The 72089-nt window shown below is 45.0% G+C and overlaps 2 long non-coding RNA genes across 2 annotated transcripts; one reads left to right on the top strand and one right to left on the bottom strand.

Moving 5' to 3' along the window:
• Positions 1-40809: 40809 nt before the first annotated feature.
• LOC126066464 (uncharacterized) lies at positions 40810-53510 on the bottom strand. The gene is made up of 3 exons (XR_007515097.1): positions 53376-53510; positions 51070-51206; positions 40810-50686 (listed from the first exon to the last, which is right to left on the bottom strand). It is a non-coding gene; the product is annotated as an uncharacterized LOC126066464 (long non-coding RNA).
• On the top strand, positions 44736-61448 carry LOC126066465 (uncharacterized). Its single transcript, XR_007515098.1, has 3 exons — positions 44736-45030; positions 46579-46719; positions 60812-61448. It is a non-coding gene; the product is annotated as an uncharacterized LOC126066465 (long non-coding RNA).
• Positions 61449-72089: the final 10641 nt, after the last annotated feature.

Raw genomic sequence — 72089 nt, 5'->3', positions numbered from 1 at the left:
GATAGAAAACACAGGAATCAAATGGACTACATCTGTGGGAAAAGATGATGGAAAAGCTCAGTATCATCTTTCAGAAAAAGACCAGGGGCCGACTGCAGAATAGACCATCAATTGTTCATATGCAAGTTCAAGTTGAAGCTGATGAAAATTAAAACAAGTCCACGAGAGCCAAAATACAAACTTCAGCGTATCCCAACTGAATCTGGAGACCATTTCAAAAATAGATTTGACACATTGAATGCTAATGACCAAAGACCAGGCGAATTGTGGGAAGACATCAAGGACATCATACATGAAGAAAGCAAAACGTCATTAAAAAGACAAGAAAGAAAGAAAAAAAAAAGACCAAAATGGATGTCAGAAGAGACTCTGAAACTTGATCTTGAACATAGAGTACCTAAAGTGAATGGAAGAAATGATGAAGTAAAAGAGGTGAACAGAAGATTTCAAAAGGCAGCTCAAGAAGACAAAGTAAAATATTATAAGAAAATGTTTAAAGACCTGGAGTTAGAACACCAAAAGGAAAGAACATGCTAGGCATTTCTCAAGCTGAAAGAACTAAAGAAAAATTCCAGTCTCGAGTTGCAATTTTGAAGGATTCTACAGGGAAAATATTGAACGACACAGGAAGAGTCAAAAGAAAATGGAAAGAATACACAGAGTTACTGTAACAAAAAGAATTGGTCAACGCTTAGCCATTTCAGGAGGTAGCATATAATCAAGAACCGATGGTATTGAAGGAAGAAGTCCAAGCTGCACGGAAGGCATTGGCGAAAAACAAGGCTCCAGGAATTGATGAATACCAATTGAGATGATTCAACAAAGAGATGCAATGCTAGAAGCGCTCACTCATCTATACCAAGAAATTTGGAAGACAGCTACCTGGCCAACTGACTGGAATTCACATTTGTGCATATGTCTTAGTTATCTAGTGCCACTGTACCACAAAGGGATGGCTTCAACAGAGGGAAGTTTATTCTCTTACAGTCTAGGAGGGTAGATGTTCAAATTCAGGGCATCAGGTTTCTCTCTGTCAGCTTTGGAGGAAGGACCTTGTCATCAATCTTCCCCTGCTCGCGGAGCTTCTCAGTGCAGGGACCCTGGGTCTCCTGGCTCTTGTTTCTTGGTGGTATGAGGTCCCCGTGTCTCTCTACTGACTTCTCCTTTTCATATCTCAAAAGAGATTGGCTTAAGACACCATCTAATCTTGTAGATTGCGTCCTGCCTCATTAACATAACTGCCACTAATCCCATCTTATTAACATCATAGTGATGGAATTTACAACACATAGGAAAATCACATCAGATGACAAAATGGTTGACAATCACACAATACTGGAAATCATGGCCTAGCCAAGTTGTCAGACATTTTGGGGGGACACAATTCAATCCACAACAGCCCATTCCAAAGACAGGTGATCCAACAGAGTGCGGAAATTGTCAAACAATATCATTAATACCACACCCAAGTAAAATTTTGCTGAAGATAATTCAAAAATGGTTGCAGCAGTGCATCAACCTTTCACCCTACCTATTCAGTCTGTATGCTGAGCAAATAATCTGAGAAGGTGGGCCATTTAAAGAAGAATGTGACATGAGGGTTGGAAGAAGACTCATTAACAACCTACAATACGCAGATGACACAAACTTGCTTGCTGAAAGTGACGAGGACTCGAAACACTTACTGATGAAGATCAAAGACCACAGCCTTCAGTATGGATTACACCTCAACATAAAGAAAACAAAGACCCTCACATCTGGACCAGTAAGCAACGTCATGAAGAATAGAGAAAAGATTGAAGTTGTCAGGGATTTCAATTTACTTGGATCCACAATTAATACCCATGGAAGCAGCAGTCTAGAAATCAAACAATGTGTTGCATTGGGCATATCTGCTGCAAAATATCACTTTAAAGTGTTGAAAAGCAAAAATGTCAGTTTGAGGACGAAGGTACACGGACCAAGCTATGATATTTTCAGTCACCTGGTATACATGGGAAAGCGGGACAATGAATAAGGAAGACCAAAGAAGAATTGATGCCTTTGAATTACGTTGTTGGCAAAGAGTATTGAATACACCATGAAGTGCCAGAAGAACGAACAAGTCTGTCTTGGAAGAAATACAGCCAGAGTGCTCCTTGGAAGCAAGGATGGCGAGACTTCGTCTCACATACTTTGGACACATTATCAGGAGAAAGACATCATGCTTTGTAAAGTAGAGGATCGGGAAAAAAGAGGAAAGCCCTCAACGAGATGGACTGACACAGTGGCTCCAACAATGGGCTCAAACATAGCAACGGTTGTGAGGATGGTGCAGGACCGGGCAGTGTTTCATTCTGTCGTACACGGGGCCGCTGAGTCAGAACCGACTTGACGGCACCTAACAACAACAACCATTTACCATTGAGTTGACTCAGACTAATGGTGACCCTGACTCATGGCGACCCCGTGTGTGTCAGAGTTGAACTGTGCTCTGTTGGATTCTCGATGGCAGATTTTTCAGAAGTAAATTGCCAGGCCTTTCTTCCTAAGAGCCTCTGAGAGGGCTTGAGCCTCCGAGTGTTTGGTTAGCAACTGAGCATGTTAACTGGACATCCATAATTATGTGTTCTTGTGGTTGTGTGCCCTGGATCGGATTCTGACTCATAGCGACCCTGTAGAACACAGTAGAACTGCCCCATAGAATTCCTAAGTCTGAAGTCTTTATGGTCTTTCCTCCCGCAGGGCTGCTCGGTGGCTTCGAACTGTCCACCTTTCTGTTAGCAGCTGATGCTTAACTATTTATGCCACCAGGGCTCCTTATAATTTGTGTAGAGGAAGAGAATTCCTCAGACTTTATGTTCAGGTGTGTAAAATGGTCTCTTATTGATTTCACTGTTAATGAAGTCAATTTATCTCACAAGCCCCATTTCCTTTCAATGGGGAAACGTGAATCTTGCCTATTAGAGTAGCTCAGTCACTTCCAATTTAAGCTCCGCAGCTTTGGGGTAACCATGCAGTCATTGCAGGGTTCTCCTTATCTCCTCTTTCCCTTCCTTTCTCCCAGAGGGCATCCTGGCTGAGGGAGGCTTAAGGAGCCTTGTGTTACATCTGTGGCTGGGTAGAAGGCAAGGGGAGCGGTTTTGTCTGCTCTGGAGTTGCCACGCAGTTCCAGGTGTTGCCGTCTGTCCTTGATGTTGGCATAGTCTCCCATGACTTCTGTTCATGGTGCCCAATCACTTGGCATCCCCTGTGGCCCACCTCTTTGCCACTTTTGTGCATCCTGAGCTGGGGCAGGTAGACCCGGGAAGTTCCCGAGTGCTCTAGGCATCACACTGGAGGGTGGACCTCTAACAATACTGGCTTCTCGTGGTGTGCACAACCCTGGGTGGAATATGGAAGGCAGATACCAGACATAATGTTCCCGAAGCTACCTGGGTTCTCTATCAGGGTTAAAACATGTTGCTGTTGAGTCAACTCCAACTCATAGCCACCCTATAGGACAGAGTAGAACTGCTCCAAAGGGTTTCCAAGGAGTGGCTGGTAGATGAACTGCCGACCTTTTGGGTAGCAGCCAAGCTCTTAACCACAGCGCCACCAGGGCTCCCTATCAGGGTTAGTTTTGTTAAAAGATGCTGCACGCTTCTCAGGGATTCAATAGCATCTGACCCCTAGCCACGTCTCCACCGGTTCTCCTCTCCTCTACCACTGTTGTTATTGTTACTTGCTGTCAAGATGATCCCAACTCATGGCGACCCCATGTGTTACAGAGTGGAACTGTACTCCATAGGATTTTTTTTGGCTGTAATCTTAACAGAAGCAGATTGCCAGGTCTTTCTTCTGTGGTACCTCTGGGTGGGTTTGAACTGCCAACCTTTGGGTTAGCAATCAAGCACAAACTGTTTGTGCCACCCAGGAACTCCTTTCTCTACTACTGGCCACATGAAAATCATTTTGGCTGGAAAGACAGCTCTTACATTACCTTGAATTCCTCTCCATGATTTGTGTATGGCCTCATGTCTATGCTGTGAGGGTGTGGGAGCCATGCGGGAGTAGAAGGAGAAGAACTAGTTCATTTTTCAAGGGGTTTATGTAAAAAGAGAGATAAATTAATGTGTAGTTTATAAAACCGTTTATAAAGAAGTAGATAGTTATTGTTGCTGGGTGCCATCGAGTCAGTTCTGCATCATAGGGACCCCAAGTGAAGAGTAGAACTGCCCCAAAGGGTTTTCTAGGCTATAATCTTTACAAGAGCACATCACCAGGTCTTTCTACCATGGACTCGCTGGGTGGGTTCAAACTGCCAACTTTCGGTTAGCAGCCGAGTGCTTAATTAACCATTGGGCCGCCAGGGCTCCTTGGAACCAGAGTAATTATATGGAAATCTGAGAATGATCAGAGATGGCAAATGAGACAATGGGTGGAATTAACTTGGGACTACAAATTGCACCTCAAAGAGAGGGAGGGAGACCACAGAAGGGATTCACTTTGGCTACAGAAGAGAGCAGAGTCTCAGGTCTTGGAGGTGGCTTAGACGAAAGGTCAAAGGTTAAAAGAGCATTTGAGGCACATGGATTGGAGGGGGCAGAAAATACTGTTGATCAGAGTGAAGCCAACCAAGGGGGGTGTAGGTGAAGGTGGAGGACCTGGATGAACAGCTAGGGAAAGGTTTGAAAAGAGTGACAAATTTGATTTGATCAGATAATTATGGAAGAGACCAGCATGGTAGAAGAAGCCCCAGTAGCACAAACAGTTAAGTGCTTGGCTGCTAGCCAAAAGAGAGGCAGTTTGAACCTACCTGGCAGCTCCATAGGAGAAAGACTTGATGATATGCTCCCATAAAGATTACAGCCTAGAAAATTGGGTGGGGCAGTTCTGCTCTGTCACATAGGGTCTCAATGCGTCAGAATTGACTCAATGACATCCAACAACAACTAGTGTAGTGGACTAACGTGGGCAAGGTGAGAAGCAGGAAGGACGGATGGCTCAGGCCCACTCTGCAGTGGGGGTGGAAATGTTGGGGTGCACATTAAGAACAATGCTGCAGCGCCGTCAGGTCCTGGTCAAGGGATTTGAAAGGATCTATTGAAGGGAAAGATACCGGCTGATGAGAGGTAAGCTGTGCAGGCGGGAGCTGCTGTACTTGGCAGCGGGCTGTATGTGATGAAAACTGAGAGGTGTCAAAGATTACCAAGGCTGCAGTCTCGCTGGCCTGATGGGACACCGGCAGAGCCCACGAGGACAGAGAAGTTGGGTAACAGGGAAGCTGGGTCAGGGAAGGGTGGGGAGCTTGAGGTCATAGGGCTATTTATATTCAGTTGGAGATGTCTTGGAGCCCTGGGTACGTGACTTGATAGACGACAACAGGCCAGGGTGTGGCTGGGGGTAGGAGATGGTGGGAGAAGAATGTGGGACTGGCCAGTTGTGCTCTATCTGATGAGTGAGAAAGGACACTGCGAAACGTGTAAGTCAGCAAGGACGTGTCAGCCCTACGCACCTTCATCTCTGAGCTTGGAAAGTTAAGAGCAGAGCCAGGACACCACTTTCTCATTTGGCTTTGTAAAATATGTTTGTGGTGCTGTGGTTAAAGTGCTCGACTGCTAACCGGTTACAGCCTTGGAAACCCTACGGGACAGACATACTCTGTCCCGTAGGGTTGGTATGAGCCAGAATGGATTTGACAGCAGCGGGTTACAAAACATTTGCTATTTCACCTTTCTTCACACGTACCATTTGGTGACATTAATTCTATTCATCATGTTGGGCAACCCTCACCATGATCCATTTACGACTTTTTCCATCACCTTTTAACAGAAGCTCAATTTCTGCGAAGCAGTGAGTCCCCTTCCCTCCCATCCACCTGCCCCTGGAAACCACTAATAGCCTTAGGTCTGTATCTCACTTCTCTTTTGTTTCTGTTCGCTCTATAAGGTGTGCTTTATAAGCACTGACATAGTAGCATGGTAGACACACATGAAAAGAGCGTGGAATTTGGAGCCTGACAAACTTGGATTAAAATCCTACATCTAGTCTTAGTGGCTGTGTAAGCTTGACCTTGTAGAAGTCAACTAATTTCTTGGGTCTCAGTTTCCTCACCTGTCGGGTGAGCATCTAGCCTCCTAGAGCTGTTCTGAGGATTAAATGAGAGCATGTATGTGAGGCCCCTAGCACACCACCTAGGACATGAAAGGTATTCACACTTCAGTTGCACTGAATATACTAAATTGAGTTCCCTCTCCATCAGAACCTGAATGGTTTCTTTGAAGGACCTAGCCTCTTTGGGCCTCTAGCAGCGTATCCTGCTACAGCCCACAAAGTAACCAAAAAAAACAAACCCACTGCCATCGAGTCGATTCCAACTCATAGTGACCCTATAGAACAAGGAGCACCTGGTGGATTCGAACTGCCGACCTTCTGGTTAGCAGCCATAGCTCTTAAGCACTACACCACCCGGGTTTCTGCTCACATAGTACTGAGGATGAAATGGTTGGCAGTAACACCCCCGAGCTGCTGTAACCAGGATTTGTCACAGAGCTACACAGGAAGTGCCCCAGCATCCCTGCTTTTGATCAGAGGAGGGTTCCAAGTCAAGAAGTCACTGTTCTTGCCAAAAGAAGCTGAATATAACCCCTTCTGACCACACACATTGGGAAGAATTCAAATGCATTTGGCCAGAGTGCTGAGTGCTCAGGCTTATGGAGCCTCGAAAACATCGAAAGCTTCCAGACTAAGACAGACTAGGAAGAAAAGCCGAGTGATACACTTCCAACAATTAGACAATGAAACCCCTCTGGATCACAACAGAACATTGTCCAATATGGTGCTGGAAGATGAGGCCCTAGGTTGAAAAAAAAACAAACCCGGTGCCGGGTTGATTCCGACTTACAGCAACCGTGATGATTAAGGTTGTGTGTCAACTTGCCTGGGCCATGATTCTCAATGGTTTGGCAGTTACATAAATGACATAGCTTGGCAGTTATGTAATGATGTAGTTTGGCAGTTATGTAATGATGTAGTTTGGCAGTTATGTAACGATGTAATTTGGCTGCTGTGTAATGATGTAATCATCCTCCATAATGTGATCTGATGTGATTATCCAATTAGTTGCAAGTGGAGTTTCCTCAGGGGTATGGCCTGCATCCAATATATACATGGACATCTGGCAAAGCTCGCTGGCTTGCTTTGGATCCTGCTTTTGGCTCAGCATCACCTGACCTCCAGTTGTTGGGACTTGACCCCATGGCCTGCTATATTGCCTGCCAATCTTGGGATTTGTCAGTCTCCACACCCTGTGCAAGCCAGCAGCCTGCCATCCTACCTACCAAACTTGGATTCTTCAGCCTCTACAGCCTGTGAGCCAGTGGTCTGCTGTGTGATCTACTGATCTTGGGTTCGCCAGCCCCTGCAGCTTCTTGAGGCAGGGAGAAGCCTCCGGCCTGATGCCTAACCCACAGGTTTGGCGCTTGCCGGCCTCCACAACTGTATTAACCATTTCATTGAGATAAATCTCTCTCCATCTATCTGTATGTACGTATATATATATACACTTTGCAGGTTTTGCTTCTCTAGAGATCCCAGCCTAAGACAGTGACCCTATAGGACAGCATAGAACTGCCCCCATAGGGTTTCCAAGGCTGTAATCTTTATGGAAACAGATTGCCACATCTTTCTGCCATGGAGTGGCTGGTGGTTTGGAACCCAGACCTTTCAGTTTGCATCTGGGTGCTTAACCATTGTGCCACCAGGGCTCCTTTCCTAGGTTGGAAGACATTCAAAATATACAACGGCCACAACAATTGACTCAGCAAACCAATGATCACAGAAATGGCACAGAACTGGGCACCATTTAGTTCTGTTGTACGTGGAATTGATACTTAAGGTTGTGTATCATCTTGGCTGGGCCATGATTCTTAGTGGTTTGGCAGTGTTGATGTAGTATGGAAGTGATGATTGTGATCACTTCCATGATATAATTTGATGTAATGTGATCACCTCCATGATGGAATCTCCTGTGAGTAGCCAATCAGCTGAAAGAGAGTTTCACTGGGGTATGGTCTGCATCCAATATAGGTGGACTTCCTGGCAAGGCTCCTGGGCTTTTGCTCCCTCTGGGTCCTGTATCTGGCTCCTGTTGGTTCTTGGGACTTGAGCTAGCAGCTTACCTGCCGCCTCGCCTGCTGATCTTGGGAATCATCAGCCTTCCCAGCCTGTGAGCCAGAGCTCTGCCGTCTGACCTGCCAATCTTGGGTTCGCCAGCCCCTGTGACTATGTGAATCAGCAGAAGCCTCCAGCCTGACCCACGGACTTGGGATGTTCCAGCCTCCACAACCGTGTGAGCCGTTTCCATGATATAAATCTCTCTCTCTATATATATTTATACCCTTTACTGGTTTTGCTTCTCTAGAGAACCCAGACTAAGACAATGGGGTTGCCATGAGTTGAAACCAACTCGACAACAACTAACAACAACAATATGGACTGGAATAAACCTCTTTAGAAAGATAAGTGCTAAGTATTTGCTGCTTAAAGTGAAATTTGGACAAATTCCAACATACAGGCAGAGATCTGTTTGCAGGTACATGACAACATCAACATGGAATATGCTTGGGTGTATCACCAGGACTTGGAAACCCAAGATGTAGAGGAATTCAGGCCAGACTAGAAGAGAGAACATTCTCTTAGCCAACCCTGGCTAAGAGTCTTTTTTATTGTAAAGAATTTGGGAGTTTACACCAACATGCTTTAATATATCATTTATGGTTTGCTGTTGTAATGGTAAGTTAATGGAAGTGGCTGGATCGACCTCAGTTCGTAGCATGGGTTCAGACACTCTCCATACTTTCTTTTTTTACCTTCATAAAGATCTAGGTTAAGGACAGCCTCCAGCTATTATTATAGCAAGATACCTGCCCAGGGTGGACCCCTCTGACTATTGCACTTAAAATCCTTGTGCCCGGAGTTTCCCGGTAAGCAGCAGCCCTCTTACAATGAGGTCTGGGTGTGCGGCATTTAACAATAGAGCACCACACCCGGAAAGACAATATGACAAAATATTAAAATATCCAACTCAGGTACAGCGTCACGTAGGACACGCGTGCCTGGCCCAAACCACTTCTCCGATGCCGGCCCTTCTTAAGGTGTCAGGCCCCTCAAGAAAGCCAGCTAGGCTGACTGGATGCTTTCATGTTGCTCATGGCTTCCAAAGGCCGTGTGTTCAAGCTGTTCCATGGTCCCTGTCTGAGCATCAATACGGGGAAGAGGATGGAGTAGGGGACGTTGGCATCAGGCAGAACTGAGTTGAAATCCCATCTCTAGTCCCTTTAATAAGGAGCCCTGGTGATGCAACCGTTAAGTACTTGGTTGCTAACCAAGAAGTTGATGGTTTGAACCCCCCCAGCCACTCCACAGGAGAAAGACCTGACAATCTGCGTTCATAAAAATTACAGCCTGGGAAACGCTATGGGACAGTTCTACTCAGTCCTGTTGTTGATAGATGTCTTCGAGCCGGTTCTGACTCATAGATACCCTATGTACAAAAGAACAAAACACTTCTCAGTCTTGCACCATCCCTCATAATCGTTGCTGTGTTTGAGCCCATCGTTGCATCCGCTGTGTTAATCCATCTTGTTGAATGTCTTCCTCTTTTTCGATGACCCTCTACCAAGCATGATGTCCTTCTCCAGGGACTGATTCCTCCAGATAAAACGTTTCCAAAGTACATGAGACAAACTCTTGCCATCTTTGCTTCTAATGAGCATTCTGGCTATACTTCTTCCAAGACAGATTTGTTCACTCTTCTGGTAGTCCATGATACCAGATTCAGTATTCTTCCCCAACACATCAATTCTTCTTCAGTTTTCCTTATTTTGCATGAATGTGAGGTGATTGGAAATACCACAGCTTGGATCAGGCACACCTTGGTCCTCAAGGTGACATCTTTGCTTTTTAACACTTGAAAGAGTTCTTTTGCAGCAAATTTCCCCAGTGCCATACAGCAGTGTCATTTCATTTCTTGACAGCTGCTTCCATGGACGTTGATTGTTGTCCTATAGGGTCGCTATGAGTTGTAATCGACTCGACGGCAACGGGATTCCCTTTAATGTTTGTGCAAGCCACTTACTCTTTTTGAGTCTCAGAGTCCTCATCTGTAAATGGGAACTAGAGAACCGACCTCAAGTTTACACAGAGATGAGAGAGAACACAGCTGGCATGTCCAGTACACAATTGGTCTATATGAACTGCTTCCTCAGTGTTAGTTGCTGCCCCTAGCCTCTTCCCTATGCCACCCCTCTCGTTTTCCCTGACTCTAATGCCTGCTTCTAATCCCAGGAATCCTGCCTTGACCTGTGTCTTTGATGAACACTGGTTCACGAACACTCCTGTGCTCACCATGCTCACACACCTTTGGATAAACACCCTTTACGTTCACAATATGTCATCTTCCTTACACCTACACGCAATCTCCCCTAACCAATTATCTTTCTCCCTTTATAATAAGACTAAGGAGCCCTGGTGAGACAATGGTTAAGTGCTCAGCTGCTAACCGAAATGCTGATGGTTTGAACCCACCCAGCCACTCCACAGGAGTTGCTGAGTCAGAATTGACTCAACGGCACCCAACAACAACAACATAATAAGACTGCCTGGCCCCTTCATTTCATGGTCAACCCAGACAATGTCAATATATACAACTTGATTTCTAACATTTCAGCATTTCTTGTTATTATGAGGAAATGAATCTCTTCTGAGCCATTTCTTATCTTGGGCATGCTTGTTCTATATGGCCGTGTCATTTGTTTTGTGTTCCCACCCTCTGTGTGTGTGAGCCAGGACGCACGTGTGCTTTCTTGAACGTCCACTATTTTTCTCCCTGAAAGGCCAGCAGGACACTTTAACCTAGCCCCCTGCCTCTGTCTGTCGTCAGCAGCCCAGCAGAGCAGGGCAGCCGGTACGTGCACTCCTGCGAACGCCTCCTTCCACATCAGCATCCTGCTCGGGGACTTTCAGGCACTTTCTCCTGTGTGAACACCACTAATTAAACCCCATGGAACACCGGCTTCCCCAGCTACGTGTACAAATGAACAGGTCATGGAGACAACCAGGCTCCTCCAGCTTCCTGCCGAGAGAACATCAACCCGTCCTGCCCCTCCAGCTTCCTTTCTAAAAGGGATCTTTTTTTTTTTTTTACTGGATACCATGTCAGACGTCAATTAAATACTGTATTTTTTTGCTTACTTAATTTCAAATGAGTCATTTCATATATACTATAGGATACGATGGAGCCATTGGAAGAGAATTTTTGACAGGAAAAAAAATAGATACATTATTTAGATTAAAAATGGGTTATGAAACAGGACCCTGTATTTGTTCATTTAAAGTCTGGGTGGATTAAAATGGTTCAGGGTTATCTCTGGGTGATAGAATGACTGGAGATGTTTTGCTTTGTTTTTCCATCAACTGTGTTTTCCACAATGCATTTTTTCTTTTTTGAAAAATTATTTATTTTGCTTTTTCGTTGTTGTTGAAAATATACACAGCACAACAAACACCAAGTCAACAATCTCTACACATACAATTCAGTGACGTTGACTAAATACTGGAGTTCTGACTTGAGGAGTTGAAGGGCTTTAAGAAATGCAGGGTGTCAGCCCAGGTTTCACCCAATCTCAGCAGGCCTTGTGCCCAGAATTATGTGTGGCTCTGGTCATCTCCTGCTAATTTAAAACGTGCGTGTGTGGTTTGTTGGCCATTTTTTCCCCTCATTGATACTGTTGAGGGCAAAGCAGTCGGCATTGCTTATTTGTTCTCTTGCATACTAAACATAAGGAGCCCTAGTGGCATGACGGTTACTTGCTCGGCTGCTAAGCCAAATGTTGGTGGTTCGAAGCCACCCAGCAGCTCCATGGTAGAAAGGCCTGGCGATCTGTTTATGTAAAGATTACAGCCTGGGAAACACTATGGGGCAGCTCTACACTGTCGCAGTGTTGCAATGCCACCCAAGAACATACTAAGCACAAAAGCCCAGAACTGTTTCTGCCCTCATGTTTAGAGATCACGAGATGGGCTCTGGGTTCCCTGCAGTCAGCTGTGGTGGGGTGATGGGGGTAGTGACAAGGGTTCAAGAAATGAGATTGGGTGAAACCTGGGCTGACACCCTGCAGCTTTTAGCAAGCCTGCGGAGGCAAACTGCTGTCAAGATACACAGAACTGCCTGTTTATCTTTAGTTTCTCCACAGACAACTCTGGACACATATGGTTGCTGTTTTTGTTTTGACTTTTTTTTTTTTTCCTAGTGCCTTAATGTTTGAGGGAGCCCTGGTGGTGCAGTGATTAGAAACTATAGCTGCTAACCGAAAGGTCGGCAGTTTGAATCCACCAGCTTCTCCTTGGAAAGCCTATGGAGCAGTTCTACTCTGTCCTGTGGGATCGCTATGAGTCAAAACGAACTCGACAGCAACAGATTTAGTTTGGGTTACTAACCTACAGGTTGGCAGTTGGAACCCACCCAGCAGCACTGTGGAAGAAAGGTCTGACGATATGTTTCTGTAAAGATTACAGCCAAGAAAACCCTATGGAGCACAGTTCTCCTCTGTAACACATGGGGTCACCATGAGTTGGAATTGACTCAAAGGCAATGAGTTTGGTTTTTTGTCTGGGTTGAGCTTCTGTTAAGGGTGACGGAAACATTTAGAAACGGTTAGTCGTGATGGTCACATGCCACGGGGAGCATAATTAATGTCACTGAATTGTTCATGTAAAAAAAATATATCTAATTTGGACCTTGCTTCCACAGCTGCAAAAAAAGGAAGTTAAATATGTTGCTGGTGAGGTTGAGCTAAGTAAAAAAATTGAAGACATTTCAGTGTTAAGAATGACACAGATTATTATTTAAATGATTATAGGTAGTATTTATTGAGTGCCCACTAAGTTTCTTTTGTGAGTCTATTTAATCCCCCACAAAACCCCAGAGGTAGGTACTATTATTATCCCTGGATGACACAGAAGGAAGCTAAATAAGAGGAAGAACAGGAATTCCGCCCTCTCAGCCAGACTTCAGAGGTTTTGCCAATTGTGTAGTGGTGATTATCTCCTTAGGTTCAGTGGTAGAATTCTCACCTTCTATGCAGGAGACCCGGGTTCGATTCCTGGCCAGTGCACCTCATGCACAGCCCCCAGCTGCTTGTCACTGGAAGCTTGCGTGCTGCTATGATGCTGAACAGGTTTCAGCAGAGCGTCCAGAAAGGCTTGGTGACCTGCTTCCGAAAATCAGCCAATGAAAACCCTATGGACCAGAACAGTCTGATCTGCATGGGATCAAGGGAATGGTACAGGACTGGAAGTGTTTCGTTCCATCGTGTGAGGGGTTGCCACCAGTCAGGGGCTGACCCCACGGCAGCTACCTCAGCAACAACAATCCTCCTTCTTCTGTCCTGGCTTTTACAAGTTACAAATATAACTCACATTCATAGTTAAAAAAAAAAAAAGTCAAAGATCAGAAGTATTTGAAGTAAAAAGTGGTAGGACTCCCCTCTCAGAAGGAACCACTGGTAGCCAGCCGTTTGATGGCTACCCATTCAGGCCTTTTTCTATGAATGCACACTGAGGGTTGTTTGTTTTAACAAAAGTTGGATCATGTGCTGCGCATTGTTCTGCACGACTGTTACAGCTTTACCTTTAAATGAGAGTAATGTGGCGCAGTAGATAAGTGAGGCTTCACCGTCAGCCCTGTATTCGAGCCTCCAGCCCTGCCAACTGCTGGCTATGTGTCTCTGGGTAAATTACAGAACTACTTTGAATCTCATCTTTAAAATGGATATTATGCTATTTACCTTTCAGAGGTCTCATGAGGATTAGAGGCGTCCCTGGGTGGTGCAAACAGTTGACATACTCGGCTGCTAACTGAAGGTTGGAGGATTGAGTCCACCCAGAGGCACCTCAGAAGAAAGACCTGGCTATCTATTTCTGAAAAATCAGCCCTTGAAAATCCTATGGAGCATGGGTCTACTCTGATACACGTGGGATCACCAGGAGTCAGAATCAACTCACTGGCAACTAATGTTGTAAAGATTAAACACACACACACACAAAACAAACCCGTTGACAACTCCAACTCCTACTGACCCTATAGGACAGAGTAGAACTACCCCATAGGATTTAATCTTTACGGAAGCAGACTGCCACATCTTTCTCCCTCAGAGCAGCTGGTGGGTTCAAACCACCAACTTTTCATTTAGCAGCCAAGCGCTTAACCCCTGAGCCACCAGAAAAAAAAAAAAAATTTTTTTTTTTCCACCAGGGCTCCTTTTATAAAGATGAGAGGTGATATCTGCAAAATGCCCAGCGCGTATTAGGTAGCGGGGATCTTTATTATTTCTAATAAACTATTTCAGTGTCAGAGTATTTTTCTTTCTTGAACTAGAAAAGCACTGTGTTTTTCTCTTGACTTGAGTAAGATTGGTCGTAGTTAGTAAAGACGTTCTCTTAGGCAACTTTATTTTGGTGAACTCTCAACAGAGTTTATTCCTGTTTTCTTTCTTTAAGTCAGTAGTTCTCAGCTTAGGGTGCACATTAGAATTACCTGGAAGATTTTAAAAATCTCCAAACCTAGGCCACATCATAGACCAACTAAATCAGAGCCTCTGCAATTGAAATCTCAGCCATCAGCAATTTTTTAAACATTCTCCAGGTAATTCCAGTATTCAGCAAGACAGAATCACAGCTTCATAGGGTATATTTTGTTTCTATGAGCTCTCAAAAAATAGACATGTAGACAAGAATGGAATGAAGTTAGTTTGCTGAATGTATTTGAGTCAATCTAAGAGTTTATTATCTTTCCCCATTTAATGTATTATAACGAATATTTAGATAATGTGTAGAGTGTGGGCCCAATAAACACAATTAAATTTAAATAAAGTATTAAGCACTATAAAGTATATTTTTATACTTAAAATATTTCTAAGTATTGGGTTTCCTGAGTGGTGCAAATATTTAACCTGGTGGCTGCTAACTGAAAGTTTGGAGGTTCAAGTCCACCGAGAGGTGCCTATGGAGAAAGGCCTGGCAATCTACTTTTGGAAAATCAGCCATTGAAAACCCTATGAATCACAGTTCTACTCTGACACACATGGGTCACCATGAGTTGGCATCAACTCCAGGGCAACTGGTTTATAATTTACTTATATTTATAATCTTTTTTTTAAAGTATAATTTTATGCTTAAGAGTTAAGTATAATATCTTATAATTTTTAATTACAAAAGCACAGTAAAGAATATTTAGAAAATAGAACAAAAATAGCAATTCACTCATAATCTTACCACTTTTATATACATATATATTTTGAAGAAAGAAGCTTCCACATGGTGGGGGGAAGGGTGTGGCAGTCTGCTTCTGCAAAGATTACAGCCTTGGAAACTCTATGGGGCAGTTCTACTCCGTCCTATAGGGTCGTTATAAGTCCGAATGGACTTGACGGAAACGGATTTGCTTTTTAACTCAGTGGAAGCCTCTGGAAGAACTGAGAAACAGGCAGCAGGGGCTGCTCTGGGAAGGGGCAGGGTGGCAGAGAAAGGAGTCACCATGCACACTTTTGTACCATATTCATGTATTACTTTTTCTTCAAACACAAAAAAAGTTCTGTTGTTAGGTGCTGTCCAGTCAATTCTGACTCATAGTGAGTTTATAGGACAGAGTAGAACTTCCTCATATGGTTTTCTAGACTGTAATCTTGACGGGAGCAGATCACCAGGTCTTTTCTCCTTTGGAGTTGCTGGGTGAGTTCTAACCACAGACCTTTTGGTTAACAGCCAAGCAATTAACCATTGTGCCACCAGGGCTCCTTTCAAAACAAAAAACATAGTTTAAAACAATCAATTCTTCAACACTGACAACTACTATCTACTGTCCCCCTCTGGGCTAGGCACTGTGATGGGCATTTTCATCTGTCTTCTCTCACTTGCTTTATTTACACTTTGTAATAATAACTGTGAAAATAAACAGATAGCTCCTGACCTCCGAAGGCTTATGGCTGAATCAGCCCAAAGACATGCAGAGGAAGATAGCAACAGTGGATGACAATTCATTTGGTGTCAGCCAGAAAGCAGGTGCATTTGAGAGAACACCTTGTGGGAAGAACATACTTAGACAGGGTGGGAACCCAGGAAAGAACCTTCCTTACAGAAGAGATTCCAGGGAAGGAAGGATGATTGCAGAGATTGTTTTTATGGCAGAAGGGAAATTTGTTAAGTGTGGGAGAGGAAGAACATTCCAGAAGCAGGTGTAACCTGAGAGGTAGCTTAGAGGCATATGGCAACTGACCAGGGGGGTCATGACGGAGTATGAATTTACATTTGGGTCCCCTGACCAACAACCTCAGAAAGGGACCCCTTCCCCCTTATACATTGCAAAAATGAACCTCTTTGGAATAGTAAAATGAATTTAAAAATGTATCAGAGATTGTTGTTGCTGTTAGGTGCTGTCCAGTCGGTTCCGACTCAGAGTGACCCTATGTACAACAGAAGGAAACACTGCTATGGTTCTGCACCAACCTCACAATCGTTGCTGAGCCCATTGTTGCAGCCACTGTGTCAATCCATCTTGTTGAGGGGCTTCCTCTTTTTCTGTGACCCTCTTTCTTACCAAGTGTGATGTCCTACCCTACAGACTGGTCCCTCCTAATAACATGCCCAAAGTATGTGAGACGAAGTCTCGCCATCCTTGCTTCCAAAGATCACTCTAGCTGTACTTCTTCCAAGACAGATTTGTTCATTCTTCTGGCAGTCCATGGTATATTCAGTATTCTTTGCCAACACCATAATTCAAAGGTGTCAATTCTTCTTCGGTCTTCCTTATTCATTGTCTAGCTTTTACATGTTATTGAAAATACTATGGCTTGGGTCAGGCAAACCTTAGTCCTCAAAGTGACATCTTTGCCTTTTTAACACTTTAAAGAGGTCTCTTGCAGCAGATTTCCCCAATGCAATAGGTCCTTTGATTTTTTTGACTGCTGCTTCCGTGGGTGTTGACTGCGGATCCAAGTAAGACGAAATCCTTGACAACCTCAATCTTTTCTCAGTTTATCATGGTGTTGCTTATTGGTCCAGTTCTGAGGATTTTTGTTTTCTTTATGTTGAGGTGAAATCCATACTAAAGGCTGTAGTCTTTGATCTTCATCATAAGTGCTTCAAGTTCTCTTCACTTTCAGCAAGCAAGGTTGTGTCATCTGTATATCGAAAGTTATAATGAGGCTTCCTCCAATCCTTGTGCCACATTCTTCTTTAATAGTCCAGCGTCTCAGATTATTTGTTCAGCATACAGATTGAATAAGTATGATGAAATGATACAATCCCAACACACACCTTTCTTGACTTTAAACCACACAGCATCCCCTTGTTCTGTTTGAACGGCTACCTCTTGGTCTATGTATAGGCACCTCATGAGCACAATTAAGTGTTCTGAAGTTCCAATTCTTCACAATGTTATCCACTATTTGTTATGATCCATATAGTCGAATGCCTTTGTATAATCAACAAAATACAAGTAAACATCTTTCTGGTATTCACTGCTTTCAGCCAAGGCCCATCTTACATCAGCAATGATATCCCTTGTTCTACATCCGCTTCTGAATCCAGCTTGAATTTCTGGCAGTTCCCTGTCGATGTATTGCCGCAACCGCTTTTGAATTACCTTCAGGGAAATTTTACTTTTGCGTGATATTGATATTGCTCAATAATTTCCGCATCTTTTTGGATCACCTTGCTTTGGAATGGGCACAAATACGGGTCTCTTCCAGTCAGTTGGCCAGGTAGCTGTCTTCCAAATTTCTTGGCATAGAAAAGCGAGCACCTCTAGCACTGCATCTGTTTGTTGAAATGTCTCAATTGGTATTCCATCAATTCCTGGAGATTTGTTTTTTGCCAATGCCTTCAGTGCAGCTTGGGCTTCTTCCTTCAATACCTTTGGTTCTTGATCATATATGCTACCTTCTGAAATAGCTGAACATTGACCAATTCTTTTTGGTACAGTGACTCTGTGTATTCCTTCCATCTTCTTTTGATGCTTCCTGCTTTGTTCAATATTTTCCCCATAGAATCCTTCAATATTGCAACTCTAGGCTGAACTTTTTCTTCAGTTCTTTCAGCTTGATAAATGCCAAGTGTGTTCTTCCCTTCTGGTTTTCTAACTCTAGGTTTTTGCACATCTCATTATAATACTTTATTTTGTCTTCTCGAGCCAACCTTTGAAATCTTTTGTTCAGCTCTTTTACTTCGTCATTTATTCCATTTGCTTTTACTGCTCTACATTCAAGAGCAAATTTCAGAGTCTCTTCTGACATCCATTTTGGTCTTTTCTTTCATGCCTGTCTTTTTAATGACCTTTTGTTTTCTTCATGTATGACGTCCTTGATATCATCCTACTTGTCTGGTCTTTGGTCATTAGTGTTTAATGCATCAAATCTATACTTCAGATGGTCTCCAAATTCAGGTGGTGTCTTAGTTATCTAATGGTGCTATAACAGAAATACTCCAAATGGATGGCTTTAACAAACAGAAATTTATTCTCTCATAGTCTAGGAGGCTAGAGGCACCTTTGGGTGGACTCGAAGATCCAACCTTTCAGTCAGCAGCAGAGTGTGTTACCCATTGCACAACCCAGGGACTCGCTTGGCACAGAGTTGGCATATTTAATAAATGTTTGCTAAATTAAAGATTAATGAATATTAAAGAATAAATTAATGAATGAAAAAATAGAATTTATTCCCTTAGTCTAATACGAGGTTAAAATGCTAGTCATGCCCTTGTTTTCTCTGGTTTCACTCCATTTGCAGGCGAGGTCAATGGCTTCTACTCTAATCCTAAAACTTCAGGTCACTACTTGATGGCTACTCATCTGCTTCCAACCGCGAAAACAATGTGACCCAGCAGAGAAGACCTGCCCCCACCCCCCAGCCCCAGCTCCTGGTCCTTTGTGACACGTTCCAACCAAACTGAATGCCTTTCAGATCCTCAAATGCACCACGCTCTGTCACCTCCAGGTCTCTGTACATACTGTTCCATCTGCTTCCTTCCTGCCCAGCGTCTATGTAAAGCGCCTTTCACCTGTGCTTCTGTGACATCCTATGTATCTCCAATGAACACTCTGAGCTCCTTGGCCTGTAATTTCATGTCTAAGAGTTCGCTTTCATTTGTTCGTTTATTCATCAGTTATTTAATGAGCACCCATGATATTTAGGTGCTGCTCTAGGTATTAGGCAAATAGTAGTGAGTAAAATAGGCAAACTCCCTGCCTTCTGAAACTTACAATCTGGTGAAGACAAAAAAACCCAAACCCATTGCCATCAAGTCAATTCTGGCTCATAGCAGCCCTATGGGACAGAATATAGCTGCCCCGTAGGGTTTCCAAGGCTGCAATCTTTATGGAAGCAGACTGCCACATCTTTCTCCCATGGAGCGGCTGGTGGATTAGGTCTGCTGACTTTTCAGTGAGCAGCTGAGTGCTTAACCACCATGCCACCAAGGCTTCTTTTTTTTTTTTAGAGAGATAAGCAGTGAACGAACAGAGACACGGCTATATAATATGTCAGGTGTTAGTGACTGTTGTAAAGAAAAATGAAGGCAATGGAGAGAATGAGGGTGAGGAGGCTAATTTTCAGTTAAGTCTTCAGGAAAGACATCCTGATAAGGGAATGTTTAAGCAGAGATGTGAAGGAATTGAGGAAACAAACCATGAAGACATCTGGGGACATAGTGTTCGAAGTGGTGGAAACAGCCGGTGCAAAGGCCCTGAGGCAAGAGTGTGCTTGGCATGTTTAAGAAGCTTTGAAGTAGCCAGTGTGGCTACAGCATGGTGACCATAAAAAAAAAAAAAACCTATTGCTGTCTAGTCAATTCTGTTCCTACAGGACAGAGTACAACTGCCTGTAGGGTTTCCAAGGCTGTAATCTTTATGGAAGCAGACTGCCACATCTTTCTCCCACGGAGCAGCTAGTGGGTTTGAACCACCAACCTTTCGGTTAGCGGCGATTGCTTAACCACTGCACCACTATGGCTCCAGAGTGACCATATCATCCTCTAATCAAGGCTGTTAACTCCATAACGTTGGAGGCCAAGTCTGTTTCGCTCAAGGTTGCATCCCTAATGTCTACCACTGACCTGGCAGATTCTCTAAAGATATTAAATAAATTCTTATCTTGGCATAGCTTCCACATTGGTCTAGTTTCACTCATCAGATCCTGAATGGGATAGGCAGGGGGGAAGACATTAAGCCTCTGGACAAGGGAGGTCTGGTCAACGGATGGACTGGATAAATAACACAAGATCAGCGAGTGGCGGAGGATAAATCTGAAAGATTCCACTTGAGGCGCCAACAAAAAAAGCTGGCTCTGGGAGAGGGGAGGATCCCTGGTGTCGCAACGGTTAAGCACTCAGCTGCTAACTGAAAGGCTGGCTGCTTGAACCCACTGGTGGCTCAGCAGGAGAAAAGACCTGTTGATCTGCTCCTGTAAAGATTACAACCTAGGAAACCCTATGAGGCAGTTTTAGCCTGTTACGTGGGGTCACTATGAGTCAGAATCGACTCGATGGCACCTAACAAAAACAACAGCATGCAAGAGGGTTCTGGAAATGACTTATCACCACATGACATCATTAAAACTGCACTCTTTAAGATCACTGACGACTTCATACCAGACAAACCCAACATTCTCTATTTACAATGTGTCTGATACTTCACTCAGTGTTTTGTATTGGTTAGCTTTAAGTGCTTGGCATGGAGGTTAAAGGCGATAAGATCTCTATTTCACAGGTGAACAAACTAGCATTTGGAGAGGTCAAGTAACTTGCCAAGGTCACACAACCAATGGCAGAGACCAACAGTGAACCCAGGCAGTCTGCTAAGAAGGCTTCACTCTCAACTCCTGCACCAAAGATGCCTTCCCTCCTCTCCCGCACCATCATGTTGGCATGATCTCATCATGTATAAACATGCAGGTGAGTGAAAGCACAGACCTAAACCTTTGATGGAGATTTGACACCAATTCAGTGCATTTTCACATCAAATGACAGCAACCTCTGCAGATTTTTCTTTAGTATTAGAGTCAAACCTACAGAAATGGACACAGGGAGAAACCAGAGTAGGATGGAAGTGTTTGTCAAGGAATTCCTGACTCATGAGGCTTGAAATTGACTGAGGGCAGTACACCTCAGTAGGAGGGAACCTGGCGCTAAAAGGAAGTTGAGCTTAACAAGAAAAACGTCTGGAATTTTTCACAGAAAATGGCAGCACGGTCCTGGAAAAACGCTGTCATCCTCTATCTCTTCAAAACACAGATGAGATGGGATACATGGGATTCCCACTGTGACAAGCACTGACACCAATTCTGGGTGGCAAGGAGGACAGCAGTACCCACCAAAAGGGATCAAGATCAAGATCTACCTCTAAAAACACCACGGCTACTGATTGAGTCTCTTAGGATGTAAAGGACACAAAGGAGACATTGTGGCTATTAACTCATTACCTCCCAGGTTGGGACAGTATGAATTGGGAAGGAAAGGGTTGAATGGAAGCTCATTGGATTGCTCTGTGTGGCCTCTAAGAAGCCCTGGTAGAGCAAAGGTTAAGCACTCGGCTGCTAACCAAAAGGTTGGTGGTTCAAACCCACCCAGCAGCTCCGTGGGAGAAGGCCTGGTGATCTGCTCTTATAAAGATGACAGCCTGGAAAACTCTATGGGGGGAGGGGAGTTTGAATCTGTCACATGGGGTCACTATGAGTTGGAAATTGGCTTGATGGCACACGACAACAACATGTGACCTCTAAGATTAACACAACAACAAAAGGGTATGTGGAGCTCATTAAGATGACTAACACAAGCCTAGGCAGCTGCTCAGAGTGCAAGTTCCCAGAGGATGTGGCTTTCCCATCCCTATCTACTTCCCTCCTGAGAGTCTCCAAAGAAGACATCAAAGAGTCTGAAGACAGGAAGTGGGCCTTTATCCTGTGATAGCACTACACCCACTTTGTCCCTGAGTACCCAAAGGGAGGCCTCTTCCCTGAAGTGATAAGGAAAGCTGCTTTCTTAAAGAATTGGGTGGTCATTGGACCTATGGCTTCTTGTCAGCAGGGTCTTGGCTGCTTGATAAGGGGCCTGACTCAGAATCTCTCAGAGTCTCCTGTGGCTAAAACCGCCAAGAGTCTACATGAAGGCAAAATAACCAATTAATCTGTTCTCAGATGCTTGACTGGAACATTCTCAGGCCAGTCCCTTACAGCATCACCAAAGACTTCAGTGTGGGAATAGACATCCTTCCTGTCCTTTAACTTACTTTGTAGATTTTCTGTGAGATACTGGAGTACTGATCAGAAAAGAGAAACACACAGACTTTAGTCCCACGGAGGAGAGGAGTCCAGTGACACACATCAGGACTAAAGCTGAACACATCAGGATAAAGTATAAGGGTGGAAGACTACAAGCAGCATTTGCCTGTATCTGTTCTTAAGGTACTGTAGTTAGTTAAGAGTATGGCAGCCACCTGTCTAGAGTTGACTGCCAGAAATCCAACCTCACTAACCATCCCTGTTCTTGAAGATTTTTCTAAACCTGGCTCACAGCAAGAGCTGTGTGGATTTATTTGTATGTATTGGAAACCCTGGTGGCATAGTGTTTAAGTGCGGCAGCTACTAACCAAAAGGTCAGCAGTTTGAATCTACCAGGTGCTCCTTGGAAACTCTAGGCAGCAGTTCTACTCTGTCCTGTGGGGTCACTATGAGTTGGAATCGACTCGACGGCAGTGGGTTTGGTTTGATTATATATATATATATACGTATATGTATATATATATATACGTATATATGTATATATATACGTATATATGTATATGTATATATGTATATATATGTGTATATATATGAGCTTAATTAAGTTCATTTTCTTTATTCTTGTTACAAATATGCACAGCAAAACATACAATTCAACACTCTACATGTACAGTTCAGTGACCTTGATTGCATTCTTCAAGTTGGACAGCGCATATTTTTTAATTGAGAATATGTTCAGGAAGAAACGAGAGGCAATAGTTAACGCCAGTGTGGCCGAAAGATGTGGCAGTCTGCTTCCATAAAGATTACAACCTAAGAAACCCTATGGGCAGCTCTACTCTGTCACATGGGGTGGCTCTAAGTCGGAATCAACTTAATGACACCCAACCACAAAAGTTAATGCTGGGAAGCCATTGCCAAGCACAATACAATGTTTCTTTACGTAGCTCCACCGTCCTCAACAGCAAAAAAGTATTTCATGGTGTTATGGATTGAACTGTGTCCTGCCCAAACATGTATTCAAATCCTGGCCATAAGCTGTTATGATTCAATCATGAGGTTGAATAAGTTGTCAGAGCACCAACACCTTCCACAATCAAATCAATCGAAGTCATACCAGGGTAGGGTGGATACAAAGCCAATTACTTCTGAGTTATAAAAAGAACAGATTAGACATGGAGGCACACACATGCTGGGATAGACAGATGCCATGTGAGGATCATCTACAGCCAAAGGACCAGGGAAGGCCTGGAGCTACCAACCAGGGAGGAAGTGACACGGCCAAGATCCTGATTTGGACGTTTAGCCTCCAGAACCATGAGACAATAAATTTTGGTTCCTTACAGCCTTCCACTTATGGTATTTCTGTTACAGCAGCACTAGGAGACTAAGACACACTGAGAGTTATGAAAGCTGGGTCTGGTTTTGGTTCTGCCGCCAACTGGATGACCTCCAGCATTTCAAGTGAGTCAGGATCTTACAGCCTACAACGCTCAGTTCCTCGGGCTAAACACAATGGGAGGTATAAAAAGAACAATTTACGGCTTCTGCTCTCAAGGAGCTCACATCCAAATTGAAGAAACAGGCAAATACAAACAGTGTAAGGGGGAATGTGCTAAGTGCTAAAATCAATGTGCGAAATACAAAGATAATAAAAAGGAGGGGGAGAGTCCCTTCAACTGGAAGAGATTTTAAGTAGGCAGATGGGAAGGACATTCTAGGTGAAGGAAACAACAGTTAAAACAAGGCAAAAACAACAGGAAGAGGCAGGGTGGATTGAAGAGAAGAGTCCCAGGAGCCGAGGGCTTAGAAGATGTGCTGGCAGATAAAGGCAGATCACAGTCCATCAAGAAGGTGTTGACTATCAGGCCAAACCAAGTCCTCTGCCATTTAGTGTAGTCAAACTGGATCAATGACAGCGAATGGAAAGAAGATATCTGAGGTAGGCAATCTACGGGGGAGACACAAATCTTGTCTTGAAAGTTACACAATAAGCTGCGTGGTCACATTTGTTGTAAATGAATTGTACGCCATTTTGCTGTGAACATGAACATGATCGTTGGGAATATCCCAGTGACGTCCAAGCCACTGGGGTTGGAAAGAGGTGGGTAGATTCTCCTCCCATGTTAGGAAATTCCCATGGCTTCTAACTCTATGTGAATCAGTTTAGTGTTCCAGTTGGTACATTTAAATTAGGATAATTAAGGAAGGTTGAACAAAGGGACCCTTTATAAAGATGTCGGAAACCCTGGTGGCGTAGTGGTTAAGCGCTACGGCTGCTAACCAAAGGGTCGTCAGTTCAAATCCGCCAGGGGCTCCTTGGAAACTCTATGGGGCAGTTCTACTCTGCACTATAGGGTCGCTGTGAGTCGGAATCAACTCGACAGCACTGGGCTTGTTTTTTTTGGCTTTATAAAGATGTCAGTGGAGTACAAGGTTGCCACAAGGATAGAACAGTGGTTTGGGGCCAGTAACAGGGACTTCGAGGGTGAGGGAAGGGGTAGTTACTGGCTCCAGAGGGTGAGTCATGTGATGCAACAGCTGCCTGAAAAGATACCAAACCCATTGCCATCAAGTCAGTTCTGACTCGTACCGACCCTATAGTGACCCTATAGGACAGAATAGAACTGCCTTATGGGGTTTCCAAGACTGAAATCTGTACGGAAACAGACTGCCACATCTTTTTCCCACAGGGCAACTGGTGGGTTCGAACCGCCGACCTTTTGGTTAGCTGCTAAGCACTTTAACCCCTGCACTACCAGTGCTCCTGGAGAGGTACAGTGACCTTTTTAGAGAGATGCAGCCAGTCCTAGATAATCCCACAGGGAGGGGAATGGGGAGAAATACCCCAACCTCAATTCTCTCTCTGTCTGAGATCTCCTGCCAAGGTCCCCCATTGGTCAAGGCCCAGTTGGAAGCCAGAGGCTAAGGGCCTATCCAGTGTCATCCAGTAGCTCTCTGACTTTAAAGGACATCAACATCACCGGGAAGGCTTCTTAGAGAACAGATAGCTGGACCCCACCCCCAACTTTTTGATTCCATAGGTCTAAGGTGGGGGCCGAGAATTTGCATTTCTAATAAGTTTCCAGGTGTTGCTGATGCTACTGTTTGGGGACCACCCTTTGAGAACCACTGCTGTACCCTGTACAGCCTCCCAGAACAAAGGGCAGAAGAAAGGTGGGGAGTAGATTTGGACAGGCAAGCAGCCTGTTCAACTTAATTAAAGATGTCAATGGACAGTAATTCACTTTGGTGCCACAATCTTTGCAGGCTTGTCTCCCGTCCAATAAAAGGAGAAAGATCTAAAGGACCCCTTCTAGCTCATTCTGTGATTCCACGGACCCCAAACCCACAAGAAAACGCACTGCCATTGAGTCAAATTGGACTCACAGTGACCGTATAAGACAGAGTAGAACTGCCCCAAAGGGTTTCCGAGGCTGTAATCTTTACGGAAGCAGACTGCCCTGTCTTTCTCCTAAGGAGTGGCTGGTGGGCTCAAACCACTGACTTTTCAGTTAGCAGGTGAGTGCTTAACCACTGTACCACCAGGGCTCGCGGAGGACCCCAGGCTGTAGAATCTTAAGGCGCACTCTTTCAGTGACCATGAGAATGACACTTCTTCCTATAGCTGAAGTAGTTACATTTTCTGTAGACTCCTGATGGATAACCACCCACTGAATTGTGTGATGAGTTATGTGGATGAATTCTTGTGTGTGTGTTTTCCTGTTGGATTTAAAGCTGCTTGGAAAGGGCATAAACACTTGCCTTCGCCACATTATTTCTCTACACATGGAAGGAGGAGTCTGCAACATCAGATAAACCATGTCCCTGTCTAAGGAATCTCATGTGATTTTTGTCAACTCAGGAGATCGTACTAAATATTACGGAAGAATGCACCTAATTAACTTAAGCCCAGTGGGTTTATACTAGTCATGTCTATAAAAATGACTATTCAGTGTAACTTCTGAAATGCTTTTCTTCCTTCCAGTGCTGATTTGTTAAAACAGAGACACCAGTGGGGCTCTGGGTCATCGGGGACCATGTGCACATGTGTGTGTGCTGAGTGTTTATGCACCTATGCACGGGTGTTTGTTTTTCTGTCCCATGTATTTGGAGTGATACAGATGATATATGAGCATTGCCAGGAGGGTTTGGAAACTTCCCATCTGTTCCTTGGTTCCCCTTTTGTCTTCATTAAAAAAATTTTTTAGAGACATTTCTTAAATTCTTATGCAATGGCTGGTTAAAAATAGACTCCCTCCCAGCAGTCACAAACTTCAACTTCGGGAATCTTAAAACATTTTTGAATAATCATTTCGCTTTCCCTTTAGACTATTTCTGACCCACTGATTTAATTCCTGATTCGTGTCTTCATTCACTCCTTTGTGGCTAGGAAGTCAGTCAGTGACTGGGGGATACTTGCATATGTTGTGAGGAAGATGGCAGCTGGAGAAATTCATGGCCTAATTCTGGGAGGCTGAAGAGTTCCAGGCTTCATTAGGGTGGATGTTTCTGTGGGAGATTTGGGGACCTGGGTCCAGGGAATAACCTGCCTCTACAGACCTGTTTCAATATTCAACATTCAACAAACTTTATTGAGCAGCTACAGTGTCCTGGAAACTTTTCTAGGTGTGTGGAATGAGCTTCTTGTGTGGAAGACACATATACGTACATGATGAACCATAATACAAGGTTAGACTTAGAAGGTCCATGACGACAGAGTCTGGGCTGGTCTTTCCACGACTGCATAGTTGCCCAGAACAGCGGATAAGTGCTCAGCTGCTAAACAGAAGGTCGGCGGTTCAAACCAGCCTTGGAAACCCTATGGCGCAGTTCTCCTCTGTCATACAGGGTCGCTATGAGTCGGAATTGACTCAACGACAACGGGTGTGAGTAGCACATATTCATCTGTCAGTGTGTTGTACTGCGGTGGCTTATGCGTCACTGTAATGCTGAAGTTATGCCAGTGGCATTTCAAATGTCAGCAGGGTCATCTATGGTGGACAGGTTTCAGTGGTACTTTCAGATTAAGACAGACTAAGAGGCAAGGTTTGGCAATCTGCTTCCAAAAATTAGCCAACGAAAACCTTCTGAATCACACCAGAACATTGTCCAGCTTGCTTGCTTCGGATGTGCCAACAGGAAGGATCAATCGCTGGCGGAGGGCGTCATGTTTGGTGAAGTAGAGGGCCAGTGAGGGCAAGGGAGACCCTCAGTGAGATGGACTGGCACAGTAGCCACCATGACCAGCTTGAGCATGCTGGCTATTGTGAAGACGATGCAGGACCAGGCAATGTTTCCTTCTGTTGCGCACAAGATTGCCATGTGTTGGAGCTGAATGGACTGCAGCTATTTATCTATCTCTAACACATACCGGGCACTCAATAAATACTTGCTGACTGAGTGCACTAAGAGTCAAACAAAGAGCTGTGGGCGCCTGGAGGTGGGCATGATTACTGCTTCCTGGGGGGTCCAGGATGAAAACACCAGCTACTAAGAGAAGAACATGCTCACCCTGGCCTTCCTAGGAGGCTTTGAGCATCCCACATTCCATCTTTAAAGGTACCATTTGTTTTGACAAACAAACAAAAGATGCAAACAAGACAAGCCTGCATTCTGTCCTAAACAGATGACCTCGAGTTGTCTGGGCTAACGGCCTGAAAATGTCTATAGACTTTTCCCATGTAAATACCACTCTCAGGTGTTTCACTCGACTCCAGGGTAGGACAGTGGACTCAGGTCAAATTTCTCATAATTTCAACATGCATTCATCGTGAACTGAGGGGACCTGAGCATTACCTGCCTGTAAGAGCTAGAGAAGGTATTAAACTCTCGTCCTTACTGGCCCTGTTCTTTTTTTTTTTAATGAACTTTAATTTTTAGAGCGGTTTTAGGTTTACAGAAAAATTGTGCACAAACTACAGAGAGTTCCCATATACTCAGTCTCCCCACTACGCATTCTTCTTCCTATTATTAACATCTTGCGTTCCTGTGGTACATTTGTTATAATTGATGAACCAATACATCACAATTAACTAATAATAATATTAATTAATTAATTAATATTAACCATTAACTAAAGTCCATAGTTTGCATCAGAGTTTACTCTCTGTGTTGCACAGTCCTCTGGGTTTTGACAAATGCATAATGTCACGTACTCACTGTTATAGCATCATACACAATAGTTTCACTACCCTAAAAATGCCCTGTGCTCCGCTATTCACCCCCCCTCCCTGACCCTCTGGCGACCACTGATCTTTTTATTGTCTCTGTCTGGTCCAGTTGCCAAGTCGATCCCAACCCATGGCGACCCCATGTGTGTCAGAGGAGAACTGTACTCACTCCGTAGGGTTTTCAAAGGCTGAGTTTTCAGAAACAGTTCGCCAAGGCTTTCCTGCAAGGCACCTTTGGGTGAGCTTGAACATTCAAACTTTTCATTAGCAGTCCAACACATTAACAATTTGTACCACCCAGGGACTCTACTGTCTCTATGTTTTGCCTTTTCCAGAACGTCATCTAGTTGGATGCATATGATATGAAGCTTTTATCAGCCTGGTTCCTTTCACTTAACAATATACGTTTAAGATTCCTCAGTGTCTTTTCACAGTATTTATCACTGAATTATCTTCCATTGTATGACTATACAGCAGTTCTTTTATCCTTTCACCTATCGAAGTACATCTTTGTGTCTTCTAATTTTTGGCAATTATGAATAAAGTTGCTATAGGCATTCGTGTGCAGGTTTTTGTGTGGACATAAGTTTTCAAATCATTTGGGTAAATGTTTAGGAGCGTGATTGCTGGATCATATGGTAAACCTGTGTTTAGCTTCATAAGAAACTGCCAGACTGTGTTGCAAAGTGGCTGCACCATTTTGCATTCCTACCCTCAATGAGTGAGAGTTCCTGTTGCTCTTCATCCTTGTCAGCATTTGGGGTTGTCAGTGTCGGATTTTAGCCATTCTAGTAGGTGTGTGAACTGATATCTCTTTGTGGTTTTGATTTCATTTCCCTAATGACTAGTGAAGGAACCATGGTGGCACAAGGGCTAAGTGCTCAGGCTGCTAACCAAAAGGTTGGTGGTTCGAACCCACCCACTGGCTGCAATGGAGAAAGACCTGGCAATGTGCTTCCGTAAAGATCACAGCCTAGGAAACCCCATGAACATCATTACAGCCTAGGAAACCCCTCTGTCACTTGAGGTTGCTGAGTGGAAAATTGACTTCACGACAGACAACAATGACTAATGATGTTGGACATATTTTCATTTGCTTTTTGGCTATATCTATATCTTCTTTGGGAAAATGTCTATTCAGATCACTTGTCTATTTTTCAACCTGGTTATTAGTCTTTTTTATTATTGAATTGTAAGTGTTCTTTGTATATTCTAGATATAAATTCCTTTTCAGATATGCAATTTGCAAATATTTCCTCGTGGGTTGTCTTTGCACTTTCTTGATGGTATCCTTTGAAACACAAGTTTTTAATTTTGAAGAAGTTCCATTTATCTATTTTTTTTTCTTTTAACACTTGTGCTTTTAGTGTCATATCTAAAAAGGTTTTGCCTAACCCAAGGCTACAAAGATTTACTCCTATGTTTTCTTCCAAGAGTTTTATAGTCTACGATCCATTGAAGTTCATTTGTGTATACGGTGTGAGATAAGGGTCTAACTTCATTCTTTTGCATGTGACTATCCAGTTGTCGCTATGAGTCGGAATCGACTCGACGGCGCTGGGTTTGGTTTTTTTGGTTTTATCCAGTTGTCCAAGCACCACTTGTTTAACAGGCTGTTCTTTCCCTATTGAATTGTCTCAGCGCAGACTAGATTTTCCACTGTTATCTTACATTTTCCCCTGATGCTACTCCCGGTTTCTCTAGATGTCTGTTTATTTGTTTTCATCATTCCTGGCCCCATACTCAGGCTCCATGGCCAGGCCCTCCCATAGGTCACTAATCTGAACACACAGATTGACACATCTAAACCCACACAGAAACGGCTCTCTAATCGTCACATGTCTTTGTCAGAATGGACCAAGTACTCTAACGAACTGCCCCTACAGCTCAGTGACTACACAGAATAAAGATTCATTGCTCTCTCCTATCACAGCCCAATGTGAGTTGATGGGAGCACCAGAAGTTCCACACCGTCACTCAGGACTTGGGCTCTTGTCTAGATAGAGGCTCTGCTGTCCCCTAGGGCCTTTTAGCCCTTCACTGGGTTCTCTATATCTGGCCAACAATGAAGGAAGGCAGAGAGAGAGCATGGAGGGTCTTGTGGGGGTTTTTGTAAAGACCAGGCCTAGAAGTAGCGCACATCACTCCTGTGCACATTGCACTGCCAGGAACTCGGTCATGCGGCCCCACCTAGCTGCAAGAGAGGCCAGGAAATGTACACTTCCTGTTTGCCAGGAGGAAAAGGAGTTTTAGTGAACACCCAGCAGTGTCTGCCATACCATCTATTTTAAGAATTGTGTGTGCATGTGTTTATTCACAAGTCCTGCAGAGGACCCTCTGCCTCCGACCCCCTTTCTCCACATTCGGTAACAGAGGCACACCTCTTTCTGTTGGCTGACTCAGGCTATTATTTGTGAGCCCATGTGGAAGTTGCTGATTTGAGGAAATGCAGAGGTTTGAGCAAAAGAGAGAAGCAGAACCACTACAGAATATGGGAAACACAGGAGGACATAAAATTCAGGGGGCTGGAGCTGATTTCCTGAAACATAAGCTCAAGGGGACCCAGAAACTAAATAATGGCAAATTAGTTCCCTGTACTGGGTATGTGAAGGTTATATTCTGCTTTATGAATTTGGGTCTTCATATATTGAGAACCATAAACTGAGAAAAAATCTAGCACGAGGACAAAGGGTATTTCTCTTTCACAAGAGGAACTCCTAGGAAATACATTTTATAGGCTCTGGTCAAACTAGTCTTTTTTCTCATAGGCCAAAAACATTTCTTCTTGTGTGCCATTAATTGAAATTGAGAAGAGACAACTGCACTTCTCCCAAAGCGGTCTTTAAGAAAATAAAAAGGGATTACGTCTCTCCTAAACCATCTGCAGTCCCAGTTAACCACCCCAAGCCCTTTGGCTTTTTCTCACGGGGGGCTTCAACTGCTAGTGCCCTTTGTAAGGTCTCCAAGTCCCCTGGACCTCATTCTAACTTTGGGGCTCTAAAGCGGACCCATATGCTGTTGTTGTTGTTGTTGGGTGCTGTTGAGTAAATTCTGATTCATAGAGACCCCATGTGACAGAGTACAACTGCCCCATAGGATTTTCTAGGCTGTAATCTTTCCAGTAACAGCTTGCCAGGGCTTTCTCTCGAAGAGTTGCTGGGTGGATTCAAACTGCCAACATTTTGATTAGCAGCTGAGTGCTTAATCATTGTGCCACCAAAGCTCCTTATGTTAGAGGAAATATTTTGGGAGCGTTTCCCCAAGCCTAACTTTGGCAGATTTTCAGAGGCTTCAGTCACTGGGCCCGTTACAGTCTCTCGTTGTAGGCCAGTGACTGGGCTCTCAGATTTGTTTATTTTCTACTGATTTTGAACAACGTTGGCTGTGATTTGGCATCTCCTCCCCTCTTTAACGAGATCATCTTTGTCTGTCCTTTGAACTCTCTCTCAAGCCACAGCCTGTGCCTGGAAAACCCTTTCACTCCTAGCTCAAAACCCCCTCCTACCAATATTCAAATCCGCCTAAGTCACCTTCCCTTACAAAGTCTTTCCCAATAAACTAGACCAAGGCGGTGATTCACCCTTTCAAAACCCAGCTTGTCCAGGCTTGTCATTCGCCAGTCAAGTCACACCACCACACCAGAAACTCTTGCACCATTCCTTTGTTCATTCCATTGCACTCAACACATTTATTATTTGTCTCTGGCTAGTTTGCCAAACTGTAGCTGTTAGTCTGAATCAATAAGTTCCATCTGACACTACAAACCATTAGAAGAAGACATCTGTTCATCCTTAATTAGAGCCACCAACAATAATATTTTGCCGAATCCAAGATATTTCATTTGATTTCTGGTTTTATTGACTATGCAAAGGCCTTCAACTTTGTAGATCATAACAAATTATGGGTAACACTGCAAAGAATGGGAATTCCAGAACACTTAATTGTGCTTGCAAGGAACGTGTACATAGACCAAGAGGCAGTCAGTCATTCAAACAGAGCAAGTGAACACTGCGTGGTTTAATATCAGGGTTGTATTCTTTCACCATACCTATTTAATCTGTATGCTGAGCAAATAATCTGAGAAGCTGAATTACAGGAAGAAGAGCGGGACGTCAGGCTTGGAGGAAGACTCATTAACAACCTGCGATACCCAGATGACACAACCTCGCTTGCTGAAAGTGAAGAGGACCTGAAGCACTTAGTGATGAGGATCAAAGACCACAGCCTTCAGAACGGATTGCACCTCAACATAAAGAAAACAAAAATCCTCAGAACTGGACAAATGCGCAACATCACGATAAATGGAGAAAAGATTGAAGTTGTCAAGGATTTCATTTTACTTGGATCCACAATCAAAGCCCACAGAAGCAGAAGTCAAAAAACCAAAAGACGTATTGCATTGGGCAAATCTGCTGCAAAAGACCTCTTTAAAGTGTTGAAAAACAAAGATGCCACTGTGCCTGACCCAAGCCATGGTATTTTCAGTCACCTCATATGGACGCAGAAGTTGGATGACTAATAAAGAAGCCTGAAGAATTGATGCCTTTGAATTATGATGTTGGTGAAGAATATTGAATATACCATGGACTGCCAGAAGAACAAACAAATCTGTCTTGGAAGGAGTACAGCCAGAGTGCTCTTTGGTAGTGAGGATGGCGAGACTTCGTCTCACTTACTTTAGACATGTTATCAGGAGGCACCAGTCCCTGGAGAAGGACATCATGCTTCGTAAAGTAGAGGGTCAGCGAAAAAGAGGAAGACCCTCAACAAGACAGATTGACACAGTGGTTGCAACAATGGTCGCAAACATAACAATAATTGCGAGGATGGCACAGGACCGGGCAGCATTTAGTTCTATTGTACGTATGTACGTAGGGTCAGTATGAGTTGGAACTATTCAACCGCACCTAACAACTATGGCTGCTAACCAAAGGGTTGGCAGTTTGAATCCGCCAGGTGCTCCTTGGAAATTCAATGGGGCAGTTCTACTCTGTCCTATAGGGTCGCTATGAGTCAGAATCGACTCGACGGCACTGGGTTTGGTTTTTTTTTTTGGTATGGTAACACAAAACATCACAACTGAAGTGATGCCCTTAGCTTCCACCGTGCAGTGCACATGTTAATCAAAGGAAGCAAAAGGAAAGCAGAGAGTAACCAAAATTTCTTGAGACACTTGCTCATGTGCCCTGCCATTTATTTGGTGCTTTAAACGTAGCATCTCACCTGAACCCAATGAGGCAAGTGTCATTGTCACCATTTTCTTTTTTTTTTTAAATAATATTTTATTGTATTTAAGGTGAAAGTTTGCACACCAAATTAGGTTACCACTGAGCAATCGCTACACAAATTATTCAGCGATATTGGTTACATTTTTCTCAATGTGTCTCTTTCATTTTGTTCTGGTTGTACCATTTCCAGTACTCTAGTTTCCCTTCCCCCTTACTTTCTCATCTTTGCTTTAGAGGAATTTTAAACCATTTGGTCTCCTATAGGTGATTTTTCTTAAAGGGGCTCATTACTCAAGATTGACATTCTTTATTTTATTAGCCACTTTTATTTAGCTAAAAAACATTGTCCTCATTGTCTAGGTGAGGTCAGAGAGGTTAAGTAGCTTGCCCAAAAGCAAACCATAAATCCTGGAACCAATGTGCAAATCCACCTCTGAATTTCTGTCCCTTGCGTCCTCCCTAATCAGGTATGGCAGGTATTCACTACACTTATTTAGAATCAAGAGCTCCAGAGCATTCTCTAAGCTCATCTGTTGATCACAAGGGAGGGTGGAGTTGCCAGTGCAACCCATCTCTTCTGCTAAAAAAATTAATTCAGTGGCATATGCCCTACTTATGATGGGTGAGTACTGTCATTTAGGTACAAGAAAGACAGCAAGTGTGATCTGTGTAGACATTCCATTTTTTCCTCCATGATGGAGCAAAGTAGTGTTTTCATAGAGAAAAGCCATACGGATCATAATAACAGACTTGGGACCCAATTCTTTCCTACATGATGGTAAGAATGAGTTACCCTGGGGAAAGATAACAGGCTGCCGTGCACGGACAAGAAAGCTTTCTGCACATTACTGGCCTTGTAAAGTTCAGTTTTGCACCTGCAGCAGAGAAACCAGGAGATGTACAGGTGTGCAGAGAGGTTTTTGAGGCTGATTCCATCAAGGCCACAGTGAAAAGCTTTTTGCACCCTGAATTTTAGCAACCGAGAGCACAGCCAGGCATGTAGGTGGTGGTATGGTGGTCGTTAGGTGCCATTGAGTTGATTCCGACTCATAGTGACACCAGGTGACAGAGTAGAACTGTCCCTAGGGCTTTCTTGGCTGCAGTCTTTACAGAAGCTGATGGAGTAGCATAGCTGATTCCAGACTGGGCTGTTTTTATCACCTGTCAGGCTTTCTCCCTCCAGGTCTATGTCTCCCCCAATCACTACCTGAAAGGGTGGGAGGGAACTGGGGCCACATGGAGGAGGAAATAATAACGATAATAGTAATTCCTTTTACCTCCTGATTATTCCACGTTTGAATTTCCAAATTTTAAAAAATCTAGTTTTTATTTTAAAATGAAAATGACATAAAACACTTAGGCTACCATTAAGTTCTTCTAAGCAGTATGACCGAATTCATAGTCATTTTGAGTTTTCCCAAGGGATTGATATGGTGGCACAATTTCAGCTAGTGGCGACCCCACATGACAGAGTAGAACTGCTCCATAGGGTTTCCTAGGCTGTACCGCATTTTTACACAAATAACGCTTGGCTTCTGTGTTTGTTTGCTGGCTGTGTCCCCCGCCCCGCCACACCTACCCCCCAAGCGTGCTATGCTAATTTTTTTTTTACGGCAACATGTGGAAGAGGACGGGCATAGCAGCATTTGTGAGGGCACCTCATGTGGAGAAGGTGAGGCCAGCAAACAAACACAGAAGGTGCACGTTAATTGCGTAAAATACCGTGATCTTTACCGGAGCAGATCGTCAGGTTTTTCTCCTACTGAGTCACTGCGTGAGTTTGAACCACTAACCTTTCGGTTTGTAATCGAACACAAACTGTTTATACCATCCAGGGGCCTTATGCAGTGTGAATGAATTTAGACTTTTTCTTTTTTTAATTTTTTTTATTTTGCTTTAGATGAGGTTTACAGAGCAAATTGGTTTCTCATTAAACAATTAATACACATATTGTACGCATATTGTGACATCGGTTGCCAGCCCCACAACGTGTCAACTCCCCTTCTTGACCTTGGGTTTCCCATTTCCATTCATCTAGCTTTCCTGTCCCCTCCTGTCTTCTTGTCCTTGGCCCTGGGCTGGTGTGCCCATTTAGTCTTGTACACATGGTTGAGCTACGTGTATTATTGTGTGTTTTATGGGCCTGTCTAATCTTTGGCTGAAGGGTGACCCTCAGGAGTGACCTCAGTACTGAGTTAAAAGGGTGGAATTTTCTTGATAACATGCTTTTGTAGGGAGGCCGGAGGACCTGGCCAGGGATGTGGCTGTATAATGTGGGTATACGGGTGGGGAGTGGAGGGGGTAGTGGAGATACATAGAAAGTAGCCTTAAGACTGAGAGCTTCCGTTTCCCTCGCTTTGTGGAGACAGAACTTTGGCACTGACCTTTGGCCGCGGTGAAGAGTTCTTTCAGGAACTAGGGAGATTCTGGAGCTGCACTATCCAACAGGAATATAATGTGAGCTGCAAATGTGAGCCATAAATGTAATATTAAATTTTCTAGCGGCCACATGAAAAAAAGTAAAATGATACAGGTGAAACTAATTTGCTAATTTTAATAACCGGTCTTATTTAACTCAGTCTACCCAAAATATAAGGAGACCTGGTGGTACGACAGCTAAGTACTTGGCAGCTAACCAAAAGGTTGGCAGTTGGAACCCATCCAGTGGCTCTGTGGGAGAGAGACCTGGCAATCTGTTCCCATAAAGATTACACCTAGAAAGCCCGATGGGGCAGTTCTACTCTGTCACATGGGGTCTCTCTGAATCGAAATTGACTGAACAGTCCCTAATGATGATGATGATCAAGGCATAGGTGAGTGTATGTCGTTCCACAAGAGTAACGTAATATCTAGGTGTCTCCCTTTTAGCCACCATTGGTGATCGTTGCCAAGAACAGTTATTTCATTAGAGGCTGTAAAACAGGGCACATTCGAATTCATTCTTCCTTTTTGTTTATTAGCCACAGTACTTCTATGACGAGAAATAGCCCTCGTCGACTGCTTGGTAACTCTGAGGTTCATTTTGGTAGAGAAAATGGAGTATTTCCCTTTATTTACAAGCTATCAAAATAAGGAGCTGACTCCTTGGCGCCCTTAAAAGATGATAATTGAATTGAGGGATTTTTTTTAGTCTCATCGTAAACTTGCAGATTTAATCACTTCCATGTGCTCAATTCATTGCAACTATTTTTTATTGTTCAAACTTTTCCAATTTAGATAGAGGTAGACTTTCCAAGTTGGCATATTTGATAGATACCCTGCTTTCTGATATTCCAAGATGTTTTAGGCCTATCATACATTTCCTAAGGAACCCTGGTGGCGCAGTTGTTAAGTGCTCAGCTGCTAAGCAAAAAGTCAGTAGTTCAAACCCACCAGCCTCTTCATGGGAGAAAAGACCTGGCAATCTGCTCTCATGAAGATTTACAGCCTTGTAAACACTATGGAGGCAGTTCTACTCTGTCCTATAGGATCACTATGAGTCAGAATCGACTCGACGGCAACAGGTTATACATTTCCTGCCTTAGACAAAGAATTGGCCATTGAGATAATATTTAAATATGAACAGTACTGAGATTTTAGAATCTAGAGTAAGACTAATAGTCTGAACATTGCAGAACTGGACTGAATTACCCCTGAGATTATCTTCTATCCCACAGATCGTAATAGGGACAATCGTGGAAAAACATGAAACCATTTCATGCTGACACCCCAGTGACTGAAAATTCTCCATAAGCAGATAACACCTTCAAATGCAGAGGTTGAAAAGGCACTTGGAGGTACAGTTTTGGAGCTCAGCGGGAAGGTCCAGATTGAAAGTACAAATCCAGGAGTTACCCAGATAGATTTGCTGAGGGGATAGGAGAGATGATCTAGGAAGAGGATGCAGAGAGAGAAGGAAAGAAGGCCAAAGGCAGAGCCCTGGGGTATAGTAACAGTTAGCCATTGAACTGAGGTGGAACAAGCAAAGGTACCCAAATGTTTAGATGTCTGGGAGGAAACCAGGACATTGAGGTGTTTTTGAAACTAGAGAAGAATGTATTTCAAGGTGAAGATCCTCCATGAGACAGAGAGAGGCTGCCTTCCCAATTAGCAGCTGCCTGACCGAGGAGCCCGGGAGAGCTGAGGCTGGTCTGGGAAAGGCTCCTGTACCCACAGAGAGGAGCACTGAGGTGTGATTGATGGGACCCCATGAGCAAGAAGGAACTGCAAGCCGACTGGTGCAGCAGCTGGGAAGGGCTCAGCCAAGAAAGAGCAGAAGGGCTTGACCAGCCTCTCCTTTCAAACAAAGACCTAATGGTGAAGGGCAAAGTCCAAGTCCAAAACAAATGTCCTGACCCATCCTGACTGGAGGCAGGACGTTGCTGGGGCCTGACCTGACAGCTGGAGGCGGTCACCCTGCTCTGGAGTAAGCACCTAGTCCTCCCACAGGTAGACACTCAGCACGGAGAGCTGGGTAGCCCTTTGAAAAGAGACGCTCATCCAGCACCTTCAGGCTAATGTTTCAAAGGCTTAAAGAGCAACTGAAGTGAAGATGCCAAATGTCAAAACCCACGTCAGATTTCCCAATCCCGGGGCGGTAGTAGGGGGTGACACAGACTATGTTCCTCAGTTACTTCCTTAAAAGCTTGTAATAGGAAGAGGTGGTGACAGGAGAAAGGAGCCCTGGTGGCACAATGGCTAAGACTTGGCTGCTAACTGAAAGGTCAGCGGTTAGAAAGTACCAGCCGCTCTGAGGCAGAAAGATGTGGCAGCCTGTTTCCGTAAAGATTACAGCCTTCAAAACCATATGGGGCAGTTCCATTCTGTCCTGTAGGGTCGTTATGAGTCGGAATCAACTTAGTGGCCATGGGTTTGGTTTTGGGTGACAGGAGAACAATTTTATTAATTCAGTTTAAGCCAGTTAACATGGCGTCCACGCCAACTCATGCTAATCCCGTGTGTGTCGGAGTAGAGCTGTGCTCCACAGGGTTTTCAGTGGCTGACTTTTCAGAAGAAGATGTTCGGGCCTTCCTTCCAAGTTTCTGGGTGGACTCAAACATGAAGCCGTTCAGCTTGCACCACTCAGGGACAACTCATTCAATTACTCCTATAGTAATGGTAATGTGTGAACTTTAGCCACGATAAAGACTGACAGTCAACGTTGCAGCTGGAATGCAGAAGCCTGGGGTTCTGTTCCCCATCATGCCATTTACTGTCTACGAGACTGTGGCCGAGTCACCAGCTTCTCTGAGCCTCTGTAATAGATATACACCGTGGAATTGTTTATTAAATGGAATTACGTGTGTGAAGTAAATGTGTTAGCTGAAGTTATTGATAAAGTCTGTATTGGCTTCCCATTGTCCCTAGAACAAAATTCAGGCCTCTTATTTTGGCCTACCTGGTTTCCATAGCATAGAGGTTATCACATTCGCCTCAAACACTGAAAGTTGCCAGTTCAATCCCTGGCGGAAATACATAACCGAAAGATGGGTGGTTCGAACCCACCAGCCAGCCTCTCTGCGGGACAAAGACGTGGCAGTCTGCTTCTGTAAAGATTAATCCTTGGGAACTCTGTGGGGGTGGTTCTACTCTGTCCCACAGGGTCGCTATGAGTCTTAATCAACAGAACAGCAATGGGTTTTGACTTTGGCCTAAGAGTCTAAGTAATTTGGCCCCTGCCTAATTTTATGACCTCATTTCTTACCACCCTCTTGCTCTCTTTCAGGCGTGGACTCTGGCCACACTGCATTTATTTGTTCCTTCAATATTCTGATATTGTGTCCATCTCCAGACTTTTGCATTTGATCTTCCTCCTGCCTTCGGTACTTCTCACGTGGCTTGCTCCTTCTCCCCACTCTGGCCTCAAACATAATTTCATCAGATCAGTCACCATATCTACTGTTGTCCTTCTCCCCCTTGACATTCCCTACCATGGTGTTGTTGTTGCTAGTTCTTCATGAAATTATCACTCTTATCTACGTATGTTTTACTTATTTATTGTCTGTTCCCTGCCAGGAGGGATATACGGGCAGGAGCTTTGTTCTATTCACTGCTGTATCTCCCACCTACGGGGCCCTGGTGGTGCCAGGCTAGGGTGTCTGAGGTATCAAAATAATTCAAAACTAAAGATTCCCGAGGAACCCTGGTACCGCAAACTGTTAAGCACTTGGCTGCTAACCTAAAGGTTGGCAGTTCAAACCCACCCATTGGCACCACAGGGGAACGACGTGACAATATGCTTCCGAAAAGATCGCAGCCTAGGAAACCCCATGTGGCAGCTCTACTCTGTCACATGGTGTTGTTATGAGTCCAAATCAACTGGATGGCACCCAACAACAACAACACAGGTTCCCTAGACAACCTCTAGGACAATCAATTCTTACTGATGGGCTTATGGGGTTTACCTCTGACCCAAGGGCATTTATATTTTACATAGGAACTTATCAAGATCCAAAGAATGAAGCTATAATGGTGAAATAACAGGCATTAAGAATTTTTTTTTAATTTTTAAATTATTTTATTTGCTTTTTTCCTAGGGAGCATCTTTCTTTACCTTCTCATAAGGCCAGTGTGCAATAGTGGTCAGGCTGTGGAGAGACACTCATAGTGGGGAATATTCAGCGTGTGTGAGTGTGTGTATGTCAGTGTGAGCGCGTGTGTCAGTGTGGGTGTGTGACCATGTAAGCGTGCATCAGGGTGTGTGTGACCATGTGAGTGTGTGTGTGTGACCATGTGAGTGTGTGTGTGTATGTCAGTGTGAGCATCTGTGTCAGTGTATGTCAGTGTGAGCGCACGTGTCAGTGTGTGTGACCTGTGAGTGTGTGTATGTCAGTGTGAGCATGTGTGTCAGTGTGAGTGTGTGTATGTCAGTGTAAAGTGTAAGTGTGTGTGTCAGGGTGTGTGTGACCATGCGAGTGTGTGTGTCAGTGTGAGCATGTGTGTCAGTGTATATCAGTGTAAAGTGTGTGTGTCACTGTGTGTGTGACCGTGTGTGTGTGTCTGTGTGTGTGACCATGTGAGTGCATGTGTTTGTGTATGTCAGTGTGAGCATGTGTGTCAGTGTGTGTGAATGTGTGTGTAAGTGTGAGTGTATGTCAGTGTGATCAAGTATGTGTGTGTCAGTGTGATCATGTGTCTGTCAGTGTGAGTGTGTATGGCCATGTGAGAATGTATGTGTGATATGTGTACGTGTCAGTATGTGTGAGTGTGTATATGTCAGCGTGAGCATGTGTGTGTCAGTGCTAGTATGTCAGTGTGAGCATGTGTGTGTCAGTGCGTGTGAGTCAGCGTAATCGTGTGTGTCAGGGTGAGTATGTCAGCGTGAGTACATGTGCATTTCAGTGTGTGTGTGAGAGAGAGAGCGAGCGAGACGGGGCCAGGGGAGCACCTTATATTACCTCCCGTCTCCCGAATGACATTTTTGATAAGATGCTTTCACATCAGTACGTAAGTGGACGTTCTCAGACAAGTGAGGCTGCACTCACTGTAGTGTTATTGCCAGAACTTGTTGTCCATCTTTTGTCAGAGACAAGACCCTACTACTTCTGGAAGATTGTGAACCGTCCTTGGCCCAAGCTAATTCCCCTTGGAATGTCAACCTGCTTCTCTTGTTCTCCCCCCGGTGGACAACAGCTCACTCCGCCCCATTCTGAGTACTCCGACGATTATTAAACCTGCTCTCAGATGTCCCACTTTTTGGCTAAATAAGGCCTTTTCCTGTTTTGACCTTTCAACCTAGCCTAGGGCTTACCTCCCAAGTTTCTCTCCTCAGCCCCATAACCTTCCATTCATTTCTGCTGGTTCTGCTTATGTCAAAAGCACGTGAGGGAAGGGGGAAGAAGATGAGCTGTGAGGTGGGAGAAGAAGGAACGTGAGAAAGCCATCAGCCAAGAGTGAGTCCTACACTGGGTCGTGTTCTCCTTCTCACACTGACGCCCCAGGGGCTTCCCAGGTGCCAAGCAGGGGGCCTGTCTGTGGCAGAAACTCTAGACACGTCTATGGCCTCAGCGACAGGGAACCTAGAGCTGTGAGGGCCTGTGGTGTTTTCCACCTCAGGGGCGGTGTCTTGTGCTAACCATGAAGCATTTGACAAGAATTGTCGAAGACCTTCACGAATATGGTGTTACAAAGTGCTCAGTGTGAAATTTTTAATGGAAACGTGTGTTTTGACAGAGGCTGAAGTTTATTTAACGTGTTCCAAATATTCCTACATAAATTCCCCCCAACTGGCACTATTCTAATTAATACACTCAGGGTGTACCACTGTCTTAGGATTTGTGTGCACGTGTGTGTCAGCTGGGTCCCTGGGTGGTCCGAGCAGTTTGCAGTCAGCTGCTAACCTAAAGGTTGGCAGTTCAAACCCACCCAGTGGCACCACAGAAGAAAGGCCTGGCGATCTGCTTCCATAAAGATTACAGTCAAGAAAACCCGAGGACGGGGTAGTTCTACTCTGTAACACATGGGGTCACCAGGAGTGGGATCGAGTCAACAGCAAAGGGTTTGGTTTGGTTGGTATGTCAGCTAGCCTTTGTAATTAATTTATATTTCCTCAATCATAAGAGTGAGGAAAAATAAAACAAAACAGACATTATTCACTCACTGCCCAGGGCCCATTCTATCCTCTTGCTTGTTGCTTCTCATTAGAATCCAGCCCATCGGCCCCTGTTTAATAGGTGTAAATGTGTTTCCATCTGTGCCCCATCAAAAACCCATTCCCAACAGTTGACTGGTGTCTGTTTATTTTACAGGCTGGTTATTTTACATGGCGGCCTTTTTTTTTTTTTTTTAAGGTAAAATAAGCAACTTTTTATCTGATCATATTTCTCTTTTAGGAGACATGTGGACAGGATTTCTGAAAGAGACACACATGACCTATTGGAACTCCCCCTCCATAAAGCTTTTTATCTGGTGACTAGTGGTCATTTCAGATCCCACAGAGCTGCCTTTCCCCCCGGTATTATAATAACCTTGAAAGTGAAACTCATTTTACTTTCAAATGTGTAAAACACAAATTAATGTGGCAAGAATTTGAGCCACAGACACTGAAATCGTGCTTGACTTTAATCAGTTCCAAAGGATTGTGTTTAGCATCTGTTGTTGTTGGGGGCTGTTGAGTCCATTCCAACTGTACTAACCCCATGTGACAGGGCAGAACTGCTCCACAGCGTTTTCTAGCCTGTAACTCTTAATGGGAGCAGATCACCCGGTCTTTCTCCAGCAGAGCCTCTGCGTGGGTTCAAACCTCTCTGACTCTTCAGTTAGCAGCCAAGCGCTTAACCGTTGTGCCACCAGGGCTTCTACTATGTGCTAGCCATTGGTTGAAACCATAGGCTGGGAGGAAGGAAAAATCGTTTTCTGATGTTGATCCTTGTCTAGGTAAGCATGTTCTACATTTCCAAGGTTTTTAGAATAGGAATAACCTCCTTGGGGAATGTCATTAATTGCCATCAAATTGATTCTGACTCAAGGCAACTCTATGTGTGTCAGAGTAGAACTGCCTAATAGTGTTTTAAAAGTTGTGACCTTTCAGAAGCAGATCGCCAGGGCTGTCTTTCAAGGCACCTCTGAGTGAGTTTGAACTACTGACCTTTTGGCTAGTAGTCGAGCACTTAACCATGTGCACCACCCGGGGGCTCCCCGGAAGAGTACCTCCTTGCAGTGCAGTTGATTCCAACTCATAGAGACCCTATAGGACAGAGTAGAACTGCCCTATACGGTTTCCAAGGCTGTAACTCTTTACTGAACCAGACTGCCACATCTTTCTCTCCCAGAGCAGCTGGTCGGTTCAAACCACCGACTTTTTCAGTTAGCAGCCGAGTGCTCTAACCATTGCACCACCAGGACTCTTCCCTTAGGGGTAGTCCACAAATATTTCCCCACCGGGCTGCCAGGCTTCCTAGGGTTCTCAGATCACCCTATCATCTTTAGGGTCTGTCAAGGCCTCTGTAACTCTGTAAAGACAGACACCAAGAGGAAGGAGGCTCTCAGATAGAATGGAGCCCTGTTAAATGAAACCTCACCTAATTCCCCATTTTGCCCATGTTTTCCTCATTTCCTTTGTACATTTTTTCTTAGTCCCTTGTATGTTTTTCATCCTATGGCTTTCCCAGCAGTTCCATCAGTTTCCCCTGCCAGCAACATATTTGGGATTTATAAAGTTTGCTAGAGATGCCGTGCCACAAGTGAGACTGAATTAAAACAGACTGTCTATCTGACAAACCAAGAGGCTGCAAAACCATCGCCAGCCGGACTCTTACTGGAAGCCATCTTTGTTATGGTGTATTTTATGATCTTTCAGCATTTGTAGTGTGGAGATTTGACTTGTAATAGCCCTGGAATGTGGCACCAGGTTTCATTTTATATTGTAAATTCCAGAAAACCAAAGACCAAACTGTATGGTTTTGGTGACCTGCTTAAAAGAGTCATATGAGCACTTGGGTGCTAAGTAAGTGTTTGGTGATACATTCCATAGGCAATTTGCTTAAAATAGCCTTTATTTACTTCCCTCTTGGTGGCTTAAAGGATCCCTGGGTGACACAATCAATCGGCTGTTGCTCAGCTACTAACCCAAAGGTTGGAGGTTTGAACCCACTCGGAGGCACCACAGAAGAAAGACCTGGTGATCTGCTTCTGAAAGATCAGCCCCTGAAAACCCTGGGGAGCCCAATTCTACTGTGACACACGTGGGGTCACCGTGAGCAGGAGCTGACTCGACAGCCGCTGGCTCGGAGTCGTGGACTGCTTGCCAGCTCTGCCCAGCAGCATGTTCCCTCCTCCTTGGCTCTGCCCACAGGCTGTGTCAGGCTGTGGCTACTCCCCCTTCTGCCTGCCCTAACCCAGTGGCTCATCGGCCCAGGTAGGAGAGTCCAAGGCAGCCCCTCTTGCTGTTGCTGAGGGACCTTCCCTGGTTGGATGTCGCCGTTTCTCTTCTCGTCCCTGGCTTCTTTTCCTCTCCAGCAGTCACCTGGCCGGCCTGCTCCCAGTCCCCTCCCCCAGCACTTCCTGCACCCCAGCGTCATTGCACAATCTGTCTTGCCTACTGGACTGAGAGCTTCTTGAGGCTTGAACTGTTTCTAATTTAGCTGAAACCCGTGGATCCCAGCACAGGGCTTGGCACCTTGCCGCATTCCACACAAATCTGCCGAGTGAATAAACAAATACCTGAGTGTTCACCGAGGTGCAAGGGTGAGCCCTCAAATGGGGCGTGCTTGTCAGGCTGTTTGGATTTGTGCCACTAGGACTGGGGAGAAAATTCAGGCCTAAGGATAAAATGTTGCAAACACAAATAACCAGAGCAGAGCTGGATGGGAAAGCCGGTGAGGCAGCCAGAGCCGGGACATTCAAGGAAAAGGCTTAGATGCGGTACGTAGATTCTCTAGATAGCCTTAGTGTGAGGAAATACTATATTTTCTATCAAAAATTAGTGCTGCACTCAATATATTTGCGAGAGATCTAAGAATATAAAATAATTTTAATCCATATACTGTTATAAAAGGAACCCTGGTGGTGCAGTAGTTAAGCGCTTGGCTGCTAACCGAAAGATCCGTGGTTTGAATTCACCAGCCACTCCTTAGGAGAAGGATGTGGCAGTCTGCTCCTGCAAAGATTACAGCCTCGGAACCCCTATGGGGCAGTTCTACCCTGTCCTACAGGGATGTTACAAGTCAAAATCAACTTGATGGCACACAACAACAAACATACTCTTAAAACCCGGACCTGTTCCTACCCAGTCACCTCTGACTTTTGGCAACCACGCGTGTGTCAGAGTAGAACTGAGCTCTGTAGGGTTTTCACGGCTGATTTTTTGGAAGCAGATCATCAGGCCTTTCTTCTGAGGTACATCTGGGTGGAATCAAACTGCCAACCTTTCAGTTAGAAGCCAAGCCCTTAACCATTTGCACCACCCAGGGGCTCCCCATATACTCTTAAACTGGGGAAAAGAAGAAAGGCCAAGGGAACTAATATTTATGGAGCACAGATTAGACTTTTATCAGACTTTTCCTGTGCTATTTCATGTCATTTCCCTAACAACTTGACATGGTTTTTGTTACTTTCATTTCATTTTATTTATTGATTTTTTAATTTTAAAATCCATTTTATTTTTCAGAGCAGTTTTAAGTTTACAGAAAAATTACACAGAAAGTACAGAGAGTTCCATATACCAATTCCGCCCCCTCGGTGTCTCCCATTATTAACATCTTGCTTTAGCGTGGCACATTTGTTACAATTGATAAACCAACGTTGATACATTATCATTAACTAAAGCTTTTTTTTTTTAAGCTCCTAGTTTACATGAGGTTCACTTTTTGTGTTGTTCTCAGAGAAATTAAACAACTGCCCAGCGTCACTGACACGTGAATTCCCACGTGCCTGACCACAGAGAACTGGGCCTTACGGCCTCCTTGCACCCTCTGCATGTTAACCTTTAAGTGAAGCCCTCCCCGGGGCTGCAGCTGACTTTCCATTCTGGAGACACCCTGTGGTGCAGTGAGTTACTTAATATGGCCCTTCTAGCCATAGTCTTTGTAACCTCCATACAATGACTGAGTACACCAAAAAAAAAAAAAAAAACCAGTTGCCATCAAAGTGGATTCTAGCTTATAGCAACCCTGTATGACAGAGTAGAACTGAGCCAAGTTCTTAACTGCTGTGCTACTAGGGCTTCAACAATTGGGTAGGGCTATGCAAATAAGGTACCTGTGGCCTACCAAGGGGGTTGGACAGCTTGCTAATAATGCAATTAAGGTGCATGGAACTCTGTGAGGGTAGGGACCATGCAAATAAGATATATGGAGCCCTAACGAGGGGGTTGGTCAGTTTTGCCATTCCAGTAGGCTTAAAATCCCAGAGGTGGAAGGGAGTACCTGACTACCACCAAGAAGAGAGATGAGTGGAGCGTATCCTCTGCAGCATGGATCCCTATGCTGAGGCCCTCCTAGGCCCAGGAGACAGAGAAAGAAGAGAGCTGCAACACCAAAGACAGCAAGATGGCAAGAAGCAGCGGCAGAGCAATGGTGGCAGCAGAACCAGGAGACTAGCAGGAAGGGCAAGGTAAGCTTCCTGGCCCGTGGAGAAACAGAGCTGAGTGCCTTTGGGCAGGAGGTTTGCAGGCTGAGAGGGGTGCCTCTGGGCACTTATTAATGGAGTTAAAGAGCTCTATAACACCAGCCCCAGCAGGACAGAGGTCCGGCCAATGGGTCAAAGGTCAAGAGAGGCCGGCCCTCAGGCACAGCTGAAAAGAGGCTGTCTTGATTAAAGAACTATATCCCGAATTGTAACCTATTACATAAACCCCATAGCTGTGAGTGTTCTCAGTGAGCTCTCTGTGGCCACTGCAACAAATTATTGAACCCAGCAGAAAAGTAGAGTGCCGTGGGAGAGACAGTTGGTGTCAGAACTGGTAAAAAGGTTGGAGGTGGGAGGTATGTTTGACCTCTATCTCATAGGAATCAGCCTTGGGCTATTTATGCCACTAATGATTCTTTCCCCTTGTCAGCTAGAGGTCGAGGCCCCTGCCAGGATATTTTGACACAACCCCACTCAGTTCAGCACTGTTCAGAGACAGAACCTCAAGGTTTTCCACACCACAACAACAAAAAACACCTGTTCCTGTGGAATCGGTTCCAAGTCCTGAAGATCTCCTGTGTTAGAGAGGAGAAGTGCTCCACAGGGTTTCCTTGGCTGTAATCACCCTGCCTTTCTTCCATGGTGCCACCACGCGGGTTCGATTTGCCAACCCTTTGGTTAGCAGCTGACCACAAACCACTTGCACCAACCAGGGAGCCTCAGTCTCTCAAGGGATAATGACTTCCTGTCTTCCTAGATCAAACATGCAACTTCCTTTACATTGTCAAAGCAACCTCTGCTCTCCAAGCCCCTTTTCCCAGCTCTACTGGAGAAAGGTAGCACCATCGCTGACTCTGTGCACCTCCTGAGCTCTGGGGCCGACACCTCCTACAGATTCTTATTTTGCAGGCCCTGCTGCTCATCTTGAGCTCTTTATCAAGTGGCCTCCTGGCCTTTGCCTGATTCTCTTGCATTTTGAGACAGAAGCTATCCAATTAAATAATAATAATATAAAAAAAGACTTACTAATTTGAGGCCATAAAAAAAACCTTCCAGAGTAAACCAAATCCAAATGCCTTTGATGAGTAATGCTACATAAAAAGGAAATTGACTTTATGGCTGAGTAAGTGCTAAAATGCTGACCCGTGGATAAGATAATTGCACACATACTGCGAAACCAGGCTGCCAGTGAGTAGAAGGATGGGAGCAGAGGCCGTGTAACTGATCTCGTTTGCAGCACAGTGTGGAGCTCTTGGGTGGCGCGAACTGTTAATGTGCCCAGCTGCTAACTGAAAGGTTAGAGGTTCAAGTCCACCCAGAGGTACTTCAAAAGAAAGGCCTGGTGACCTGCTTCCCAAACATCAGCAGTAGAGCACAGTTCTACTCTGAGATACATGGGAGTCGTGGATGGAATTGTGTCCCCCAAAAATATGTGTATCAGTCTGGTTAGGCCATGATCCCCAGTATTGTGTGATTGTTCACCATTTTGTCATCTGATGTGATCTTCCTATGTGTTCTTGTCGGGGGACAGCCCCAGGAAGGAAAGACCCTCACTGTGCGTCCTGGCAGATAATCCGAAGAGCTGAGACATAGCCCTTTCCGGATTCATGCATTTATTCAGGGAAACTTACTGACACGGGCAAGCAGCTGCTCTCCACTGGCGGCCGGCTGGACTATTTTCCACAATCACCTAGCAGGGGACCCAAGCTTATGTACCCTTCCAGTTGGGACCAAGGCTCCTTGTTTTTCTCCCATGTCCTTGGGCAGTCAGTGTTCCCAGGGACTTCACATCCAGGCCCAGATGTTTTCCTTCTTGTTGCTAAGGCATTCTTCGGCCTTGGCCGCTGGCCCAGTCATTCCACTCCCAGCCTTGTACCTTAGCCTGAGTCCATCCCCAGCATGCTTCAGGGAAGAGCAAAGCTGACTCCATCAGGGAGGGGATGCATATAGCTGAATAGCGTTACCCTACAGTCCACCCCTGCGTACCCTCCTAGTGTCCTTAAAATCTTACCACCACCCCCCTTCCGCAATAGCCCTAGGACTTGGTGTGCAGAAGAGCATTGCAGAACTAGTCTGCATACTCACTATAACCAGCAACACAGGGAAAGACATAGTAATAAGAGTCCCAATATCACCCAGAAGCCTGTCCTCCAGGTGGACAGGAGGGATTGCAGCCAGCTGGAGACAGGGTCAGCGGGGTCATGTTTGATAGCAGTGATGTGTTGTTGCAAGTCCTACAGAGCCAAAAACACATTTTAGAGGCATCAGGGCTGTACACGCAACATTCAGTTTTCATCATGGCACAGGTGCCACCCTGGGTGGCGGTCAGGATGTCAAGGGCCATCCTACTCTGAAGGATGACCTTCTGTATTTGTTGTCTCGCCATTCAGAAGGGTGTTAGCCCACCTGGTGTTGTTAAGTGCAGCTGTGGTGTGTCTGGCTAGCACCTCTACCTGCCACTCCACATCTATAGTGGTGGCCTGGGACAAGAACAGGGACAAGGGGCAAAACCACCATGATGTGCACTGGTATCAGTGCTGGGCTGTTAACAGTTTGCCAGTTGCTGGGAATACTGGGGAGGATGGTGTAAATATTAGCAGCTATGTACAGCCGCCCCCAGGTGCAGCGCCCCACCTGGTTGCAGGGCAGGTACAGCTACCTGTGCAAGCCACGTGTCCAAAGCCATCCTTTGGGCAATGGTCATGCCCCTGCCCATAGGCTTTGCTTTTGCTTCCCTAACCAATCATTGGCAACAACTAGCAGGGTTCTAGCACACTGTTGTCAGGGGCCCAACTCATCACCCTAAGGGGATGAGCGGTATTAGTCCCATTCCGACACTCCCAGTAAAGGGGAACTTGACCCTTTATGAGAACTTACTTCCACCTGCAGTAGGGCGTTATTATACACTGCACATGACTTTCTCCAACATGCTGTACCTCTCTTTTGCTCCTCGCCACAACTGGGACCAAATTCCCAGTGGCACTCTCTTGTTGCTTTGCCGTTGCCACAGGCCCTACCTGTACCCCTTGGGGTAACAAGCTACGGTCCAATTGGCACGGCTGACCTTGTGTTAACACTCCTAAAGCCTGTATTTTTTTTACAGTGAACTTCGCCTGCTGGAAGGCCTCCTCTTCCTTTGTCTCTCAGTCCCACACTGCTCCTTTCTTCACATTCTCTGTGTCTCTGTCTCTTTTCTCACACCCTCACTTTCTAGACCTCTCCCCAGTTTCACTTGTTTCTCTCTTTCTCTCACTCATTCTCTTCCCCTCTAGCCCCTGTATCACTTTTTCATTTAATCTTTTTGTTTCTCTCTCCTTCAGTCTCACTTCCTTTCTTCGCTAACCTTTATAGAGGCCATAGGGTTTGGGCTAAACGGAGTGTGAAGGGGCACCAGTGCCCTGGAAGCCCAAGAAATGCCTGTAGTTACTTCACAGTTTCTGCGTGGGGATTGGCTTGGACTTTATCACCGCTTCAGGCATCACTCGAGTCTTACCTGACCAGATAACACCCAAGTACTTGATCAACAAACCAGGCTGTTGTGTTTTTCCCTCGTTCACTGCCTCACCTCCCAACTGAAGGCAAACTGGTCCTGGCTGTCTGAGTGTAGAGGGATGCTAAAGAAAACATTAGCCAAGTCGAGCACAAAGTGGTAAGTGCCCAATGCCTCCCCCATTTGCCCCATCATCTGTGCGATATTGGGTACAGCTGCAAACAAGGGAGGGTCACCTTATTCAATTCCCAGTAGTCTACTGTCACTCTCCAGGAGCCGTCGGCTTGTGTGTTGGCCAGACAGGACTATTGAAGGGGCTCTTGGCTGGTCTCAGAATCCCCACTGGGTGTAGCTCCTGCACGGCCTTGGTGATTTCTTGGTGCCCGCCAGGGAGGTGGTACTGCTTAAGGGCCATGACCTGAGCTAGGGAGTGCTACTGCACAGGGGACCATTTAACATTACCTAAAAAAAAAAAATTTACGGCTCTCACTTGCAGGTGGAACTCATTGGAGGTCTGCAGCTCCAGCCCCAACAAGATATCTCTGCCCAGAATGTATTCTGGGTATTGGGGCTACGTACATTTGGTGGGCCTTTGGGGGAAGCCTTCTAATCTGCAACACAAGTTTGATTTGGGGCACCCTGACAGCCCCACCCCATACCCATCAATAGCTGTTAGTGGCCCTTTAAACCTATCTGGGTTACCATACATCAGGTTGCATTCAGCATCAATGTCTACCAAAGCAAAACATGTTGCTTGTTAGTGGAGGTCCAGTGTATGATCATTTCAATGTGTGGCCTCCGGTCCCCTGTCACTCAGCAGAGGGCTTCCTGCACCTGCAGCGCACCTTGGCCACACCTCTAGTTGAGGGGTGAGGGAGACTTCCACCCCTCGTTTGGGGGTTGGGGAGCCTTAGGCTTGGCTTCCTCTCACGGGCTCTGGTCAGCGCCTTTGTGAAACCCGGATCTTTTGTCAGGAACAACTCTACACCAAAGAAACACATTTTATAGAACAGACAGTTTGATCAAACATACAGCACAAATAAGAAATGCCCCTGCAGGGAACTGCTGCATTGAGACCCCAGACTGCTTGCCTGAGATGCATGGTTCAGGCTGGGGTTGTCTTGTCCCGCCTATCAGCCATTCAAACCTATCCGTTGAAGTGCTCAATTGTCCCTACGTCTCAGGGTGATAAAGAGTGTGAAGAGTCCATTCAAGACCCAGTGGAAGCCTCTGTATAGGATAAGAAGCCCCGATACGATTTACCTGCCGAGAACACCCTGGCCTGTGGCTCAGGAATCTGTCCCTGCACAGGTTTTAGCCTTGGCCAGGGTCTCATAGGCGGGCCAGCTTTCCTGTGCTATCCAGCGTTTTCTGATGACAGTGGCAGCCCATGAGTGTAGGTCCAGTCTAGGATGGTGTGTGACTCTCCAGGGATGGTCCTCTCTTAAATCCAGGAGGCGGTCGATTGCACATCTCTACTCTGGAGCAGACAAGGCTTCAGCCTCTGCGGTCAGCTGGTAAGACCGGTCTGCTTGTTGGCTGTTCTCCGCTCTGCTTGTTGGCTGTTCTCCGCTCTCAGCACAGGGACTTTTCTGACGACTGCCCACACAAGTAACACAAGCTTCTCAGGAGCAGAACTGATTTTGGTTTTTTTTTTTTTTTTTTTTTTGCCCAGATGTCTCATCTCTGTAGGGGCTTGCTTTATATGTCAGTCTGAAGGTTGTCAGTGGCCAGATTGAATGGCCAGGCTGTTAGCTATAGCCCACCTCACAGTTCCCTTGTGCCCCTCTAAAAACGGCCCTAACTGCAGCAATTCCCATCAGGACTTGGGGGCAAAAGTTTACAAAGGTGTGCATTAATACATCAACATCATCAATACATGCATTAAGGATTTGTAGGGGCCCCAAGGGTCTTATCCATAGTCAGCCTGGGGCAAGTGTCTCAGTGATAGTAACTTCAGACCCAAAGTATACCTCGCTGGACTTTAATTGTATCACAAGGCCTTTGCTCCTCGCTGGTGACAGAGAAATTGGGCTTAATCCTCAATCTTAATTATTTCTGAAAGAAGATCTGAGAAAAGTTGGCAGAGCCCTCACTCATTTGTGGGGCCGCACCTCCACCACACCAAGTGCGAGCATGGGTCCAGCCCAGCCGCCTGGTAACCTGGAGGTGGGCCCCCCTCTTTTAGTTTTCCCCTTACCATTGCAGCTGCAGCTGGGTTGCTGTTCAGTTATCTTGGTGGGGCAGCTCTCAGAGAATTCTGAGGTCTCTTCAAGGTCGCTCAACACAAGCTATCTTGAAGGGCTTTTACTCCTTTTTTCCCTGCTGTTTTAACTCCTGCCTTGCACTGGGTGTTACAGGGTGTTCTCAGCGCCAGGGACCTGTTTAGCCCCTCCAGCTAGCTCCAGTCCCATGCTCTACCGACCGAGCTAGCAGGGCTTCGCTGGCCACCCCGGGATTTCTCCCACAGAAAAGCATATGGGCCAGACCTCCCCACACAGAGGTCGCTGGCCACCCCGGGATTTCCCCCGAAGATGCCTCTTGCTCCCGCAAACGGGACACTAATGTTTCAGTGGAGGAGGAATAGGCCGCTCGCAAATCCTCCAGCTGCAGCTCTGCTTCCAGCTGCCTAATTCGGGCCCTAGAGGCTGGCTCCACATTGGATGCCCCTCTCAATGCTGCCAGTAGAAGCCACCCCACACAAGCCGCCTCAGCACGGCAATCTGGCTTTTGCTTTGGGGCCTCCCATGAATATAGCCATGCCCACAACAGCGGCCACACAACTCCCGCAACCAAAACACGAACAGCCTTCTTTTCTTTCTCAACATTCAAAGACTCTAGTAACTGCAACAATGCCTGTGGCACTTTCGGGGTGTCCCCATACTCACGCACAGGTCCCTAGGCATCAACAGCCTGGGCTAGTGGTCCCAGGGCATGCGTCCCTGGCCGCCCTGGGATTTCCCCCAGCAGAGCCCGCTTTTCCCCACACACCTGGGAAGGCACGGTGTGCCCCTCGGATTCCCGCTGACTATGCCACTTGTTGGGGGACAGCCCCAGCAAGGAGAGACCCTTGCTGTGCATCCTGGCAGACAATCCAAAGAACTGACATGTAGCCCTTTCCAGATTCATGCATTTATTCAGGGAAACTTACTGACACAGGCAAGCAGCTGCTCTCCACTGGTGGACGACTGGAGTATTTTCCGCAACCACCTAGCAAGGGACCCAAGCTTATATACCATTCCAGCTGGGACCAAGGCTCCTTGTTTATCTCCCACGTCCTTGGGCAGTCAGCGTTCCCAGGGACTTCACGTCCAGGCCCAGATGTTTTCCTTCTTGATGCTAAGGCATTCTTCGCCCTTGGCCGCTGGCCCAGTCATGCCACTCCAGGCCTTGTACCTTAGCCCAAGTCCATCCCGAATTCATCTCCAGCATGCTTCGGGGAAGAACAAAGCTGACTCCATTAGGGAGGGGGTGCATATAGCTGAATAACATTACCCTACAGTTGTAAATCCTATCTCTATGATATTTATGAGGCAGGATTAGTGGCAGTTATATTAATGAGGCAGGACTCAATCTACAAGATTAGATTGTGTCTTGAGCCAATCTCTTTTGAAACATAAAAGAAGCGAGCAGAGAGACATGGGGACCTCATACCACCAAGAAGGCAGTGGTGGGACCCGAGTTTCCTGCACCAAGAAACTCCAAGACCAGGGAGGATTGGTGACAAGGACCTTCCTCCAGGGCTGACAGAGAGGGAAAGCCTTCCCCTGGAGCTGACACCCTGGATTTGGACTTTTAGCCTACTAGACTGTAAAAGAATAAAATTCTCTTTGTTGAAGCCATCCACTTGTGGTATTTCTGTCATAGCAGCACTAGATGACTACGACAGTGGGGTCACCATGAGTAGGAATTGACTCTATGGCAACTATTAGCGGAGAAAGGAGCGTGTGAGGCTTGAGCTGGTGGCCTGGGACCTCCTCGCTGTGTTCCTGGCCGGCTGGAGAGCTTAAGTAAGTAGGCTCACCGACTGTCAAACTCTGATACCTGCAAAATAACAAAATGAGAGTTTTTTGGAAATGTTAACAAACTCCAAGGGCAGTGGCTCTTTTTCTTTCAAGATCTCCCTGGTCTCTCAGCTCTTCCATAACCCATTGCTGCTGATGTTTTTAACCAAGCCGCGACACCCCATCTTTTCCTTGGGGAGTTTGGTATGTTCACGTTTCAATTACTGATCTGCTTGGACTTATTTCTATTAACTTATTTCATTTTCTGTTTGCCAGGCTTTGTGTTTGCGTCTCTCTTTCTTTCTGCTATATATATATACATATATATGTATATATATATGTATATATATATGTATATATATATGTATATATATATATATATAAAACCCTGGTGGTGCAGTGGTTAAGTGCTGTGGTTGCAAACCAAAAGGTCAGCAGTTCAAATTCACCAACCGCTCGTTGGAAACTCTATTGGGCAGTTCTTCTCTGTCCTATAGGGTTGCTCTGAGTCAGAATTGACTTGACAGCAGTGGGTTTTATGTATGTAATTATATATATGGACTCGACAGCAATGGGTTTGGGTTTTTTGGGGGGGGTATGTATATACTTGTCCTCACTTTTTGCCTCTTACAGATTTAGAAATGTAACACTCAATTTCAAATTCTTTGGTGGTTCTCACACTTGAGTGAGCAACTAGAGATCTTGTAAAGGCAGACAGCTGCCTCCCGGTGTCTGATTTAGTTGGTCCTGGGCGGAGCATGAGAGCCTACCTTTCAAATAAGTCTCAAAATGGTGCTACTGCTGGTCGTCCTGGGACCACACTTCAAAAATCACTGTTTTAGCACAAAAATTCCTTTGCTTTGGGGGAAGGGGAGTCAAGATTCGTTTGAGAATGTGACGAAAGTTATTGATCACGTCCCTTCAAAATTATGTTGTTGTTGTTAGCTGCCAGTGAGTTGCTCCTGACTCAGGGTAACCTCATGCACAATGGAACAAAACACTGCCTGGTCCGGTGCCATCCCTCTGATAGGATTTTCACTGACTGATTCTTGGAAGTAGATCACCAGCCCTTTCTCCCTAATCTGTCTTAGTCTGGAAGCTCGGCTGAAATCCGTTCAGCATCACAGCGACACACAAGCCTCCCCTGACAGACAGGTGGTGGCTGGGCATGAGGTACGCTGACCAGGATTCAAACCCAGCTCTTCTGCATGGAAGGTGAGAATTCCACCAGTAAACCACAACTGCTCCCTCCCAAAACTCTATATACACACAATTTCTTGCATTCAGTTTTGGGGATTTATATTGCTCCCACCCCAGTCAGTCCATGGACTGTCCAGGAGTCCATGTGGACCTCCAGTTACGATCCTCCGCTTTAGAGGCTGCTTGCACTATTTGGGGGAAACACTGATGCTAGGATACAGGAGTCATAGTCAGACACCCTACAACGGCCTGATCATACAACTTTCATTGATTTAGCCAGAAAATGCTTACTAAGCACTTACCATGTGCCAAGCGTTGTGTTAGGTGAGGAAGATAGAGCCTCAGTCTTCAGAGAGGGCACACATGATACATAAGCAGAGATATAGCCCACAGACAATTATAAAATTGTATATTAAGTGCCGTAACAGGATGCTGGTGGCTTTGTTTTGTGCTGTCAAGTTGATTTTGACTCAAATGGACCACATGCAACGGAGTAGAATTGTCCCATAGGGTTTTCTTGACTGTAATCTTTATGGCTGCTGATCGCCAGGTCTTTCTCTCATGGAGCTGCAGGGTGGGTTCAAACTGCCAACCTTTCAGTTAGCAGCCAATCATTTAACTCTTGCTCCACCAGGGCTCCTTGGTAACAGGGTAAGTGACATGTAACAATGGTACAATTACAACAACCTTGGGCTTCCGCTCTAGGTCCTACCAAGTCAAAGGGCAACCCAAAACTTTCCTGAGTAAAGACCAGTTTTCAATTTGCACATACTTCAGTCTTGGTCTTGTGGATGTGTGACTGACCCTATCATGTGAATTTTTTTGTGCATTTGATCTTTGTGCCGGGGGGTCCAGTAAATGGGGCTCTTCAGCAAGAGGGTCATTCATGGAAGGTTATCCAGAGAATGTTGTTGTTGTTAGGTGCCATCGAGTCAGTTCTGACTCAACAACCCTGTGTACAACAGAAGAAAACACTGCCCGGTCGTGTGCCATCTTTATGGTCATTGTTATGCTTGAGCCCACTGCTGCAGCCACTGTGTCAATCCATCTCCTTGAGGGTCTTCCTCTTTTGTGCTGACCCTCCAATTTACCAACCATGATGTCCTTCTCCAGGGACTGGTCCCTCCTGATAACATGTCCAAAGTATGTGAGACAAAGTCTTGTCATCCTTGCTTCTAAGAAGCGTTCTGGCTGTACTTCTTCCAAGACAGATTTGTTTGTTCTTTCAGCAGTCCGTGGTATGTATATTCAATATCCTTCTCCAACACCACAACTCAAAGGCTTCAATTCTTTTTTCATCTTCTTTATTTATTGTCCAGCTTTTGGGTACATATGAAGCTATTGAAAACACCATGTTGTGAGGTGTGCAACCCCCATGCAGTGAACAATTTGACCTTTGGTCCTGGCTCCTGAGAGCTGAACCATGCCTGAGACCAACGAGTGGGGCTGACCAGACCAGGAGGGACCACCTGGGGGCCTGAAGCTGACTGAACCTCAGGAGGCATGATGTCATCTATCGTGGCCATGTGGCGAGGCCAATAAAGGCCTTGGAAGACAAAGGCTCAATAGTGCTTCCTGGGTAGAGAGAGGGAACATCTGCTTTCAGGAGAATAAGTGCGTCCCCTGGGGACATGGAAGCTCTGTGCTGAGACTTCTCTCAGACCTTGAATTTTGTGTTCCTATTTTTTTTTTTTTTAATACATAAAGATGGCCCTTTCCCTGGAGTTTGTGGGTCATTCCAATGGATTATTGAACCTAGGTGAAAAAGAAGGGGCCAGCACCCTCTGGCCTGGCCCTGGGTAAGTAGAGATACGGGAGAGAAGTGGCTGGTATCTGCTGACCTGGCCCCAGGTGAATGGGGTGACCGAGAGATGGGGCCAGTATCCACTTACGTAGCCCTAGGTGAATGGTACCTGTTGACCTGGCCCTTGGTGAATGTGGATGAGAGAGACGCGCCTGGGGCTGGTACCCACTGACCTGGCCCCAGGTGAATGTGATTGAGAGAGACACACAAAGGGCTAGACCCGCTGACCTGGCCCCAGGTGAATGTGGATGAGAGAGACACACACAGGGCTGGACCCGCTGACCTGGCCCCAGGTGAATGTGGATGAGAGAGACACACATGGGGCTGGTACCCACTGACCTGGCCCCAGGTGAGTGTGGTTGAGAGAGACACACATGGGGATGGTACTCACTGACCTGGCCCCAGGTGACTGTGGATGAGAGAGACACTCATGGGGCTGGTACCCACTGACCTTGCCCCAGGTGAATGTGGATGAGAGAGACACACATGGGGCTGGTACCCACTGACCTGGCCCCAGGTGAATGTGGTTGAAAGAGACACACATGGGGCTGGTACCTGCTGGCCTGGCAGAATGAGGGTGAGAGAGAAGGTGCTGCGCTGGCAGATGGGGCCTAGACTAACCAGGGAAGGAAGGCAGAGATTTCCATAGGACGCAGCTGTTATATGGAATAAGATTTATTATCCACCAACATCTGGCATTGGAGGTAGATGATCTCAGCCTCCCTGGACTGGTTTGGTATAATTGGCAACAAAGGTGGGATTCGCTTGAGCAGTCTTGATGTCTCAACTGTGGACAATATGACCAACAGGAGAGGAGCCAGGACGGTGTTGCAGTACTCTTAGTTAGGTGACAGTGGCCAGAGGGGACTGAAGAGAGCTGAACGGAATTGACAGGGCTGGTTGAACATTAGAGGACTTGGAGAGGAAGGGGTCAGATGACTCCTAGTCTTCTGACATGAGTAACTAGGAGAGAATGCTACGATTCAGCACCAGAAGAAGAAAAACATTAAAAGGTTATGAATAGGGGGAGGGGACATACCTGGGAAGATGGGAATGAGTTTTTGAGTTGTCTCTTTGGAAACTCTATGGGGCAGCTCTACTCTGCCCTACCGGGTCGCTATGAGTCAGAATTGGCTCTATGGCACTGGGCTTGGCTTGGCTTGCGTGTGCACTTAATTAGAGCTGTCCAGCTGCCATTTGGATGTGTGAGCTTTCAGAAGTGAAGTCTGCATAGAAGCATAGATTCGAAGAATATGTAGAACATCCTTTCTGCTGGGTGTTTTCTCTACGTTCCTATCTTTATCAAAAGGAAATGATCTTTCTTCTCAAGTGGAGAAAGCTCACTCACTCCCACACCCTCCCTTCTACCATGGGCCAAGAAGAGGTGAATTTGTTAGAATGTGAATCTGACATCCTATGTCCCACTTGCCATTTTCAGACCACTACTGTCTACTCTCACATAAAGAGGCTAATGCCCTTCAGGTAGACCATTTTCTGTGGAGATTTTGAGTTGTGAGCTTAGTGTTCCTCCTACTCCTTGTGTTCTTACGAATGACCTAGTCAATACGCCGGTCTTGTGATTTCTTGATTTCTCACAACTCCAAAGACCTTCATGACAACTGTATTTCAGCCACCACACCTGCGACCAGCTCATCATAATCCTGACCAACTATGCCACTGAAACCATGAGTTAGTTCTACTCTCCTCCACCTAACCCTTCAATTTGTCTCACTCTCTTATTCCCATTATGCTTATGCTCTGTCCTAATTGAAGCTTCCATCCCATTGATTAAGGAGCCCTGGTGGTGCAATGGTTTAGTACTCGGCTGCTAATAGAAAGGTTGGTGGTTTGAACCAGGGTTTCGAACTGGTTCCTTCCTTTTTGAACCCCTGTTGAGAATTTGCATTTCTATCGCAGATACAGTGAATCAGAATCTAGTTTTAACCAGATCCCAGTGTGATTCTTTCATATAACTTCCTGGCAACTCATTAGAAGTGCAAATTTTTAGCAGGGAACTTGTTTGAAATGCAAATTCTCAGCATGGGTTGAGCCGGGACAAACCTGTTCAAAGCCCTGGTTCAAACCTACCCAGAGGCTCTGCAGCAGAAGGACTGGGCAATCTACTCCCATAAAGATTACAGCCTGATAACAAAGTTTATTAAGACAGTGCTCTGCATCCCACTTTTTTTTTTTTTTTTTTTGGTGAGTGGCATCTGGGCTCTTAAAAGCTAGTGAGTAGCCATCTAAGATGCATCAATTTGTCCCAACCCACCTGGAGCAAAGGAGAATGAAGAACACCAAAGATACAAGGAAAATATTAGCCCAAGAGACAAAAGGGCCACAAAGTTCAGAGACTCCCTTGGCCTGAGACCAGAAGAACTAGATGGTTCACAGCTAACCACCAGTGACCACCCCGACAGGGAACACAACAGAGAATCCCGTACAGAGCAGGAGAAAAGTGTGGTGCAGAACTCAAATTCATGTAAAAAGACCAGACTTAATAGTCTGGCCCCCAGACTCTCTGTTAACTCAACTAAAACCACTGTTAAAGCTCACTCTTCAGACAAAGATTAAACTGGACTATAAAACATAAAATAGTACTCATGAACTGTGTGTTTCTTAGTTAAAAGTAGATACATGAGCCTAAATGGGCAGCTCCTGTCCAGGGGCAGGATGAGAAGGCAGAAAGGGATAGGAGCTGGTTGAATGGACACGGGAAACCTGGGGTGGAAAGGGAAAGTGTGTTGTCACATTATAGGGATTGCAACTAAGGTTATATAACAATATGTATATAAATTTTTGTATGAGAAACTAACTTCACCTGTAAACTTTCACCTAAAGCACAATTAAAAAAAGAAAGAAAGAAAAGGTTATACCTAGAAAACCTTATTGGGCAATTCTACCTTTTCACATGTGTTCTCGATGGGTCAGGATCGACTTGACAGCACCCAACAATAACATCCCGTTGTTTGGCCCACTTTCTCCAAACTATTAGTTTCTCTTTGCTTTATTTCCCTCTCTCTCCAATCTTTAGCATGTGATGTGTTATTACAACCCCTTTCTCACTCATTACATCAAACTCTTTCCCCTTGGCTGCCTGACCCACCCACCTTGTATACCTCCACTCCAACCATTTGATTGCTGTTCTGCATTGCCTACTGAGCATTGCTAAATACAAATCGCACTATGGTGTGTCTTGATAGTCCTCAACGCCATACCGTTCAGCTTGGGGAAAAAAAACAAAACTTGTTGCCATCAAGTTGATTCCGATGCATAGTAACCCATAGGGCAAAGTAGAACTGCCCCCATAGGATTTCCAAGGCTGCAAATCTTTATGTAAGCAGGCTGCCACATTGTTCTCCCATGGAGCGACTGGTGGGTTCAAACCACTGAACTTTCAGTTAGCAGCTGAGCACTTAACCACTGCACCACCAGGGTTCCTTCCCTTCAACTTAGCTGACTCTAAATGGGTCCAACAGACTTTCTCTATGTCTCTAGTCAGCTCCTTCTCTTGTTCCCCTTAGTGATGAGATCATCATGAGTGCTGTCACTAATTATCTGGTTTTCCTCTCTTTCTAGGCACACAGAGACTGCATTTTCTACCCAACTTTAGAGTCAGGTATGAAGTATGAATGGAAGCTATGTGTCACTTTCAGATGGAATTCTTTCAGAGCCTGGGTGCACATAGCCATAAATAACCCCATCTTTCCTGCATCTGAAATCGTGGTTGCACATGTTGAGAGGGAGCCTCAGACAGCCTGGATCCCTGAGGACTATGATCAGCAGATCTTTGATGCCCACCCATGTTGGACTTTTCATCACAGAGCAAGAAGTAAATGTGTGTTGTGTTAAGCCGCTGAGATCTGGGAGGTGTTTGTTACTACAGCATATTCTAACCCATCCTTATTGATTCTGGTGGTTCTTCCAAACTTTCGCTTCTGCCCTCCAACCTCCAACCCTACCACTTTCCCATCCAGACCTTGCCTCCTTAGTCACTGAGTAAATGGAGGCCATTAGGGGCAAAATCCCTTTATTTGTTTTCAACCCCTGCAAATGGCTTCTGACACCAAAGACCCAGAGTTAAACCAAACTTCACAGCTCTCCAGACTGCTAAGTCTGCCCAAGACTTCAGACACCAGCTGCAAGTTCAGAGACTCCCAGGGCCACCCTCCCTTCTGACCAGCTGGACCCAAATTTGGGAGTTCCCACTACCCACCTCAGCTTCGATAATTCACTATGTTGACTCACAGAGCTCTGGAAAGCACTGTATTTATGATTGCAGTTTTATTATAGTAAAGGATGAGTCCCTGGATGGTGCAAACGATTAATGCCCTCAGCTGCTATCTTAGTGATCTGGTGCTGCTGTAACAGAAATACCTCAGGGGGATGGCTTTAACAAACAGAATTTTATTCTTTCACAGTCTAGTAGGCTAGAAGTCCAAATTTAGGGCACCAGCTCCAGGGAAAGGCTTTCTCTCTCTGTCAGCTCTGGAGGAAGGTCCTTGTCATCAATTTTTCTCTGGTCTAGGAGCTTCTCAGCACAGGGACCCTGGGTCCAAAAGAAGCGCTCTGCTCCTGGTACTAATTTCTTGGTGGTATCATGCCCCTCTCCTCTCTGCTCCATTCTTTCTTCTATGTCTCAAAGGAGATTGACTCAAGATACAACTTAATCCTCTAGATTGAGTCCTGCCTCATTAACACAACTGCCTCTAATCCTGCCTCATTAACATCATAGAGGTAGGATTTACAATACATAGGAAAATCACATCAGATCACAAAATGGTGGACAACCACACAATACTGGGAATCATGACCTAGCCAAGTTGACACACATTTTGGGGGCACACAATTCAATCCATGACAGCTACTAACCAAAAGGTTGTTGAGTCCACCCAGAGGCTCCTTGGAGGAAAAGCCTGCTGATCTACTTCAAAAACACCAGCCATTGAAAACCCCATGGAGCGGAGCTTGACTCTGACACACATGGGCCACCATGAGTCGGAATCGACTTGATGGCAACTAGTTTTGGTTTTTATGGGGTTAAAAATACAATCACGTATGAATTCAAAAGAACAACACAATATTTGATTACTCCATGGTTTAATAAATAATTTGCAAATTGTAGAAATGTTCTGTTACACAAGAGAAAATCACTTCCAGAGAATGGAGAATTCAGAGAGGCTTGAATAACTTTTGCTTAAAGAATACAGGCTTCCACGGTGATGAAGCACTTAATGGCTACTGAGTTAACATAAAAAAGGTAACTTCATGGGAGGTTCACCCCTCCACCCACCTGCAGTCCTGAGACCTCTAGAAATTTAAGTTAAAGAAGTCTGAGTCTTTCTCATTTAATAGTTTCATTATGATCTACTCTTTGGAACAGGAAAGAAAAGTCAATGTGCCGCTTTGAATGAGGGAGAAAAAAAAAAACACACTGGTGGATTAATTTTGGGTCAGGAATTTTTAAGTTTGTGAATAAGAAAAGGTGTCTTGAAATAAAAGTAAAATATCTATTTTTGATATTAATTTGATTCCACAATAGTAAAGTTTACAAATCAGAACCAGCCAAAGGGAAGGACACACAGCATGAGGTCTGCGAGGGTCCCAAACTCGAAGCTTCTGTGTCACCAGGGACACCCCACCCTCCCAACACATCAATGAACACAGAGCAAGGTCAACCAGGAAAGCTCACCTGAGCTACAGTGTTTACTTGGGGCTCCATCACATAGACTTACGTGATTGATTGAATCTTTAGCCACGTGATTGAACTCAATCCGCAGCCCTCCTCCCCTCCCTGGAGGTTGAGCAGTTAGAACTTGGTGGTCTTTCTGGTCTGGCCAGTCCCCATCCTGAGTCATCGCTTTAGCATAAATTATGTGTATGTGGGGGTGGGAGGGGGCACCATGAATAACAAAGACACTCCAATCAATGGGGAAATTCCAAGGGTATAGAGGTGAACTCCCAGGAACCCAGGACAAAAGCCAGAGAAATTCTTTAGGTAAAGTTAATTCTTTACTCCACAACTCCTCCAGAATTTCTCTGCTTCCAAGCCCATCTTTCCCTTCTGCCTTCCCCTCTCAGCGCATCACCACTTCTAGGTCTCAGGCTTCCTGTGTGTTCCAGCTCCCCCACCTCCACTCTCACCCCATCCCTACAACCTCAGGGGCTTGACTCCAACAAGAATCCACTCTCCCCCCTATATTTTCAGCCTCCCTTTCTACTGGCTCGTTTCTCTCAGCATCTAAACCTCAGTATCCCCCATCTTAAGATAAAAATCACTGCTTCAAATCTTATAAACCCAAGCCAAATCCATTGCCATCGAGTCGATGCCAACTCACAGCAACCCTACAGGACAGGGTAGAACTGCCCCATAGTGTTTCCAAGGAGCAGCTGCTAGATTCAAACTGCTGACCTTATGGTTATCATTTAGGAGACAATATTGGAGCCATTATTCCCTGTCCTTGAGTATAAAGACTGTGACCCAGCTGGAGCTGGACTTACAAGGACTCACAAGGACACATCAACTGGGCCCTGAGGTATAAAGACAATAGCTAGGACGATTTTGCAAAATATCTTTTAGGAAAACTTTCACATAAACAAATCATGAACAACATAAAAGACCCACATACTTCCTGCTCTTATCTTTTTTTAATTAGCATTTAGTGAAGAGAAGTTTTATTGGGCAAAAGAAGACCCAGGAGGGTCTTACTGAAACTGTCTTACTGAAACCTGTACAAATGATTATTAAGAAACACAATTGAAAATGTAGAATCACAGTGATTTAGCAGTCTCTAGCCAATCTGTGAAAAGGTGAAGCTTCCAATAGTTTTGCCCATTTGTGACATTACTATGTACCGATGATTCTGTAATATTGCTTGAACCCAGACAGACATGGCTCTGGCAGCATGCTTGTCCATTTGCCCACTTTTGTCTATTCTGTAATATTTTTGGACTTGGACAGACATGGCTCTGGCAGCATGCTTGCCTGTTTCCTACTTTTGCCTCTTTGAAGATATGCCGAATAAAACCTTTCTTTTTGCTTTACTATAACTTTATGATGATTTTACCCTAGAACAGTTAGCAGCTGAATGCTTAACCACTGTACCACGAGGGCTCCTCAAATCATATATCCTTTTATAATCAAGCTTCTTGAAGAATCGGTAACTTGTTCGTGTATTTATTTAACGTACATTCCTTGAGCTTGTACATATGTACCAGCTACAACTTGGCAGCAACTGGTTGGTTTTACTCTGCCAGCTGCTATGGATACAAAAGACGACTAAGCTGTGGTTCCCAGCTTTAAGGAGTTGGCGGTAAAGTGGGGAGAAAGATGACTAGCAGAGGACTGCAATACGGTGGGACAAGAGAGTGGAGCACAGGGTGCTAGGGGAGCTGGGGTGAGAGAACTACAACGATCTCCATCTGAACGCAGGAAGGGTGGGCTGAAGGGGGTGTGGGGCAAGTTAAGGCTAGAGAGGAGTTCAGGGATTGGATCATAAAGGACTTTTTATGTTACATCAGGGAGCCTGAGCGTTATCCTGAGGGTTACACGGTGATGTGATTAGATTTGTGTTCTCCAAAGATTCCTTGGTTCTGTTTGGAAGTCAAGGCAGCAATCTTGGAAGGACTGGACTAAGGTGGAAGTGGCATGGAGAAAGGGGATGGAATCAAGAGATCTAAGGGAATAGAGGAATTCCTGGGTGGCGAAAACAGCTAATGCGCTTGGCTGATAAAACAAAAGTTGGAGGTTTGAGTCCCTCCAGAGGCACCTTGGACAAAAGGTCTGGTGAGTCTGGAGCAAAAGAGAAAGAAGAAAACCCAAGAATCAGAGAAGGGACCAGACTACAGGACTACTTGTTTCCACGAGCCACTGCCTCCTCTACTTTGAGAACAGAACTAGATGGTGCCCGGCTACCACTACCAAACATTCTGATCAGACCCACAAAAATGGATTCTGATAAAAAGGGAGAAAAACGTAGAGTAGAACTTCAAATTCTTAAAGAATGCAGACTTACTGGACCTACTGAGGCTGGAGGAGTCCCTGAGACTATTGCCCTGAGACACTCTTTAAGCCTTGGACCAAAACTATTCCCTGAAGTCATCTTTAAACTAAACAACAGTTCTTGCTCAAAAAGTAAAGATTGTCATTCTTGAACATTGCTGCTCTTGTAAAAAAAAAAAAAAATTATATGAGATCAAACGGGCAACTGTTATTCTAAAGATTAGAAGCTTGGGGGTCAGTGAGTCTAAGTTAATGGGAGTGAAACAACTAGAACAGAAAAAATGAGACTGTTGACACAATATAAAGATGTAACCAATATCACTAAACATTGTGTATAGAAATTGTTGAGTGGGAGCATGTTTTGCTGTGCTTATTTTCACTGAAAATAAAAGAAAACATTACCAAATAAAAAAGGCCTGGTGATTTACTTCTTAAAAATCAGCCATTGAAAACCTTGTGGAGCATAGTCCTACTCTGACACACATGGGGCTGCCATGAGTAAGAGCTGACTCAACCTAAACCGGACTCAGTAACTGACCAGATGGGACAAAGAGGGAGTGGCGAGCGAGGGTGCCTAGTTTCTGTGGGGCCCTTCTCCAAGAGAGGGGTGCATCAGCAGGAACACGTGTTCCAGGGAAGATAAAACCCAAACCTTCACTTTCCTTTCGGCCGCTCATCTGCAAACTTCAAACTGGCTTTTATTCCAACTTCTCTTACTGAGGTCCTCAATAACTGCCAAATTGACAAGCCTACTGGACCAGTAGGGACTAGAGAAAACCTTGAGATTATTACCCTGAGGTAATAATCTTATAATAGAAATGCCACAAATGGATGACTTTAAAAAAAAAAGAGAAATTTATCATCTCACAGTCTAGTAGGTTAAAGTCCAAATTCAGGGTGTCAGCTCCAGGGACGGCTTTCTTTCTGTTGGCTCTGGAGGAAGATTCCTTGTCATCGATCTTCCCCTGGTCCAGGAGCTTCTCAGGCTCAGGGGCCCCAGGTCCAAAGGACGCACTCTGCCCCCGGCGCTGCTTTTTTTGGTGGTATGAGGTTCCCCCTGTCTCTCTGCTCGCTTCTGTCTTTCATAGCTCAAGAGATTGCCTCAAAACACAATCCAATCTTGTAAATTAAGTCCTATCTCACTAACACAACTGCTGCCCATCCTCCCTCATTAACATCATAGAGGCAGGATTTATAACATATAGGAAAATCACACAATACCAGGAATTGCGGCTCAGCCAAATTGATACGCTCATTTCTGGGGGGACATAATTCAATTCATGACAGATACTGTTTGAACTGGGAACTCAAATCATTCCCAGAGGCCACCTTTCAGCCAAATGACAGATTGGCTCATAAAATCAAAAATATCATCTGTAAATACTATGCTTCTCTATCTACCACAGTTTCGCAACTAACACACTCACACATATAATACACATAGCACACCTAGGAATGTGCCGGGGGTTTGCGAGGTTGGCAAAAAATTGCGTAACATTCTCATTATTTGTGTAAAATGAAACCAAACAGTAAACATTTGCCCTAGGCCAAAGATGAGAAGGGAGGACAGGAAAGCTAAATTAATGGAAACAGAACAACCAGAATAAAACTCATGTGAACGCTGACACATTGTGAGAAATGTAACCAATATCACTGAGCAAGAAGTACAGTGATTGTTAAATGAGAACCTAATATGCTGTCTCAACTTTCACCAAAACCACAACAAAATATTCAAAAACAAAAGGAAAATGCTCTGCCCTTCTCTGACTTCTCAGAGGCATTTAATACTACTGGTCACTCTAGCTGATACTGGACATACGCACTCGGGTTTTCTGGGCCACAGGAAACTTATCACATCCAACCCAACTCATCATCTTCGCAAAACCTGCTGTTGCTCCCATGGTTCCCTCGGGGCAAAGTATGCAAACTGGTGCTACGATCTAGGCAGAATTCTGCAAGTCCCTCTTACTCACGTCCTACTTCGAATCAGGGAAAAATCCTGCAGATTCTGTCTCCCAAATGTATCTTAAATCGGAATCCTCCTCTTTGCTCCCAGTGTTGCTATCTTGGTTTCCCAGGGCCGCATCATTTCTTACCAGGATTACTGCAGCTGTCACTTAACTGGTCTCTCTTCTCTGCCCTCCTTTCACTCATTTTATACCCTGCCACCCAAATTATCTTTTTCAAATGAAAAGCTGATTATATCTTGCCCCTGGTTGTTGTTAGTTGCTGTCAAGTCAATTCCAATTGATGGCAACGCCATGAGTGCAGAGATCTGCTCCACAGGGTTTTCAAGGCTGTGGTCTTTCAGAAGCAGATTGTCAGGTTTTTCTTCCGAGGCACCTTTGGGTGTATACTGTCAAGTTATGGGCTGGTAGCTGAGCACTTAACTATTTGCACCACTCCCTGGTTAGGACCTTTCAACGATTCTTTATAGCTTTCCAGTTAAAATCCAAACCCCTTAGCTTAGCACACAAGTCTGTAGCCTCATCTCTCGAAACTTCCAAACGTGCAGCCTTATTGAATCATCTCCCTCCTCCTACCTTGTCGCTCCCTTTCCCACCTCTGTGTCTCTCTGTATTACTCTTCTCCTGGTTTGAAAAGGAGAACTTTTCTTCACTTAGAATCTAAATTCTAGTTACACCTACTTGACCATCCAAACCGAGCTCAAGTCTCAACTCGCCAAGGAACCTTCTCTGAGCCTTATCATCTGATTGAAATGGCTCTCCTGTGGGCCCCTAGGAGGTCTGAGGAGTTCCCTGTCATAGAACTTACCAGACATTGTTGTAATAATTGCTCACCTATTGCTCTCTCTCTTGAACTAGATTTTCTCTCCTCACATGTAGTACAGTGTCTGACATATAAACCAGGTGTCGTTGAGTCGAGTCCAACTCCTGGCAACCCCACGTGTCAGAGTAGAGCTGTGCTCCATAGTGTTTTCAATGGCCGCTTTTTTGGAAGCAGATCACCAAGCCTTGTCTCCCGAGGTGCCTCTGGGTCACTCAAACCTCCAACCTTTCAGTTAGCAGCTGAGCACATTAACCAACGGCACCACTCAGGGACTCCCTGGCATATAAAAAACCCCAAACCGGTTGCTGTCCCAGCTCATAGGAACCCTGTAGGACAGAGTAGAACTACCCCCTAGAGTTTCCAAGGAGCAGCTGCTGGCTTCGAACTGCCGACCTTCTGATTAGCAGCCAAGCTCTTAACCACTGGCCCGCCAGGGGTCCTGGTATATAATAATTGTTAAATAAATGACCATATGGCAGAGTTGCTAATTCATGTATGATACAAGTTAAATGTGCAGACAATAGCTTGATATAAATAACATCAGGTTATAAATATATAGAGATACATATATAACCTGATATAAATAATCTATAAATAATTGATTTCCCATGCTGCCATCCAATGGCTACTGAGAAAATTTTAATTAAATGTCTCATCTGGGTTAAAGCTTCGTCCATCTGATATTTTAATTGCTTCTTCAGGTAGTGTTCTGCTCCTTTTGTGTACTTGCTCAGCCTCTCAATGTGCCTTCCCTGAGTCTTTTCCGAAGATGCCATCTGATGCTCAGGGAGGGATATGTGGCTTATTTGTCCTATGACAGTGGGCAAAGAGAGGTCCTCTGAACTTCCGAAGATGGTGGTGGTGGTGTTGTGGCCATGAAGTCCATTCAGGCTCATGGCGACCCTGCGTATTACAGAGTAGAACTGCTCTTTGGGCTTTCTTGGCTGTATTCTTAACAGAAGCAGATTGCCAGGCCTTTCTTATACAGTGCTCTTGGGTGGATTTGAACTGCCAACCTTTAGGTTAGTAAATGAGCCCTTAACAGTTTGCACCACCCATAGGTAGCAGTGTACAAGAAGGTTTCTGTCTGCCTGGTGATTGCTTGTCCTGGTTGCTCTGAGTCTGGCATCTATGGATGATGAATTCAAGGTCTGCCCTTTTGCCTTGGGCAGTGGTCCTAAGCTTGTGAGCAGAAGTGATGTGACTCCTTATGAAGATACAACTACCTTCTCCTTGACTTCCCATCTCCTCCCACTGGTAGGAAAATAGAGACAACTGGAACAACCTAGGTAGCCATGTATAGGGAAAGACAGAGGCTTCCTGCCATCCTTGACCACTCACTCTGGACTTTTGGATGAGAAAGAAGTAACTGTCTTCCAACTAGATGGTTCCCTGCTACCACTATCAACCATTCTGATCAGGGTCACAACTGATGGATCATGATGGAAAAGGAGAAGAATGTGGAACAGAACTTCAAATTCTCAAAGAATCTAGACTTACTGGACCCATTGAGACTGGAGGGCTCCCCAAGACTATTGCCCTGAGATACTCTTTAAACCTTGAGCCAAAGCTATCCCATGAGGTCATCTTTTAACTAAATAGCAGGTTAGCTCAAAAGCTAAAGAATGTCACCCTTGAGTACTGCTCTCTTTTAAAAAATCAACTATTTGAGACCAAACGGTCAACAGTTACTCTAAAGCATAAATGAGAAGGTTGGGGGGCGGAGGGGGGGTTGGGAGGCAGTGAGACGAAGTTAATGGGACTGAAACAACTAGAATGAAACGGCTAGAAACACTGAACAATAATGTGTACAAATTGTTGAATGGCAAACTGTTTTGCTTTGTTTACTTTCACCAAAAAACAATAAAATATTTTTTAAAAAAGAAGTAAATGTCTCATCAAGTCTCTGCATTATGGGGTCTCTTTGTTACAGCAGGTTAGCCTGTGTCTTGGTGAATATAGGCAAAAAGAAAGATGGAAAGTCTCCTCTCAATAGCCTCATTTGGTATATAATTATAATTTCATATTTGTAATTAGATGTTGCCTTACTCCCAGATTTCTTTCTAAAGCAATCACAGATACACTGACCAAACTACAGCAAACGTTTGAGAAAGCAAAAGAGAAATGCGCATTACAAATATTTTTTAAAATTTAACCCTGTTATAAGTGAATGAATGAGTTATGCTTCTAAATTTAGAGGTTACATCAAAGAAGAGGATTTCACCTGTGCTATATCTGAAAGTCCATGAAAGAATGAACTATCTCTATAGAGCCCACCACCCACTTGTTAGTTTATCATGTTGCGGTGGCTTGTTGCTGCTGTGATGGTGGAATTTATGCCACCAGTATTTCACATACTGGCGGGGTCACCTATGGTGGCCAAGTTTCAGCAGAGCTTCCAGACTAAGAAAGAATAGGAAGAAATGCCTGGAAGTCTACTTCCAAAAATTGCCAGTGAAAACCTTATTGATCATAACAGAATATTGTCTGACTCACTTTGGACACATCATCAGGAGGAATAAATCACCTGAGCAGGACGTCATGTCTGGTGAAGCAAAGAGCAGGTGAGGGCAAGGGAGGCCCTTAGTGAGATGGGTTAGCCCAATACTGTAACAACAGGCTTGAACATGCTGGCAATTGTGAGAATGACACAGGACTGTTATACATAAAGTCACCATAAGTTGAAGTCAATTTAATGGCAGCTATCTTTATCTACCTACTTACCTACCTACATACCTACCTACCTACCCATCTATCATATGAAGCCCTGGTGGCACTGTGGTTAAGAGTTATGGCTGCTAATCATAATGTTGGTAGTTCGAATCCACCAGCCACTCCTGGGAAACTCTATGTGACAGTTCTACTCTGTCCTATAGGGTCGCTATGAGTTGAAATCAACTCAACAGCAACAGGTTTGGTTTTTTTGTTTATCTCTTTGTCTATAATCTGTCTGTCTGTCATCTAACATCTATACATCTGTCATCTATCTGTCACCTAACATCTATCTATCATTTATCGATCTGTCTATCATATCTATCTATCATCTATCTATCACAGTTCTCCTAGCCTATTCCCTTTACCACAGAGATGGATACTTGTCAAGTCTCCCTTCCTCAATAGGAAAATCAATGATTGGAGTTTTCAAGAGCCTTTTATCAACGGCCCCTGTGATACTTTCTTACTGTCCCTTATCTAAATATTCACCCCAGCAGATATTTTGTCCATCTTTACCTTCTGTGGATTTGCACTATGAAAACAGTCCTGCTATGGAATAGGCTGAAGTACCTTCTTCCAAAAACAGGGCTTTGCAACCCCAGTTGAGCACCCCGTGATGGAGAACATCCTGTCATCAACAGACTGTGTGCCTTTATGTCCCCGACTGTGTTCAATCTGTAGCAGGAATGCTGAAAACTTCCTGTTCCCAGGGGAAAGGGTTTCACCTAACGTTCTCAATAAAATCTAGTAAATGGAGGCATGAGTCACTTCATTGAGTCCTCTAAAAAAAGGTCAATGAATAAAAACTCTGTGAGTCATCTAGTTATACTGCTAGAACAGAACCATCTAAAAGCAGTTTCCACAAAGGTGATCTGAGAGACATACTGAGCACTTCCTGTTCCTTTAGAAACATGTGCTGGAGGAAGTCCTCTAACTTGGCGGAGGGTTGCCATTGACCTTTTGCTTCCGTACCCATCATTGCATCTTCTCCTTGAATTCCCTTTCTTAGTTGTGTGTCCAAGGTAGCCTCAGCAAATGGTTCCATGCAGAAGGCTGGGAGAATGAGACCCGGGGACATGAAGTGAAATTGGAAATGTGGACAACTGAGGAATATAACAAAAATATAAGGGAAGTAGCAACGAGGTGAAATGAAGGTGAGGGCAGGGAAGCATGATTATATTCTTTGACTCTTTCTTAGCCCTCTAAGTGAGACCCAGATTATCCCCTCATACCCACCTCCCATGTGCCCAGTACACCACACTCTCAGGCTGCACTTGCCAGTTGCCGTCAAGTCAACTCCAGCTCTTGGTGACTCCATACGTGTCAGAGTAGAACTGCACTCCATAGGGT

The sequence above is a fragment of the Elephas maximus genome, chromosome 23, assembly GCF_024166365.1.
Source record: "Elephas maximus indicus isolate mEleMax1 chromosome 23, mEleMax1 primary haplotype, whole genome shotgun sequence".
Classification (NCBI taxonomy): Eukaryota; Metazoa; Chordata; class Mammalia; order Proboscidea; family Elephantidae; genus Elephas; species Elephas maximus.
This window is presented reverse-complemented; position numbering and strand designations above follow the sequence as displayed.